The sequence below is a fragment of the Ammodytes marinus genome, assembly GCF_949987685.1.
Source record: "Ammodytes marinus genome assembly, chromosome: 6".
In the NCBI taxonomy this organism is placed as follows: domain Eukaryota; kingdom Metazoa; phylum Chordata; class Actinopteri; order Uranoscopiformes; family Ammodytidae; genus Ammodytes; species Ammodytes marinus.
In genome coordinates, this window is record NC_137235.1 from 16306389 (window position 1) to 16376988 (window position 70600).

The window sequence follows — 70600 nt, forward strand, 5'->3', positions numbered from 1 at the left end:
TGTACTTACTTATCATAAACTTTAACCTGTACTTCTGTCATGTGCATTGAAAGGATTCTTATTTGTGCTTTGGAGAAAAGCCCAAGATTGGCACAAGCAGTGGTTTTTGTAACACATGGTGGAATGCACTAGAACAAAACCTGCAATGATTTCTCATTTGTTTTCATGGAAACGCTGCATCAGGTTGTCTACATCTGTATTTGTACGAAAAATACGTATCATGTACATTCCCATAATCCCTGACTTTGCAGTTTGTGGAAACATCCATGATATAAACATATAGCAACTATAATACTACCAGGCAATATGGAAGGGGTTTAGAGAGAGAGAGAGAGAGAGAGAGAGAGAGAGAGAGAGAGAGAGAGAGAGAGAGAGAGAGAGAGAGAGAGAGAGAGAGAGAGAGAGAGAGAGAGAGAGAGAGAGAGGGAGAGAGAGAGAGGGATGTGTGATTTAAGAGGATTAGGAGGAGGTGTACAGAGGTTAGGAGCAAAGCTAAAGGACCTGGCAACAAGGCGACGCCAGAAGGACGGATTAAGTTGGGGAAGACATACAGGAACATGCAGCTGCTGAAAAAGAAAGCAAAGACTATAAAGAAATGTTCAGTTGTTCCCAAGAAACAGCAAAGGAGAGAAGACATGAAGGACACAGACAAATTAGTGTGTGATAATACAATTAAAAGCAATGGGAGTTTAGGTAGAAGAAAGTAAAGAGATGAAGCAACATACACTCTGACGATACACAGAGAGGGTGGAGATGGAAAAAAACATCCGGGAGAAGAATTAAGGAATGAATAACACAAATTATGATAGGAGAAGAGGGAGCAGATAATGATTCATCTGAAGGGAAGCAGGGGCAGGAGTTCACAAAGAAAGAATAAGAAAAATAAAAAGTTTAAAGGCAAATTGAGTGAACGCATAAGGAGAGAATAAATGAGGTTCACACCCGGCTGCAAATTAAGCAAACTAGAATAATGTGAATGAAAACAAGTTGGTTTAAACCAAAAGGCCAAGCCTGGGACTGAAAGTGGGAACGTGTGAAAACAAGAACCCTGTTTTCATTAAACATTTAGATTCTGGATTGTATGTTTTGCTCTCTCGTTTTTTAGCCATCTTTGGCTGTTTTGCGTTGGTAACGTTTATTTTATTTTGTTTGCATTTTAGGTACAGGCCTTAGGTACAGGCCTTCGTCCACTTGTGTTGGATGTGTTGGAAAATAACAAATTGCTTGCGTGCATTTTGACACAATCTTTATATAGGCCTAGTTGGGCAATTATTTCCTTCAGTTCTTCGCTTTCCTCAGACTGGTTGTGAGGACAGAGGTGAAGACAGGGTGAATCTGGAAGTTGAAACAGAATTTCTACGCTAGGACAGGGAAGACAGTAAAATGACTCAAGGTTAATACAAGCAAAAGCCATGATTCAAATTGTAGGAGCTGTTTTTTTAGGACAAGACAGAAAATCAGCAGATTTGGCTTCACACAGGGCACTGGGCTGATTAATAAATAATGCGCTATCATCATGTCTCAAAATACTGGAATCATTAAGCTGCGTGTTGGAGCAAGGATGATCTTGAAGAAAATAAACATACAGCAACATTTCACTCTTTTTACATTTAATATTTGCAAAGAATTCCAAATGCACTTTTGCACTGAATGTCCTCTTTCTTGCTTTCAACACTAAGATGGTAGAGACCTCATAGCAGTTCTCCACTGATATAGGCGGATGACGCAGACAAATACCCTCTGCTAATATGGAAATATGGGTCTATCTCTGCAGGTCTACTAAATATGTGTTGGGCAACAATTAAACTATTGTAATAGGGAACAAAAGTAGCCATCTATGATCAGCATCCCTTTAATCTTAGATATCTTATGAATTACTGTGGTTTACTGCGATATTTCTATTTTAACAGTGATGTATAAGGGATACATCACTGTTAAAATGGAGAGTTTTAGTTATACAACAGTGGGACAGCTTATTATTTTTTTTTATCTTTATATTATTTATATGAGTTAATAACATAATATTATCTGGTCCAAACAGAAAATAAACAATAACCTACATTATAAAATAGCTATGACTGCAACAGTTGCACGTGTTGTCCTTCCCTCTTAGTGACTTATGTGTTGTACTTTTTAGGCCTAGCCTACTTTGAAAGGGGTTGTAAACTTTTAGCAACAATACACTTACTTTTGTAGCATATATAATGTTATGGTGTGTCAATAGAAGTAAGCAAATTACAATTATGGTCCTTTGGAGATAACGAGAAACGAACACCTAACACAATGTCTCATAAAAACAAAAAGGTTTCTAATCTCAAAATGCAACATAAAATGTATTTAGGGGAACCTCCACACAGTATAGGTAAACGTCACGCTCGTGGAGCTTCTAATTGGATGTCGATAAAAGGGGAAACCCCCTTTGCCATCCAGTAGGGCCATCCCATCCTGATCCCATTCCTACAATTGACTGTTTTGCACATTCCTGGCGGCCGTCCAATTTCTTTATATGTCCATGGTCCAATGTCACATTCACAGCCCCAATTCACTGTAACCGTAGCTGAACGTAATATGGCGATATTGTGTAAAAATATTAAAATGTTGTGGATTTTAACTCAAAGTAGCCTATAACGCCATGACCATAAGTGAACTGGCTATTTACTATCGGGCATCCAGCTCTAACTGCGTTTATTTAGCAGGTAATGGCGCAGAATCGCTTCCTTGTCAGTAGGCTATGTTATCAATCCTATCAAAAACTGGAGAAGTCCGAGAATCACCAGAAATAATTTCCCTTCTGAAGATCACTCAGCGATCCCTTCCGTTTTTTTTTGCTGCTACTGTACTTGCAAAATAGTGCGCCCTACCATCTCCAGTGCGCATGACTGTACTTCGTAATATGAAGTAGGCCTCCTGTTTTTCTCCCCAACACGGAGTCCTCTTGGCCCCCACCGCCTCGATGCAGCGCTCAAGTGAGCAAAACACGGAGGCTGCTGTCGACTATTCGGCAAGGTAAGAAACATTTTTTTAATGCGCGTCCAAAGGCAGCGGTGGCCTCTGATTGTGTGAATTTATATACGGGTGTTTTTGTCGCTTGCGGAAGCGGTCGGACTGCAGAAGAGGCTTCGGGACTGTTTCCGCACGCTCGGGGGAGAGCAAGGCCCAGTGACCCACATTCAGAGCAGCCAGTGTGTATGTGGGCGAGCGTGCGCGCGTATCCCTATCAGTGTTTGAGTATGTGCCCGCGAGAGGGGATTGTGAATGTGTGTGTGTAGCCTATGTGTACATACATCTGCCGCGAAAATGTTTCAACCATTGCTGTTTTTAGACATTTCTCCGCGACCGACGTTTACTTTGTTATCTGCTATCGAGAGGATATTCCTCCGCGCGGATGTTTTGGCTCAATGTGTGTTGAGAAACTAAACGGTAATGTATTTTTTTTGTAGAGATTATTTTGTATTCAATGTCAGTTGTTGCGTGACAGCTTGCTTGTGCTCGACACACAGCTTTGCCATGAGAGAAACCGAGACCCAAATTCCTCATTTACTGCTCCAACGTCAAATGCTAACCCCCCTGTAACCGTGTCATCCAGTATATTCGAGGGCAGCGCTACGAAACTGGGTCATTTAATACCTGAGTTGAATGGGCAGTTTTTCGGTCGCGAGCTTAGTTAGCCTGCTAGCTATCTACATGGATTGCTCTCGTTACGGTTGTATAACGAGCACCTGTGGCACCAAAATGTCTATTAAACTGTTACCCTGCCTATCCTGTAGCTTATGGCTGTTTCGGCCGAATGAATTACGCGGTCCATAATGAACCATGTTGCTAATATACCAAGTGTTTATTCATTGGGACCCGCGTACAGTGAGCGAGGATCGCCCAATGAAGAAGCTCAGTTTAACGAGGCTTCACTTATTGGCCATCAGGAGGGAAATACACGACTGTAGGTCAGGCCTAGGCCAGTGCCTCCCCAAACCAGCTATGGTTGACAAAACGTCTAAATCTCACTATAACCTCCCAATTAAATGAGGGCAAATTAAAGGAAACATTTTATCCATGTTTTTTTTAAATGTACCTACTTTTATGTTTCGTATCTAACAGCATAGCTAATCCTCTTATGAACTTGATTGATAGTTCACCTAGATATCACTAAAAAGAATTAGTCGATTTTTCAATAAAATGTTTTAAGCAAAAATGCCAAAGATCCCCAGTTTAAGCTCTAAATTATTTTTTATCTTGTGAGATGGTCATATATGAATATTGATTAAACTTAGTAGTATTAATAAGTAATAGATGATGAAAATAGTTTTAAATGATTATCGGTCTACTGACAGAAAATGAATCACCAACTATTTTGATTATTGATTGATTGCTTACTTGCTGAAGTTTCAGCCTCTCAGTTGTGATGATACTCTGCTTTTCTGTGTTTTTCAATCACAGTAAACTGTTGAACTGTTAATATTTTGACCCCATTTTGCCATGTGGGAAATTTTGAAGGCCATTTTCTTCTATTGTTTGTGTGAAAATTAACTGATCAAACTACTGATCCGTGGATCGAAAACCTAATTAGCAGATTAACTGATAAAGAAAATAAGTTGCATCTCTAATCTTATTGTAGTTGGCAAATATTTTAGTTTTGGACGATGGTTGAGTTGAAGGTGGAACCTTGGGCTCTGAGGAAGAGATGGGCAATTATATCTGACAATTATTGGGTGCTGCCTGGATTTCCTCTTTGTAACTCGCGACAACCCACATATTAGCATTCGTGTTGGCCGCCTCTGATTTTGCATGCATGGTAAACAGAGTGAACACAGGCCCCATGGTATGTTTGTGAATGAGTCTGGGTTATTTGTGTTGCAGGTGAGGTGTGGCTCACGCATGAAGATCCGTCAGTGCCTGAAATAATAGAAAGGATCTCAAAAGGCCAGTTTGGTCTGCCACGAGACATTCCAAAAAAGTAAGTTTAAACAATATTTAATTTTTAATTTAAATTGATCTCTATAATCTGTTTTTGCATAACTGGGTCGCTGTGCCCCAAAACAGTTTCTGAAAGTACTAATAATGTAAGCATACTAATTCATTATTCCAAGTTTGCCTCACTGCACTGATGTGCATTTTTCATACTGTATACATATTATAAAAGTGGTTGTCAAATAACAAGTCACCTATCAGTGGTGAACTAACAGGACATTTTATCGGTTATTAATGTGAAACTTGTCAATGTACTTATTTTTTTAACCACATGGTCACTAACATTATTCTTGGAAGCAGCTGTACCTTTTTTTGGAAGGATCCCATTAGAATATATGCTAAATGTTATACTTTAAAATTGGTTAAAAAAACAGTAAAGCTGTCTTTGGGTTCTAAATCAGTGAAGGCGATCTACTACACTGGCTGGTGGTATTCCGTAATGCTGGATCTCAAGTTGAAATACAAAGTCTACAAATTGTATATCTATGCATGGGTAACAGCAGTATAAATGCATGGTTGAGAGATTTCTCAGCATACATGTAAAAAAACAATAGATAAATATTTGAGTTTTTAAAGCACTTTTTAGCTGATAAGAAAAATATTTCATTTGGTAGGTGTCGCTGCAATTGGACTCGAGAAGGACTGGAATTGTTTTCACTATCATTGTGCCAGAAAAGATGGAGGAATTTTATAAAAACTGTCATTAAATGAAGCCAATGAACCCACATGACCCATAGTTTTTCTGCTCTTATTTCTTCCGCAGGTTTGGTTGAGCACAATGTCTTTCCCTTGGTCTGGTGCCCTCTCGTGACCCCAATGACCTCAACTCCAGTTTGGACCATAGAGTCAATTTTGATCCCAAACCCTTCCTTAATAAAAGACGTTGACTGACCGTGTGCATAAAAGCTGCATTGGGGTACGAAGGGACAACACACACACATGCCTGTACACAGACAGGGTTTTTCCTGGCTCATTATGGGCCTTTGGGGGGTGAGAACACGGAACAACTTGGGGTCGGGACTGCAACAGTAAAGCCGAAAAGTTTGTGAATTTTAAGAGCGGTGTGGTTGAGAAAGGAGAGTTTCAATGATCGTTTTATTACGATTATTTAGTTTTCATGATCAAGGGAAGTAGTATATATATTGTATATATAAATTGAAATGCATTGCATCCTCCAGACCTACAAGAAGGATGACTTGTATTGGGCTGAACTAGAAACACATTTGGGGAGGTTTTAAATACACTCAACAAAAATATAAACGCAACACTTTTGTTTTTGCTCCCATTTTTCATGAGATGGACTTAAAGATCTAAAATTCATTCCAGATACACAATTGTACCATTTCTCTCAAACATTGTTCACAAATCTGTCTAAATGTGTGATAGTGAGCACTTCTGCTTTGCTGAGATAATCCATCCCACCTCACAGGTGTGCCACATCAAGATGCTGATCTGACATCATGATTAGTGCACAGGTGTACCTTAGACTGTCCATAATAAAAGGCCACACTGAAATGTGCAGTTTTGTCTCACAGCAAAATGCCACAGATGCCACAAGCATTGAGGGAGCGTGCAATTGGCATGCTGACAGCAGGAATGTCAACCAGATCTGTTGCTCGTGCATTGAATGTTCATTTGTCCACCATAAGCCGTCTCCAGCAACTTCGCACAGCCATTGAAGAGGAGTGGACCAACATTCCACAGGCCACAATTGACAATCTGATAAACTCTATGCGAAGAAGATGTGTTGCACTGCATGAGGCAAATGGTGGTCACACCAGATACTGACTGGTTCTGAGTCCCCAGACCCCCAATAAAGCAAAAAAATGCACATTTCAGAGTGGCCTTTTATTGTGGACAGTCTAAGGCACACCTGTGCACTAATCATGATGTCAGATCAGCATCTTGATGTGGCACACCTGTGAGGTGGGATGGATTATCTCAGCAAAGCAGAAGTGCTCACTATCACACATTTAGACAGATTTGTGAACAATGTTTGAGAGAAATGGTACAATTGTGTATCTGGAATGAATTTTAGATCTTTAAGTCCATCTCATGAAAAATGGGAGCAAAAACAAAAGTGTTGTGTTTATATTTTTGTTGAGTGTAGCTAAATATATTCTCAATTTTTGTCATTTTGACTCTGGTGATTTTCCTTTGGGGGAGGCATAAAACCACTTTGGGGGGCGCCAAATATTTATCTATGCAGGAAAAACCCTGACAGAGCTGTGCTGTGACACGCTCGAAATAGGTCACAAGTTAGTTTTTATGGTACTTTTAACTGAGCAGCTAAAATGCGAGAATGTATTCCTAATCCCAATTGATTCATGATTCAATGAAGGCGTTTTTTATTTTTTAAAACACCCACTCTTGTTTTTAGTCCACTGAATCACAATATGTGCATATCATCAACTCGCACTCTCTTAATAACATTTGTTTTTTCTGTATCTGCAGGTGGTCTTCCAAATGCCTACCTCACGCCTAAAGAGCAAATCACTGCAGCCACAGCCCTGATCAGCAGCCACCATGACATCAAGCATAGGGTATGCTGCAACACACACACCACATTACATACACAGACACACAACATTTCAGATTATCAAACATTCTTCGACAAAGTACAAAATATGTTTAGACATTTAGGTTTACAAAAACATTGAGTCCATAATGGTGTGTAATACTGAAATCCTCCTTCATAAATATTTTTTTTTCCTTTTTTATTATTTCTAATTATTATAATTATAAAATTGTGTTACACAGTACACATCTTAAGAACAATGTGTTTTCTTGCAATTCTCCAGATAATTTCCAGTAGTAGGACAAATAAAAGTATTTGACCCATATTATTGAAACGTAGGCGTGAACACGTCTTCTTAAACAAATGCACTGTTAACCTTCTTGGCGCGCACAACACATTCCTTCCCTCACTCTCTCTCCCCCTCTGTCTGTCTCACTCTTTTATTTTTTTGTGTGTGACCCAAAAATAAACCTGCTGCTGGCATGTAGGAATCCTCCTATCAGCCAAGATCCGTCATTAGCTATTTTTACCAATACATATCGGCCTTCAAGCTGCCAGCAAACCATGCTTGCACAGAAAAAACTAAAACAATTTGATTTGGGAAACGTTCTAATATTTTTCTCTCCTCCTGTAGGGATGATTCTAGTATCTTTGATGGGTTGATGGAAGAAGATGAAAAGGATAAAGCAAAACGGTAAGTGAGATGTAAAGATGAGTGTTGCTCACCTGCCCAGGGGCTAATGAGCAGTGTTGGGAACGTTACTTTAAAAAAGTAATTAGTTATAGTTACTCACTACTTGTTCCAAAAAGTAACTGAGTTAGTAACTGAATTATTTTATAATAGAAGTAACTAGTTACCAGGGAAAGTAACTATTTGCGTTAGCCTACTGTAAAAAAATAAATAATTGCTGTATTGTCAACAAATTTGGATTTTTCTGAGCAGTTTTCACAAGTCAGTTGAAATGAGTAGAACAGACAGGTAGGCCTACTTGTAGGCTACATAACCTTCAATATTTATTGCACATCAACAGACAGCAAGAGGTTTATCCTGCACTAGGCCTAGCCTATTTTGTTCTCAACAAAAGTAGCAGAGGAAACTGCTGAATGTACCGTGCTGATCTGCTATAGCCTATCACTGGATTCACTTCAGGGGTGTCAGCTAAAACACCACTTAACGCCAAAAACGTCAGACTATGAAGCATGAGACGATGAGAGGAGGAGTAAGGATTTATCCTATGTTTATTTCCTTCTTTAACATGCACAGCAGCATACAGATCACAGGAAAATAACAGTAGCAATATTCGGCTCATGATGACACGCTAAACAGCTGTTGCAACCGGCGAATCGCGGCTGTTTAATAACGTGCATAAATTATAATTTATAGAGATCGGGAAACTCCATGCACTTACTCTCAAGGGCGATGCAAACAAACTCAGGGAGAGCACGTTTCAACCGTGGATTGATAGGTGGTTACTGCGGCAACGTGCACGGTCACACAACAGAGAGAGAAAGAAAAAGAAACTTCACTAAACAGGCGCTCCGGCTGACTGACGTGACGGCGCTAACTGACAGTTATAATGTCATCCACACTGAATAAAACACATCTTAAAGCAGTATAAGAAATAACAATCGCTTATCTTGTTGTTAACCCACCGTTCTCCTTACTAGCAGTTTGTGTAGTATGGAGCCAGGGGTGCTTTCGGATTACACAGTTTATTCAATCAATTCATAGTAACGCACCGCATTTAACATTCAGTAACAATAACGGCGTTGTAACGAAGGAAAAAGTAATTAGTTAGATTACGCCGTTACTGAAAAAAGAACGGCGTTACTTAACGCCGTTACTTTAAACGGCGTTATTCCCAACACTGCTAATGAGGACAATCAGCTAGAAGCTAAATCTGGTCCTAAGCATCCATTCTCATTGTTTGAGATAAAACATTTTACACACACACACACACACACACACACACACATATATATTTATATATATATGTATAGATTGATATTTGTATGTATGTTTATACATTTATCATTTTGAATTTGTTTTTGTATCTTGTTTTCCTGTTTTTCTTTTCTTTATGTATATTCTATGTGATGTAAAGCGTCTATGCGTGACCTCCAAAAAAGCACTATATACAGTCATATGAAAAAGTTTGGGAACCCCTCTCAGCCGGCATTATAATTGACTCTGCTTTCACATAAAAAATATAAAAGTGGTATGTCTTTAATTTACCAGGAACAGCTAAGTACTGGGATGTTTTCCAAACAAAGATTTTTTGAAAAGCAGTATTTGGTTGTATGAAATAAAATAAAATGTGAAAAACTGGCTGTGCAAAAATATAGGAACCCTTGTGGTTTTGTTGATTTTAATGCCTTTAACAGCATGTAAAACTGATGACTTTAAACACAAAGTTGGTTGGATTATGTTGTTAAGCCTTGAACCTCATACAAATGTCTGTTTAATCATGAGAAAATGTATTTTAGGTGCCTAAATGCAAGTTGCACTTCTCTTTGACTCTCTGCTGAAGTGAGACAGAATGGGATCATCAAAACAGCTCCCAAAAGATCTGAAAAACAAAGATTGTTCATTATCATGGTTTAGGGGAAGGCTACAAGAAGCTTTCCCAAAGGTTTCAATTGTCAATTTCGACTGTAAGGAATGTTGTCAGGAAATGGAAGGACACAGGCACAGTTGCAATTAAACCCAAGTCTGGAAGATCAAGAAAAAAGGAGCGGCATAGGTGGAGGATTGTGAGAATGGTTGCACACAACCCACAGATCACCTCCAAAGACCTGCAAGAACATCTGGCTGCAGATTGTGTATCTGTACATCATTCAACAATTCAGCGCAATTTGTACCAAAACATCTGCTTTTTATAAAGACCAAATAACTTAATTTTTGTCTCATCAGTCCAAAGCATTTTCTTCCAATATGAAGCTGGCTTGTCTAAATGAGCTTTTGCATACTCCATGCAACTGTATCTGTGGCGTGGGCGCAGAAAGGGCTTCCTTCTCATCACCCGGCCATACAGATGTTTTGGTGCAAATTGCACTGAATTGTAGAACCATGTACAGATACACAATCTGCAGCCAGATGTTCTTGCAGGTCTATGGAGGTGATCTTTGGGTTGTGTGCAACCATTCTCACAATCCGCCGCATATGCCGCTCTTGTACTTTTCTTGGTCTGCTAGACCTGGGTTTAACTGCAACTGTGCCTGTGTCCTTCCATTCCCTGACAACGTTCCCTACAGTCGAAATTGACAATTGAAACCTTTGGGAAAGCTTCTTGTAGCCTTCCCCTAAACCATGACAATGAATAATCTTTGTTTTTAAGATCTTTTGGGAGCTGTTTTGATGATCACATTCTGTCTCACTTCTGCAGAGAGTCAAAGAGAGGTGGAACTTGCATTTAGGCACCTAAAATACCTTTTATCATGATTAAACAGACCTTTATATGAGGTTCAAGGCTTAACAACATAATCCAACCAATTTTGTGTTTAAAGTCCTCAGTTTTACATGCTGTTACATGCATTAAAATCAGCAAGACCACAAGGGTTCCCATATTTTTGCACAGCCAGTTTTTCACATTTTATTCAATTTCATAAAACTAAATACTGCTTTTCAAAAAATCTTTGTTTGGAAAACATCCCAGTACTTAGCTGTTCCTGGTAAATTAAAGACATACCACTTTTATCTTTTTTGTGTGAAAGCAGAGTCAATTATAATGCCGGCTGAGAGGGGTTCCCAAACTTTTTCATATGACTGTAAAACCCATCAATTATTATTATTAATTATTATTATTGTTATATATATATTAAAATAAAATAATATATATATATATATATATAGTGCTAGACTGATGCTATGTGTAATATGTACATTATAATTAGACAATTCCTGGAAAAGAAGAAGAATGTTGATTACATTGACCATTTATTCATAACCATAACCGTGGTTCTTGATTGTAGTGTGTCCCGTAACAAGTCTGAGAAGAAACGGCGAGACCAGTTCAATGTTCTCATCAAGGAACTCGGCACAATGTTGCCGGGCAACACCAGGAAGATGGACAAGTCCACCATCCTGCAGAAAAGCATCGACTTCCTGTGTAAACACAAAGGTATGGGCCTCCTCTTTTTACTTCCTGTGTTTATTTGGAACACATGTGGCTTGGACACTGTTACTAGAATCATTTACCCAAGTATTTGAATAATTGAAACTGAATCAGGCCTTCTTGAAAGCAGGTGAAGTTTACTTGCAAACAGCATACAAGGGAATCAACAATGTATCTGGCTTGGTACATGGTTGAATACAAAGAAATGAACAGTGTACATGGGATTATATGCAAGAGAAGGTGTTGTGTGCGCAAACACACACTAGGTTTGGTGTGTCCAGCCCTTGTTTTGCTGGCGAAAGCAGAAATGTTTTTAATTAGGTAGATATTCCCAGAAATTCAGCTGGTGTTATTCTTCATATGTCTGATAACAGAATATGCGTCATACCTCTGTATGTGCCAGACTCTCCAGTAGGCAGTTTCTTCAAGGCTAAACAACAAGTTTGTCCTAAATGCAAAACACTTTGGGGTTCTTTAAGTTTACTGGGACAAAGTTCAACAGCCAGAAAGCATGTATTGAGCATTAAAATATTATACAATCATAAAGCAAACTAAATTCTGTTAACAGACACTTCTCGTTCCATATTGAGTTTTATCATTCACTCTTGTGTACTCTGCTGTGTGTGCTTGTTTACGCTCATTACTAGAGCCGGTTAAGAAGAACAGGAGCATCATGCCCTAATTATATTTTTTATGATACGTCTTCTGTACCTTTATTGTTACTCATTGATTCATTTGAACCTTTTCGACTGCATAGTATTGGCTTGATGTCAGGGTTTTTCCTGGCTCAGAATGGGCCTTTGGGGGGTCAGTACGCGATCGACTTTTTTTGGGGTCGCGACAGTAAAGGCAAACGGTTTGTGTATTTTAAGAGGGGTGTTGGGTTGGGAGAGGGGAGTTTCTGTCCAGCTCAAGAGCATTTCAGTCAGCCTGTCAATCACTGCGTTACCATGGAGCTCACTGACGCTTATGAAATCACAATAAACAACCTGTAGATATGAAGTCAAAATACTAATAATGACTAGGCCTAACTGTTTAATACTTTAATTGTTTCTAATTGATCTAAACCATGGAAGAAGGTAGGGCTGCTCAATTATGAAAAAATCATAATCATGATTATTTTGAGTAATCACATTGTGTTATCACGATTATTAAAGACAGTTAATCATTGATTTAAGAACATTATGCATTTATTTTACTTTTAACAAGGTTTTTTTCTAAAAACACCATGACTTTGGACTTTAAACAAAGGCCTAATTGAACTGAAAACAGGGAGAATAGAAATAGGCTAAATAAGTGAAACATATTTTTAATAATTTAATAAAAATATGTCAAAATAAAAATAACCAGTTGTAAATGGTGTTGATAGGGCACGTCTTTTGCTAGCATTAAATGTAAGGGCATGATTTATTTATGTCATGGAGCTGGCTGGATAGGCAGTTGCATTGTAGTGTTGACAGTTGTGGTGGCAGGAGTTAAGGAGCTTTAAACTTCCTGTGTTTTTATTCATTGATTGCTTGGTCATAGACCACTATGATTCGACTTAAAGTGAATAAACAAATTGGTCGGGATGTTTAAAGGTGCAGATCAGGTCGTATATCACTTTTCTTTCTCTCTCTCTCTGTCTCTCGGTCGCGTATGTCATGTTACTCGCATGTCCGCGCGTGACAAATCTTGCACATTATTTTAGTTTGTTGTGAGTCTGAAGTGCTTTCAGACAACACAATTAGTTTTACCTTTATTCTCGTCATCTAGAAGTTTTTCAAAACACCCGGCAATGCTCAACATCTCCCTCATAGCTACTCTCTGGACCAGCCGATAGCGAAACTATCAGGTGAGGGAGGGGCCGAGCGGAGCTCACGGCTGAAAGGGTTTGCTGCATTTATAAGCCTGCATGCCCCGGCGAGCGGAACAATGATAGTTTAATAACGATTATCCCCGACCTGATTTCTTTTTTTACAACTGAGATTGCAAGTAATATGACTGGAATGGCGCGGAAATGAAAACACATTTGGAGCCGTTTTAAGTAGATTTTTATTTATTTATCTATATATATAAAAAAAAAACACTTTGGCGCTGAGGATTTTCCTTTGGCGGGCGCTAAAATTCCTTTGGCGGGCGCCAACATTTTTTGAATGCAGGAAAAACCCTGGATGTATTATGATAATTATTTATGGCATACTTTTTTTTCTGTAATCTACCTCACACCTACACCCTCTGCTGTTAATCTTGTTTAATACTGGGATTATCTTGTGCTGAAATATTCAATTACCCATTCAATCACAATCATTTTTAATCCTAGCTAGTATAATTGCGTTTGCATGTTAACTAGGTATCAGCTGCCACTTCACCAGTGCACTATTATCTTGCCTTGTATTCACACTGAGCTGTGTGCTACCAAGACATTTTTGTACCATGTTGTCTTTTGTTCTCGCATTCTTTGTTGCTCTGTTGTACACTTTATGTCTTGTCTCCTCATTATGTTTTCTCCTGCTTGTCGACTATTCCTGAAAGACTTGATTTTCTTCCCTTAATTAATATTTGTCCTTTTGTTTCCTTCATCAGAGATCGCAGCCCAGTCGGAGTCGAGTGAGATCAGGCAGGACTGGAAGCCTTCGTTTCTTAGCAATGAGGAGTTCACCCAGCTCATGCTGGAGGTCAGAAATCTCACATTTTGGCCTGTAGTCCTGTCTGTTAGGTGACAACACAGGTGTTATATCCACTGTTATTTTACTCTGGTGGGAGGTTTTTCATGACCAGGATGAGGACTAATTATTAATTATTTTTTAACTAATGACAAACTAAGGACTGGAACCTTTTACCTTTACTGCCGTATAAACACATTTACGAGTGTTCTCTTTTGCTTGTCTTGCATTATCAGGCTCTGGATGGGTTCTTTATAGCAACAATGACTGATGGGAACATCCTCTATGTCTCCGAGAGTGTCACCTCACTACTAGAACACCTACCGGTGAGTAACGCTCAGTAACGCTTTTCAGGTATGTATTAGTCATCGGCTGTATTGTAGTATGAGCTTTAACAAGATTTCTGTGTGTGTGTGTTTTTCAGATAAAACATGTCAGGGTGACATTTGTTTGCTCAAAAAAAGGGTTTGGCCAACCTACAGATTTCTGTGTGTGTATGTATTTATCCCCAGACGGACTTGATGGACCAGAACCTGTTAAACTTCCTGCCAGTCGGTGAACACTCCGAAGTGTACAAGGCTTTGTCCACGCACCCCACTGACCCAGAGAGCCTCAGCTCCGATTACCTGAAGAGTCAGTAACACCATACTTGCTGCTTCTTTCAAAATTTTAATTTTACATATAAACTTCAGGATGCACAGTTGACAACTGTTTGTCTTTCATCTGAATGTGTAATAACTGTTGTGTTTATGTTCCAAACTGCATGTTGATCCCATTAATTCTAATCAAGCTTACAAAATATATTTCCTGATGAGGTTAGATTAAGATTTGATAGTGCAACATTTTCTTAGCTCTGTTCATCTGTTGTCTGTTGGGAAACAGTTGGATGGTGGATATAAAATAAAAGGATCTCTGAGCCATTTACTCAGACTTTTATAGCTACACAAAAAGCCAGAGATCATTCTTAATTCAGAAACACAGACTGTCATTGTCACTGTTTTGTCTCGATTTACTTTCACTATCATGTAATTTTTATTTATTTTTTCCTGGTTGCCACAACAATTGTATTTTTCACTGTGTTTATTTTAATTGTATTTTTTGTCTCCAGCTAAGAACCACATGGAGTTCTGCTGCCATATACTACGAGGGGCCATTGACCCCAAAGAACCCCCTGTCTACGAATATGTTAAGATCATTGGCAACTTCAAGTCACTCAACAATGGTATGTCCCATTCATCAACAAAATTGCACATGATACATTTTAGAATTGAGACTTAATATCTTAAATATTTATTTAACTGCTATATATTATTTGTACAACAAGCTTGACTATACACGCGTTGCATTGGTCAACAATACTCTTTAAACTTGAAGTTGAAAACTATTGCAACATTGAGGACAATACACACATTCTTCACTGGGTGCCATCAGTCAAACCCTTATCATTGAAGTTATCTTTCCATGGCTCTACTTAGTAAATAAGAGTTTCAACAGTAAACTGTTCTGTGTTTTGCAGTTCCCAATGTGACAAGAAACGGTCTAGCAGGGGTGTTACAGCGGTCACTGCAACCTGCGTTCGACGACCAGGTGTGCTTTGTAGCCACTGTTCGGCTGGCCAAACCTCAGTTCATCAAGGTATTGTTTTGACACACACACATACGTGCAGATTAAATCCAAGTGTCATTCATTAATTATTATCTTTTGAAATATATTATACCTTCTGTCTTCTATTGTTTCTATGTTTATATTTGTAGGAGATGTGTACAGTGGAGGAGCCCAATGAAGAATTCACCTCTAGGCACAGTCTCGAATGGAAATTCCTCTTCTTAGACCATAGGTAAACACAGAAACACACTCCATTTTGTAATTGTATGGTGCTCCTTGAGTTGCAAATATACTCTGTCAGAAGAGCTTTTTGGATGATCAAATGACGTAAAACCAGTTCTCTTTGAGCATAAACTGACCCTTAAATTGACAAAATAACAATCTGCTTACATGCATGCATGCTTCAGTTTCAAAGTTGTAAAGGTGACCCTGACTTTTGAGCTCCAGGTCTTAGTCAAGCCTACAATCCATTGTTCTTGTGTCTGTGTGATTGATAATGATGTAATTTCTCCTTTTCAGAGCTCCACCAATCATAGGTTATCTACCTTTCGAGGTTTTGGGAACATCAGGGTACGACTATTACCATGTGGACGACCTGGAGACTCTAGCCAAGTGTCACGAACACTGTGAGTGCTAACATGTCCACACAATTTTCAGTAAAAATGTTCGTAAAAGGACATCTCTCTCTCTCTCTCTCTCTCTCTCTCTCTCTCTCTCTCTCTCTCTCTCTCTCTGCTTGTTGTTTGTGACACATCTACTTCTTGTCTGTCTCTGTCTCTCTCCTTTTTAGTGATGCAGTACGGTAAAGGGAAGTCTTGCTACTATCGGTTCCTGACTAAAGGTCAACAGTGGATCTGGCTTCAAACGCACTACTACATCACCTATCACCAGTGGAACTCTCGGCCTGAGTTTATTGTCTGCACTCACACAGTAGTCAGGTACTGTAGCCGTGTCATCCCCCCTCCACCCTAACCCTTTTCTCTCTGTCGTTTGACTGACGGTACATTTATCAGAGGATTCTTTTGTTTTGATCATTATACTATTTTCCAGAGCATTGCTAAGAATTGATAACAGTAAAAGGCTTATCACATGTTTATTGGTGACCACAGCATTGCTAAACTGCATTGTATTCTCTAAAACCTCCTTTTTTGTTTACAATTTCAGCTATGCAGAGGTGAGGGCAGAACAGCGTAGAGAGCTGGGCATTGAGGAATCGAACCCAGAAGTTACTGTAGATAAGGTGAGAAATGACTTCAAGAAATAGTCTATACCCATCTGTTTTCATAAATACGTTGTCCAAATAATCAAAGGAATCACCACTTGTAATGTAAGTAGGAGGGGGGGGGGTATTTTTATAGATGTGTTGTTTAGCCAGAGTAACAATGTATTAAAATACAAGAAATATATACAGCCTCCTTAAGAGCCATTGAATTATTAAATATGTCAAAAGGCTATGAAAAGAAATCCCCAAAACCTGATTCTTAGGTAAACGGTCTCATCCAACATGAAGTCAAATGCCAAATTGTTTGTTTACACATTTGTTATCCATTAACTTCTGCCAGTGAGTTGCTACTGCATTTTTTCTATTTCTCACACCGTCTACACATCTCTGACAATGTGACTGTTATTGTTATCTGATGTTATCTCACTCCCTTTGGTCAATGATTACACACCGATGAGAAAAACAGATGGATCATAAATCAAAGTTTGAGTTGAATTCACAAACAGATAAAACATACAGTGGTTGTTACTTTTTTATTGACAAATGACCCTTTCAGGTTGTCAACATCAACACTATTAATTCGTGCGAGATAGGACAGTAGACTTAACCAATGAAGTGCTATATCTGGACATTGTTGTTGCAGCAAATCAGATGTCCTTGATTTTATCCAGAGTTACCTTTCACTCACTGACCTCAGCCCTGTCATTTTCACCTGTACCCAGTCTGACTTCTATTGTTAAAGGATCGGCTCTCAAAGGTGTATATGTGTCTTCTCCGTGTTGGTTTTTAGAGTCAGCACTCTGGCTCTGAGTCCCAGCTGAACACGTCCAGCCTCAAAGAGGCTCTGGAGCGATTTGACCGCAGCCGAACACCCTCCACCTCCTCAAGGAGTTCCCACAAGTCCTCATCGCATGTCTCTGACAACACTTGCACTTGTAAGGACACACACAGTTGCATGTACATTCATAATATTAATAAGTTGTCATGGACAAGTCAGTGGCACATCAATGTTTAACAGGGACGACAAAACCTTACAGTTTGATGGGACAATATTGTTGCTTAACAATTTTTTTATTTTTATTTAACCTTTATTTATACAGGTACTCTCATTAATAGTCAGTGTCTCATTCTCAAGAGAGACCTGATTGGGGCAATAAAACGACAGATAGACAGACAGACAGATGTACCAATAGTACATACATACAATATTTAAATTATTATTTCTCTGCAGCAACAGCCTCCAAGCTACACATGGACACGGCAACGCCGCCTAGGCAGTCAGTGGCCTCCACCATGGAGATGACATCACAACGTCGGTCATCCATCAGCAGCCAGGTGAGACTTGATTGGCCATAACACTAACATCTAGCTAAGTACCTGTTTTGCTGTTTTGGTAAATACTATTTTATTGTGTGACCAAGATTAATGTAAAAGATGAAGGGACTGTATTCTCTCACTGTTGTTTAGTAATGCATTGTGGTTGAGGATATGTAAAATAACAAACTTCTTCTTATTTCTTCTCTTTATTATCTGAATATTAGCAGTCTATGAGCTCTCAGACCACAAGCCAGAGTGTAACTCCAGGTGTGGTGGCTCAACAGCAGCAGCAACTACAACAACAACAACAACAACTACAACAACATCAACAACAACAACAGCAGCAGCAACAACAACAACAACAACAACAACAGCAGCAACAACAACAACAACAGCAGCAATCACAGCAGCTACAGACAAACGTACAGGTGAGAATGGAGGTACTACACTTCATGGCATGATAATGTCTTTGTGTAGTAGATGCACAAAAAACTTAATCAACAATAGATTTATCTTTTTTCAACAAAAAAATACTCAGAATTAAGTGGTTCCAGGTTCTCTGAGGTAAATTGCAATATTGATTGTTTTCTTAGTATTCTATGACTACAGTATACTTGGAGGTTTTGACTATTTTAATAAATAAATTGGTTGGACCAAAAAAGATTGTCACTTTTCCAAAAAAGTGAACATCTTTTGATAAAATGAAAAAATCAGTAAGAAATAAGTATTAGCTGCAGGCCTGATGTGAAGTGTATGATGCTCATTTGCCAGTGTTTTGTCAGGAAAATAAGAACGTCTCTCTCTCTCTCTCTCCACCCACAGCCGGTGATGGAGTTCTCAGCGCAGGTGAATGCCATGCAGCATCTAAAGGATCAGCTGGAACAGAGGACCAGACTGATTCAGGCCAACATCCAGCGGCAGCAGGACGAGCTGAGAAACATCCAAGATCAGCTGCAGAAAGTCCAGGGACAGGGCATACAGGTAACGTACCATTTACATTCACACTCATGATGGCTAGTCAAGGCAGCAGAAAATGAAGAAAATGTTTTCCTTCTCGTGCAAATAGTTGTTAAATTAAGGTAGAGGTTTCTCATTGTATATATGATTAATTTTATAGTATTTTAGTCTCAAATGTGACAAAGCTAATGCCTCGTTCTCATGTTGTTTGAAATGTCACTTAAATTTGAAACAACAAAGAGCTCAGCATTATAGTATTGAAGTTTCTCCTTCTGTGTTCAACCTGGCTATGCCTGACCTAGATCACAACTAAGATCATGCATTATGTAATATTTTTGTTCTCTTCAGAGGAAAAGAGCAGTTTCACTTCCTGCCTGTGTAAATAGAATTCACCCTCAACAAAACAATATTGTTATTACAATAAACACATATTTAGATTGGGAAAATAACTAATAAGTGTTAATGTACAACTGTGGCTTGACATTCACTGTTTCCATTTCAACAGATGTTGCTTCAGCCGCCCGGTGGAGCGATGAACATGCAGCTCCCCCAGGTGGGGTCGGTCCAACAAACTAGTACTTTGACCAATCAGGTCCAGCAAACAACAATTAATCCAGTCCATTCAGGAACTCAGCAGCTCACCATCCAACAGCAAGCCCTACCCCCTCAGCAGCAGGCCAACACCCTCACACAGGTTGGACACACACACACACACACACACACACACACACACACACACACACACACACACTCATAGAGATCAGTCTCTTAGGCTGCGTTCCAATACCCATACTTTCTGCTATTTAGTATGGTAGAAAAAAAGATTTAGGATTTCCCCATTCTTGTGATGAGACTTTTTATGCTTAAAAATACACATCCGTCCGAGATTTTAAGTGTTTAAATCAGCATGCTATTTGGGCGATTCTGACCCACAATCTAATGCTCACTGGAAATGACGTCACATCGACGGAGCCTATGATATGAATACAACCGGGGATGCGACTGATATATAGGCAAGAGCAAGGCGCAATGATATGATGGAATAAATAAGTAAAAGTATGTCCCAATTGTATGCATACTGCATGCTAACTAGATTATTTTATGGTCAGATTTAGTATGTAGAATAGAGAAAAGAAAGGGCAAATCTTATAGTAAGTGGCAGTACCTGTATCTTCTTGAAGGAAAAGGTCCGACAATAGTTATGTATTTAATATTTGAAATCCTACATTGAGATGTGTGAACGTCTGACACTATCGGTCACATTTATGTTGAGATTTTCACTCAGTATACACACACACACACACACACACACACACACACACACACACACACACACACACACACACACACACACACACACACACAGTACTGTACTGTGTAAAAAGGTAATGGTTGTATCTCAATCAGATGACCTGAAGAGCCAAAGGGCATGCTGTTAGTGTTTTAATCATGTGATAAACCTCACAGAATATCTATTAAACACACAAACCATCACACATACCATGCTTAGAGCTCTTGATGTTGATCTGTTAAAGTAATTTTTCTCATGTAATAATGACGCTTTTCACATCATGTTTGTATGTTTGTGTATTAACAAAACACATTTACAGTTTTTTACGATTGCTAAACCACAGTGGGCACAACTGGAGCGACATGTGCAAAACTCTAACAACAGTATGCAGAGCAGCGGTTCATTTGGAACAAACTGTAGCTCGTTTTTCATTGCTTAAACACAATTTTCAAAACTCTACACACCTATCTCATGGCTTAACCACAGCCTGCACAACACTGGATTTCCAGCACTTTTTTCAAATGCTAACACACTGCTGCCACAACTGTAAACCACACATTCAAAACAGAATGAATGCCTAGTGCATTTCAAACACTGCTGATTGCAATTTCAACTGAAACACTATAAGATGTCTTGCTTTAGGCGTGTTAGTGAACATATATACAGTATAAAGGGAAAGCTCAAAAATATATTTTTTGGGGAAATGGACCAATGAAGTCAGGTTGATAGAGGGAGAAGAGTGGCAGTGAGAGTGTGGATGTGTGGAGGAAGACCTAGAAGACATAGAGCTGTAATGTCTGATGAAATACAGTAAGGGCTACACTGAAAACCCTGTTGTGAATCATGGTCTCTCATTGAGAGAGGCAGGGTTGAGAGTGCAACCCAATCTGCAAAAAAGTTGCATCTGTAATACGAATTTTCCAGCAAACAAACAGCTTAGAGTTGCATCCTTACAGTAAATGACAACATTATAGGAATTGATGTATTACAATTATAGAATATTTACACAGATAAATACTACATTTGGAAATGTTTTCAATAAAATATACAAAATGTGTATCTATTGAAGCAAACTTCTGATTTTCATTTCTTTTTGTTTTCCTAAAAAAAACTGGTATGATATAAAATAAACAATTTCATGTGAAAGAATTTCACCCTTTCATCAAAGAAAAATGTAAGTAATTTGTGTGAAATAACTCAAATTATTCAAACTGTAAAGATTAAAAGTTTGTAATTTGTGTATTGGGGTTTGATGCTAGTGTTTGTACTCTGAGCATGTTCTGAGTGACAGTGTGTGTTATCTCAATAAGGCTGGTTCATAGTGTTTGCTGCACTGAACCTATTTTGCAGGTGAGGTGAACTGTTCAGCTCCAGTGACTGTAGGTAGTGCAGACTGTAGTTAGAGTTTTGCACATTGAGCTACAGTTGTGCCCACTGTGGTTTAGTGATCGAAAAAAACTGTAATACCACAGGCCATTTTTCAAGTCTTGCAGTGGCTTCAGTACGACCTCCCAGTCCATTTCCTTTCATGTGGACACCCTGCTACTGCAGAAAAAAACAATGTGTTGAATGTACTGCAGTTTTAACCCTGCAATTAATTTTTTAATCCTTTGTATATGTAGGTGTTTTGATCATGTTGTTTTAAAGGAATTCCTGACATGTTCCTCCCTTCTTCCCCATATTGCTTGTATCCAGCCCCAGCGTCAGCCCCAGCAGCCCCCCCAGGCTCAGCCCCAGGGCTCGGTCTCTGCTCCCCTGTACAACACTATGATGATCTCCCAGCCAGGCCAGCCCAATGTGCTGCAGATCAGCACCAGCATGCCGCAGAACAACACACAGCAAGGCACCGCCGTGGCCACCTTCACACAGGACCGCCAGATCCGGTAGGTTGACAAGGACCAAACTACTACTAATTACTACTAATAATAATACTTACTACACAGTACTTGCTGTGTTGGTTAACTAGATCACTGTCTGGAATCAAGCTGTTCTTAAGGATTTTTTAAATAATAGATTCATGGTTAATGAAATGTATTTTTCTTATTGTATTTCCCATCTTCTCCATTTACCCTCTCCAGGTTCCCGGCAGGGCAGCAGCTGTTGACCAAGCTGGTGACGGCTCCAATGGCATGTGGAGCAGTCATGGTGCCCACCTCCATGTTCATGGGACAGGTGGTCACTGCGTACAACCCTTTTGGTGGGCAACAGGTAAGAAGACAAAGCCGTATGACTCATAGAGCAACCAATGAAGCGTATCTCAGATCAGGAGTAACGGCCTCCACACACATCCTACCTCTACTGCGCGTCTGCGTCTGACTTTTTGTCACTGACCGCGTAATCAACCTAGAGCGGCCACACATACAACCTGTGCCGCGCTGCAGACGCCTGTCAGAGGCACGTCTGCACCGACGCTCCCCTTTACCTCAGGAGGCTCGCCTATTTTTTTCTGAGGGCTCTAAAAAACTCTATTTAGAAAGATAGGGCTTTTAGAAGCAGCGCGACGTTCCATGTGTGGCCGAGAAAAGTCAGAGAGGCAGCAGTAACGGAACGCGACGCGCTCCAGAGGTAGACGCAGGATGTGTGTGGAGGCCGTAAGGCATTATTCCAAAGTGAGCCCATCCAAGGGACCACGTTTGAGGCACACAACCAGCCAGCTGCTCAGCGCTTTGTCAAAGTGTTGAATAAAATTTAATAAAAAAACAAGGTATTGTTGGGGGGGGGGGGGAATTGGCTTGCTTACTCAACAGTCATTTAATGCTGATTTTTGGTGGCAAAAGTAAGATAATGAGAATTAAGTCCATATAAAAAGAGAGCAGCAATTTTTTTCGAAGTATAAGTCTGAAAGCAGCTCAGAAAGAGATGAAAATGAATTCAAAAAAATGTAAGTCTAGTTAATTACTTGACAAAATATGCAGATGCAATGTTGTTGCTACATTAGGGTATTCAATAGAATCGATCCCCTACTATGGCTTACCAGTCTAGAAATAACCACTGATACATACAGATGCTTCTAAAGATTTTCTAGAAAGCAGTAAATGGCTGACATTATTCAATGAAAACATTGGTTGCGTTCCGAATCGCATACTCTTTCTTTTTTCTATTCTACATACTACATCCAACGATAAAAAGAATCTAGTTAGGAAGCAGTAGGCATACTATTGGGACATACTTTTACTCTTTTATTTCATCATAACATTGCGCCTTAATCTTGCCTCTTGCTTTTATATCCGTCGCATCCCCGTTTGTTTTCATATGGAGGCTTCGTCGATGTGACGTCACTTCATGTGCGCACTGGATTGTGGGTCAGAATTGCCCAAATAGGATGCAGTTTTCAACACTAACAATCTTGGCCGGAGTAAGTAGGACATCCGGGTACTTCTAACCATCCTAAATCTGGCCACAAGAATCGAGACATTCTAAATCTTTTTTCTACATACTATATAGTAGAAAGTATGCGATTCGGAACGCAACCATTGTTTCTCATACGATTCACTGATATGACTATATCCCTTTAGTTATTCTCTGTTGACCCCTGTGTCCATTCAGCAGGGAGGGCAAACACAGACCCTTACTCTGCAACCGGCCCAACAGAACCAAGGTCAGCCCGACGGCCAAAACCAGACCACCGTAGTGGCTCAGAGCGGCCAGCAGGGGCAGCAGCAACAGCAGTTCCTACAGGTATCAGTAGAGGGCAGCAAATAGCATTTTTATGAATAGACATCTTGACAAAATATCAAGTTATTTCTGTTTGATTTTTTCTGCAGCAAGTAATTATGAACTAAACATATCTGCTGTTTACAGAATGAATTGTGTGAGTTACTGTTCATGCATCTAGCTGTGTGTGGTGTGAGAAATGGGCCTTTCTAGACTTTATAAAAATGAGTATAAGGAGTGGTAACTGCTTTATAAACTAATATTTTGTCACTGTTTTTTTTTTGTCAGGGCACCCGTCTCCTCCACAGTAATCAGTCTACCCAGCTGATTCTACAGGCAGCTTTCCCACTCCAGCAACAGGGCACCTTCACCCAGGCCACACACCAACAGCAACCACAGCAGCAACAACAGCAACGGCAGCAGCAGCAACAGCAACCATCTCACCACCAGAGGCACCAGCAGCAGCTGAAACCGCAGCCCCAGAAACAGCAGAAAGCGCCGTCGTCACACAGGACTGACAGTGTCAGCAGCCAACCACAGTAAAGCCTGGAGGAGAACGTGTGAGGTTAGAACCCATGGGGAACCGAAACTCTTAAGGGATCGCTGAATACATTGGTCAACAAACTTCCTCGTACCTGAATTCGTTGCCCTCCCACCCTACCTCCTCTGGAGAAAAAAAAAAGAATCATAGGAAAAGAGGAATGCCTGTGAGTCCACAAAGAACTCTCCAGGGATTGTCACCATGGCAACAGGATGGATTAGAATCCCCTTTTCTTTTGGTGTGGTCAGAGCGGACTGACCGTGTACAGATTTGCTGTATGATAAAAACAAAAAACACATGTAAATATCCAATATAGCCTGAAAAGGAAATGGAAATGTAGTATTTTATATGATTGCATGGAAAGAAATAACTGTGTAAGCTTTTATTAGTCGCTTTTGAAAAATGAATTTTTACTTTGTTCAAGTGTTTATTTTGGTCAGACGGAGCAGTGACGCGCTCTCTGAGAGCCCCCTTCCTCTCTATCCCTTCCATGAAAAAAAAAACTGTTCAGCATTAAGGCTTTAAAGTTCTGTGAGTTTGTTTGGAAAAAAATGGTTGGGCTTGGGTTTTTTTTGTTTTGTGAAAGTTGTGTTTTTAAACACTGTCTCAGAGACAAAAATGGCTCTTTTTAACTTTGTAACTACACAATATGTTTGACAGGAAACTAGATTACAGTTTAACTGAATTATTCACACACAGGGTGATCACTGTACGTTTAACGGGTCTAGTGATTCCAAGTGCCAATAACATATAATTTTCTTTTTTCTTTGGAGCAGATTATTCAAAGGCGTAGATATATTTTCCCACAAAATATTACCCCTGATAAAAGTTTATAAGTGTGTGTGTGTGTGTATATAGTAGGGATTATTTTTGAACAGTCAGAGAGCCCTATACGTAACAAACCTATATATCCTCAACCTTCTGAAACTTTAGCACTTGATGTGGTTGTGTACAGTAAATCACTGTCGAGAGACCTAGTTGTTTGTAATCTGTGGTGTGATTCTGTGTGTGTTTTTGGGAATACAATCTTTGTGTGCATGAGTGGGCATGAGAGGGTCTGTGCTCTGTGGTTTGAGTGTGTGCCTGTATGTATGTTTGTGTGTGTGCTTGTCGCCCCTTGTGTCTTACATTAATTGACATAGTAAGGGTTTGAAGTTGCTGGATGGTACTTGTATTCTCAGGAATGTGGAAAGTTTGTTGCTTCTGCCTCAGTCTGGAACCAGACCAGGAAGGATTAGACAGTGATGCTGCAAAGACCAGGAGCAGAGGTGTCGTAAAGGGTCTGGTGATTTCAAACAAGTTTGACCCAGATTTCCCCATATAAATTCCCTCTAGAGACTTTAATGGTGTCCCCTTATAAAAATAGTAGGCTTCAATCTAAAAATCTTCTTATTTGTTTTGTTGTAAAGGGGCTGGGCATGCTTGAGATATTAATTCATTTTCAGTTATTTACCCAGAATAGATTGACTTCATTTGACCAACATTTCTACTACTTGCCTCGTGGTCTTTTGTATCATCAGTGTTTCGTCCTTCTTCTTTTTTCTTCCTAGGCCTCAGAAACCCTCATGCAGTTCAGTTCACTCATCTCTCAGATAGCAGTTAAAACCAGGGCTATGACCATGACCATTTTCAATGCAAATGGAAATGGGCTCAGCCGCTCTACTACAGTTGTAAGCCATATCAAACAGAAAAGCCTTGAATAGGATGGAGCATAACGGTTGGCAAAGGAGCATTTCGAATGTGTTTGTTTAGTCTCAGAGTGTAGAAAAGACCGTGTGTGTTTGGGTGTGTGTGTGTGTGTGTGTGTGTGTGAGTGAATCTAGTGTCTCCTACTTCTTGTATCACTCGGGGGTCAACATTGGTTTCCCCTGGCGATAGCCAATCAGTTCTTGCGTTGCAGTATAAAGAAATAATTGTAATATTCAAGAAACTTCCTCTCCGCGTGGGGCTCAGTATTGTGCAAGCCTGTGTGTGGGACAGCTCAACTTGGATACATGTTTGTGTTGTGTGTGTGTGAAAGACAGAGTTTGGATGCATGTTTAACATCACCCTAACCCAATATATTTTCATATGGAAATAGATTTGTGAGTGAAAATGAACGGATGTTAGGCAATGCAGAGCATTGGTCACCTGTCCAGATTTAAAGAATATGGGTGCTGTTATTGTTTTACGGTGGACTTAACTTTATGACAGACTGCCTCGCACTTATCATAGCAGCAGCACATCAGACCAGCCCCCAAATGGTAACTGTCTGTGATAGGTTCTTCATTTAACTGGCAAATAAATGCAACAAATCCTCTCTTCTTTACTTTGTCCATAAATAAGGAAAAGAAGAAGGATTGAAAAATGTAGATCTTCTATAGACTAGCTTGTGTTAAAGGCATTGCTCTGAAGGGTAATGTTGAAATGTTTGTAGTTTGTGTCACTGATACCCAGCCCAAAGAATGTAAAGGTGGTTTAAAGAGACTAATGGATGTTATAACTGTTGGTTTATGGAGATCATTTGACAGGCTTTGTGATGAAGGAAAGCGAGGGGTGTGAAAGAAAACCATGTTTCTCACTGCAAGGATCCACATATAGCATCTGAAATACAATCTTATTAACAGGCTTTGTATTGTAAAAGAACCTCTGAATGTTTCACTATCACTACAAACTTTCTGTTTCAGTATTTTTTTCTTTTTTGCAACAATTTTCTGGTTGATAAAAAGTCCAAAAGCTGCTGAAAGTTAAGGTGTAGGATATTTGAAATAGGTCACCATACAGCGAAGCACCCTCCAACCCCGTCCACAAGAGATACACGGATCACTTTTCCACCACACAATTTGGTTTGAACGAGTCCTAGTTCTAGTATAATACTGTATACGTACACAAAGTTAAGAACACCAGTATTCGATGTAAGACGGTGCTATGCTTACTTGTACTGTATGTATGTTTGTATGTATGTATATCCCTTATTCTGCTCTTGAACTGTGCTCCTTTATCTACCCCAAAGTCAAATGTGATAATAATCAATATTTTGAAGCAAACGGTTGCTATTATTATAACCCTCCCTCTCCCCTCTTGGTCAATTTGAAAAATAAATACAGTTGCAAACATTATACTTGACACATGTCTGCTGTCACTTTCTTATGTTTTGGTCTGTTGGTATTTGCTACACAAGCAGCTCTAAGGATGAGAATCGTTGGTACTTCAGACAAAAATGTCACACTGTAGGGTGCATTGCAGTTAAGTTTTGGACAAACATGCATGGTCTTAAAAGGATGACTCTGATATTGGTGGTCAGCTTAAAAACTTTTGTCTAGAACCACTACCTTTTCTTCATTTGTGAAAAGGTCTGGCAGCTACTGGATGGATTGTTGTGAGTTTTGCTACAGACATTCATGGTCCCCAGATGTTTAATCCTAAAATTTGTATTTACAGAATTTACGTAAAATGCCTAGGTTAATAACAAGAAACACAGTCACCATTGAGCTTTATGCAGACCATCATCCAATGACTTTAGTGTTGTTCCCCTGACTTTTCATCTTGTGACATCATAAGGTCAAAGTGTCAATTGGTACAAAACAAAGACCTGACAAACTAAATACATTCCCATCTGCCTCGGCTGTAGCCTACTTGCTAAATAAATGTTAGAATGCTAACATGCTATACAAAGATGTTGAATATTTTAAACATAAAGCTGCTTAACATCAGCATGTGGACTACAGACGCATATTAACTAGCTAACTCTGGTGCAATTGTTTTGAAAATATGTGATGTCCCTGTAAAAAAAAGCAAAGCATGCTGATATAAGCATTTAGCTAAAGTGGGTCACAGTGCATATAGCATTGCTGTATACTCTCAGTTGTGTTTCACAGAAATAACAAAATGACAAATGAAACAGATGCTTCCCAGCTGGTTTTCGTCCATCACAGGTACTTTCTTTATTATTACAAGTCAACCAACTGTATCAAAACTGTATGATCCTCAAAACCAACATTCAGAAGCTCTCTTCTGGCTGCCTTCTCAGCAATAACAGTCACAACCAAATGCACTCAGTATTTTGAAAAAACAAAAACAAATCTAAAGGCACATCTCTACTCATATTTACATTGCATACACGTTCGACATGAATCAAATAAAAAGAGCACACAATTGGTCCTAAAGGCCTTGCCACAGCGGCTTTGCTAAAGAGACTAAAACTAAAGCTAACCCTAAAATACATACAGCAGTACACCAGCCAGTCTTTAATAAGTCGCAAGGTGGAAATGAGTGTTCCTGTAACGTATGGCTTTATCTTTTGTTGGAAGTTATCGCTTGCATGCCACATGGCTATGGCTCCTTGGTTATAGGTGTTAAAGAGACTTCAAGCATCTTATAAGAAGATTTCTACTTTCAAGGCAGATTAAAACCACTCAGTAGGCTATTTGTTAAACCAGTGATTCAGTAAATAAGGTTGAAGAATAGTTTGACATTTTGGGAAATGTACTTTTTTGCTATGAGTTGAATGAAAAAAAAATATCACTCTGTATGTCAATTAAATATTAATCTACAGCCTGCGAGTAGTTTGAATTAGCTTAGCATGCAGATTGAAACTAGCCTGGCTATCTCTAAAGGTAACACAATATGCCTCCCAACACCTCTTAATATCACTAATTAACACATATTGTTTCTTTAATCTGTACAGTATAAGAGCGCCATGTTGTGGTTTTATGTTGAGTTGAGTTTCATTCTTGGGAGTAAGCTACTGTCCTGACAAATGTTGTGTTGCTTAGAAAACTAACACAATGAATGTACTCTTATTTAATTTTTTAAGATTATTTTTTGGTATTTTCAAGCTTTATTAGCTAGTACAGAGTTGAGATGGGGAGACAGAGAGAGAGGGGGGATGACCTGCAGCAAAGGTCCACGGGTCGGATTCGAACCCGTGACCACTGCAACAAAGGCCGGAGCCAATATGGTACGCGCTCTATCCACTACGCCACCGGAGCGCCCGATTTTCTCTAATTTTAAGGAAAAAATTAAGCAAAGCTTTTCCAACCCCAAATTCCAGTCTCTCTGAAACTATCCAACACACTGACACAATATTTGTATCACAAAGAGGCAAGACATAGTAGCCTACCACACACAACTCCCCATTAAAGCAACAATCTGTCATTATTTGAAAAGGATTAAACTAATGAGATATAACATTTTAATTGGTGAACTTTAGAGGTTCTGATAAGGCTGATTCTGTCACGGCTGGGCAGAGGCAATCCAGCTGTTTCGCCCCGGTTTTCATGCTCAGCTTAGCTACAGATATTGGCTATAAGACACAGACATTAGAGAGATATTCATATTTTCATTTAACTCTCTAAAAGGATATCTATGTGGTATTTTGGAAATTGTGTTTTAAATCATGTCTAAATATTCCGATAAAAACAGAAATATCAAACAGAAAACTGCTGAAAAACCTCTGCTTTTCTATTCAATCAGTCAGAAGTCAGATACCTTTTGTATTTGTAGATTCTGTTTTTCCCTCAAAGCATCTCAAGGTCTAATCTAAGGGCTGAATGTGAGCCAAAACTCCTCCCGATGCTGACGCGTGATGTGCTGGAGTCTGCTTAACATAGATGTGCACCTGAAATACCTACTGCACAGATCAATACGCAGATGGGGAGAATAGATAAAGGCCAATACTGAGAACCCAGTGCAGGGTCAAATATAGATTGTGTGTTTTTGTATGTGTGTGTTGTGCAAGAAGGCCAGCGTTGAGAGAGTGTGTTGTCAGTATAGTTTACAGAATGTGTTTTGGCTCTTTTTACTTTTGTGCTGCAAAAGGTGAGAATGATCAGGGAGGTTCAAGGTTTGTATATTTCATAGCAGTGTGTGCGTGTGTGTGTGTGTGTGCGTGCGTGTGTGTGTGTCAGACATAGTCCAGGAAGACATCAGCCGTGCTAAGCAGTAGAGGCTGGGTGGGGGCTGTTGTGCTGCAGACCGAGCTCAGTCTCCGTGATGGCGCCCTCTGCTGCTCTGGATGACCCGGGTGGCTAAGCGTCAGATACTCCTGAGGAACAACAAAAACACATTGGTGGTTTATGGATTTTTTTTAAATGCCTTTTTAACAGACACTAAATAGTCTGGCTGTTTACAGAGGAATTCAGTGAGACTTTCTGGTATCCTACTTCTTTTGTTTAATCGCTTTTATAAGGTAGTGAAAGTAGATGACACAAATTATTTATATGGGCAGCTTCTTAAACCTTTAACCCACTGGGACGTCCCTAACTTACTTGTATTAACAAATTAATTGTTCCCAAATGTATTTAGAAGAGTTTTCATATTTTATCCAGGGCTGTGGCTGTACTTATGAGTAGGGTGTTTATTAAAGGCTACTCAAGCGATTAAGTTTGGCACTTCAATAAAGTTGGGAGACTTCTAAAATGAAACAGAATTTATAAACATCAATGCAGGAGAGGCTGAGATATATTTACTTTTAGTCTATGCCAGCAGTGGTTGGGATAACCAGATGATTATGAATTGAACTTTGTGTGTAAAATCTTGAATCTTGAAATCAGCAGAGTTCCCCTTTAATCAGGTAAGAATAAAAAACTAAATTGATAAAATATTGAAAAAAATAATAGATAATAATAGAGTTGGTGCGTCACAGTGGCCTCAAAAGCGTATCACATAACTTCAACATCGGCTCATGGTTCAATATTACTTCCTCTTTGTATCTGCACTGTCATATAAAAAAAAATATAAAAAAATATAAATAAGAATAGGATTAACGATAAGAAATAATGTCTTGGTTCCATCTACTTACATTCTTGGTATTTTCTGACAGCAGCAGCTCAGTCCTCTCCACCAGCTTCCTGAAGGAAGGCCTTTTCAAAGGATCATGGCTCCAGCAAGACAACATCATGTCATACCTGCGTAGATGAGACTGGCTTTAGTTTCAAGATGGGGTAATATGATGGCATCCACTGAGTACAGATAAAAACATACAGCTAGTGACTTTATATCTATATGAACCAATAAGTCCCACCCATTGCTTCTGTTTCATTGCATCAACCATATTGTACCGCAGTGTCTGTTTTGTCTGGCTGCAAGTACATTTTGTAGAATCTATAAAGATTCCATGTATCAATCTTTTGTTAAGAAGTATTTTTTCTTTCTTTTTTTGTTGTTGCAAAAGTGCATTGGATTTTGGATCAGATGATGTCATATTGCACTCTGGACAATTGGGATGAACATTTTATAGATGACGTGATAATAGAAAGATAATCAACAGCTGCAGCCTTGGTTTTAGGATCCTTGAATAAGAACACTCACTCTCACAGACAGACACACACTTACATATCGATTGGAGCAAACTCCGGCCTGCTCATCCTGTGGCCATCTTGAATCATCCTATAAAACTCTGAGCCCACCTGCATCCCAGGGTACGGGCTGTTACCTGGGGGTGGGCACAGACGTACAGTATTCACACACTTTCAGTAAGTTTAAGTTTTGTCTTATTTCGACAAAAATGCTGGTGGGGAGCATCAAAGGCCCCAGTCAGCTTGGATGGATAGAAACACTGCCTCAGCATATTATCAAAAAGATGCAACAACATAGGTCAAACTGGAAATGTTACCCAGAGAGAAGATCTCCCAGAGCAGTATGCCATAGGACCAGACGTCACTCTCAAAAGTGTAAACGCAGTCGAAAAGACTCTCGGGAGACATCCATTTGACTGGCAGACGAGCCTGAAGGAGTGAGAGCCACGGTTACAACAGCAGTATGGACTGTCATCCTTTGTTTTCATTCATTGAAACAAACATTAAAAGACTGATTTAGAGTGTTGGAGAGTACTGCTTTTTGACAGCGCAGACAGTGAGCGGGCAAATTCAAATCTTTCATAATTATGTATTACTAAATATTTATTTGAGAGAAAGTTTATAACATATGCTTTTGGAAATGGGCATTTTTTTCCGCTACTTTCCTATTTTATGTACCAAATGGTTTATTGTAAATTGATAATTACAGTAGGCTACAATACTTACATTGTTTGAATCGAAATAGTCTATGTACAGTATATTTTGTGATGGTGAACAGTTCAGGTACAGTGAGGAGAATGGTAAAAAGAGAGAAGGAAGGAAAGATGGAAACACTCACATTGCCCCGAAGCACATAGCTGGCGTCAGTAGTGATGTCTCGTGCCAGCCCAAAGTCACAGATCTTCGCAACCCGGCCGTGAGTCAGCAAAATGTTTCTGGCTGCCAGATCCCTGTGGATACACTACACACACACACACACACACACACACACACACACACACACACACACACACACACACAAGCGTGCAAGCAAGGACAAACATGGAAATGAGTACTGACATTGTACCTGAACTCTGCAGTGAATCACTGGCACAAAGCACATGCATTAAAATGAAGCGAGGCGAGTTAAACTTACAGATACAACAGGCAAATTGACCGTGCTTTACACAAGATAATGTAAACTGCTTAAAGAGAGAAACTGCACAAGGAAAACAAATTCAAATCTATGATGGAGCTCATTTAAGATAGTGCGGTACTATAGCTGTTCCCATCTGTGTGCACCATAGGGTCTTATGTAAATGCGGTCAAGGCACTATTAGCTCTGTTATGTAGCCACTAAATATGCACACAGCCTGTAAAAACCTTACATTCTTGGAGGTGATGTAGTCCATTCCTTTGGCCACCTGGTAGGAGAAGCTGATGAGGTCTTCTTCGTCTAGAGACAGATCGTCTATGTCATCTAGAGAGAGACGACATATTAGCTTTAGTGGATGACTACAGACTTTACTGCATTGTGTATTTTTGGAATGTATTGTCAGATATGAATGAGGTCCATTTGTACCTGACTGGGATGACCTTTCTTTCTCAGAAGGACGCATGGGCATATATCCTGAACCAGTCACCTCTCTGCTGCACCGTCACACACACACACACACACACACACACACACACACACACACACACACACACGCACATTATAGTATTAAATGTTCTCATTTTAACCATTTTGCAATTGCGATCCCAATTGAAACACACACACACACACCTTGTGGGCTCTGTTTGGTTGGAGACGTTGCGATAGTAACCATCACCGACTTGGGAATTTAGGAAAGATTCTCTTTTTCTGCGCAGGAAGTTGAGGAGGTCACCATAGCAACAGTACTCTGTGATCACCAAAATTGGGCCTGGCAGGATTGTGAGACAAAAAACAAACCACGCACACTCGTTGATTTATAAAAAATTAAACACACACACACAACAGCATATAACAATGAAGCAGACTTCTGCCAGGCAGGACATGTGTTCATTTAGACATGTTTGAGCAATATGTGTCCTTTAAAGCTTACGTCAATGTTTTGGTCAATATCCTGAAATCAGACTTTTTCATGCCCAACATAGACACGAAAATCTAAAGTGTTCAGTGTTTTCCTAATAGCTCACCCATGCATACCTGGGTGGAATCCTAATCTAAATGCTGCATTACAATCAATGTCTCGAGCTTGACATGTAGATTTTATTAATCGACTGAGCAGTAAATTTGTGACCAGCAAACTGCATCACGCACTGACTGTCCAATATCTGATTTTTTAAATAAGAGGCCCTTATTGACGAGCATGATATTAGCATCCAACATATGTGTGCACTTTCTACAAGACCTCTCCATACAATACATGTCACCATAAAACAAAATCAAGTCAATAAATACGTGCAAATGCAAGAGGGTTACTGTGTCCAGACCCAATAACATCCAGGCTGAATTTAGCTGAAATCTTTAATGTGTACATTTCCTAAAGACTGAAATAAGTTCCTCTCACCTCCGACAGTGCAAGCCCCCAGCAGGTTAACAATGTTCACATGGTTTCCGAGGTAACTGAGAACTTTCAGCTCTGACATCAGCGCCTCCTTCTCCGTGGAATGAGCGTTAGCTGGGATGACATCATTGGGACATTCATAAACTATGACACCAGTACAGTAGTACTCATGCAGTATCACATTTAACTACACACAGAGGCCCTGAGGCAGGCTGTGTCCCAAACCAAGTCCTATTTACTGTAGAGTGCAAAATATTCGCTTTCCACCATATAATACAGTGTCCAATATTGAGTATGGAATATTCCTATTTAATTTTAAATTTTGTGTCTTATGGTCTTACCTTATTTACAGTGAGCAATAAGTTATGAGGGAACATGTAGTGGTTTTGGACACACATGCAGAAAAAGTGATAAAAACAGACACGCTTACGTTTGAGCATCTTAACAGCGACGGTTGTGACAGTATCTGCTGAACAGAGTCCATATGCTGTGGCCCTCACTACCTTCCCAAAAGCCCCGGAGCCCAGGGTTTTACCTGTGGGTAAACACACACACACATGCACAGAAAAAAAAAACTTTAGGATTGTACAATTAGCATTTAGATTTCAAATGTTTTTTTTGTTTTTTTTTTAAGATATTTTTTTTTGGCATTTTTATGCTTTATTGATAGTGTAGAGACAGAGTTGAAATGGGGCAGAGAGGGGAGTGACATGCAGAGAACGACCGCGGGCTGGAATCGAACCTGGGTCCGCTGCTGGCTGAGGCCCATGGGGGGGACGCCCTACCAACTGAGCTAAGGGCGCCCCCTGATTTCAAATGTTTTTTGAGTGGACAAAACCCAATTATAATCACATTGGCTAGCATGCCTGCAGATGTGCTGTCCCACAAATGTACAAAAATACAGCATATAACATGGGCACTGTCATACCGAAACGTAGCTTCTGTCGAGAGAACTCCCATTTAGAGTCGTACGGCAGCTGGGTGGGGTCAATATATATGTAGTTGTTGCCATGGATGCTCTCAATGACCTTCCACTGGATCTGGAACTTTGGTTTCTGTTCGGGTTTGGAGAGAAAAGAGGGATTTACACAGAGAAAGCGATGTGACGTCATGGTTGTACAGCTGTCGCACGCTCTCATTGCTCTTCTATTCAATTTGAGACTCGATGCACTTTAGTTGTCGGCCTGTGTCTAGAATCTGCTGATGATCCCATTGCAAATTCACCAAACTAGCTCTCAAGGAGCCTGACTCATCCAAGTGCAATAGGAGCAGCATGAGGTGGGGGTAACAGTAATGTACAAAAAAGCCTTTAACTACAGCATGTCTGCCCTCTGCATGGCTGATTGATTCAATTCAAATTCATTAGGACACATTCATAATGATTAAAAGGACATAGTTCCACTCATCTGCTGAACAGTATGCATCAAATAAATAAATAGTCTGATCTCCGAGATGCTTTTAACTTTAATCATTATTCAGGACCAGGCCCGGTTTTAGACAGTTAGATTAGGGTGGGCCTGTAGAAATTTTAGTTGGGCATACTGGGCAGAGAGACCGAAGATGCGAGCGCACGCAGAGCGCGCGAGCAGAGATTTTTTGCCCTTGTAAGATGTCTGCGTCTGCTTTTTGGCACATTTACTGTGAATTGTGTAGAACACAATATGCAAATTCATTCATTCATTTTTATTTTGGTTTTTGTGTCCTGCACTCAAAGTGCCCAACCCTCATGGGTTTATAGGACACCATCACATACTACATTACAATCAAAATACAGAATATTGTACAGCTGGGTCTCTGAACAACATACTTCTTCTTCTCTCCCAGGCTTTACAGAGAAAGGTTGCAACATAAAAGGTTCCCTTTTTAAAACACAACTCAAGTTTTTCATAGTCGTCGAACCAAAAGAAATCAGCATAAATGGAAGACATCATTCATGCAAATACACTTTTAGTGTTGCTGTGTGGGAGATTTGATTCTTGAATGTTTTTTTTCCAAAATGTTTATGAATAACATATAATATACAACATAATGTATCTTTTTTTTATCGCAGTATTAACTGTAGGCAGCCTGAGCTGATAGAAGAGAAACCTGGATGGTGGTAGTCCAGAGCTATATACTATACACACTATATAGATATATAGTCTTTCCACTATTGGCTCCAATGTCCAGCTGGGTGAAAATAGTAGCCAGCAGAGGTCACGACCCTGCTAGGCTAGTGGTCCGGGGGTATGCCCCCCCGGGATATTTTTTTTACCTTTTTAAAGTGAAATGCATGAATCTGGTGCACTTTGAGAGGACAATTAAGAGGCTAAATCTGAGGAATTTTGTGTTAACAAATAATTTGGAGACACTGGAGACAAGACTGAAATAGGCTATAGTCTATACACAGTGCATGGGCAACTGAGGGCAGCCCCATTTTCACTGCTGACCAGTGACCACTATAAGCGGGTGGGTAACTTGGAGGCAGGCTGTCCTGCCCACCTAATAATACAATTAGAAGCAATGCATGGTAATGGTATATTCTTTAGTATTAATTAATTGTCTGAATTTTATTTGACATTTTCTTGGACAGCGAATGAACAGGTCCGTCCGATAGTAGGTCTGGACTTCCACCTAAAGAAAACATTTTATTTATTTATTTTTTTATTGGGATGGAGGTATGAGTCATCATTAGTAAATAAGAGTGAGCCTTTTGCCAGAAACTGTCGCAGCCATGTCTTTATTTGTGGTCAAGGAACTCTGTTTAACATTGACGTCTAAGAATTAAGAAACTAATTCATGGCTTTGATGGCCATAGATTTATGGGATTCATGAGAGGTTTATGGCCCTCCTTTCACTCAGATTAAATTATATGTTTTTTATTGCAGTAATGACATTGCAACGTCTGATTTATTTCCCATCTCACCTGCATGTATTTATAGAGCAGCACTACCAGAATGAGGCTGAGACAGACGCCGGTAGCCACCATGCCGGTTAGAAGAGGGGTGAAGAGTTTATGGGGGACGATGCGCTCTGAGGGGGAAAAAACAACAAAACAAAGTAAAATAGAATCTATGTGGAGCGTTGAAGCACAAACAACATTTGGCCAGGGGGTTAAACACCCTTTTCCTTTAGACAGCTGGAGCGGTCTTGTTTGTTTGTGCAACAAGGATTAGTGAGTCTATACGATATAATCCCAGACCTGCAAAGTCAGCATTCACTAATCTCATTTGATCCGCAACCAGTTAACACACACCTGGCCTCACAGACACTTGGTTCAATGTGTTATTGTGTCTCTGTGTGTTTGTATACGTGTACTGCAAGTGTGTGCTGATACAACGTCTTTGTGGATAGTTTCATGTGAGGTATCGTTGTGTATTACCGCTGATGGAGAACAATGTGTAGGCCTCTTCCCCCTCCGTACTGGCCACACACTCCAGGGTGTGATAGTGAGCGTGCTCCTTGCTCACGTTCAGTCGGCTCTCCACCTCACTCCTACCAAAGGTAGACCCTGTCACCGTGGCAACCTCTGGGGTTTCCCAGTGGGTGGCGTTGGGCAGGTGTGAACACCTGTTGAAGGGGTTACAAAGTTTTTTGTTCTCATTACAGGCCTCCAGCACAATGCGTTCATAGCTTTGTGTTCTCTGCCTTTGTTATCTCTGGCACTTCTGTTTTCATCAAATGTCAAAGTTATTGTCTGCCCAAAATTCTGGCGTCACTCAATCTGGTTGAGGATTTTTTTTTAACAACGTAACTCGAATCTTCTGATACAAATGTCTTTGCAATCCTGTCATTCTGTCTCTAGACACTAGGGTAACCAGTCTTATTGCTAGTGCTGGACAGTGCATTTATCATATTCTACTGAAGTACAACTTTAAAGTACTTGTACTCATGTCTACTATTTTTTTCTGCTGTTTAAAATGTTTTAACCTTGATCCTACATCATTTAGGATGCAATTATTTAACTGTTTTTGCACAGCTTTTTTTTTTAATTACTATTCGTTACTTCGTGGTTATACATTAATAATACATGTATTGGATCAAATACTTTATTGATCCCTGGGGGGGAAATCACAAGCTAACCAGCAGTATAATATGTAATGAAAATGAACCTTTACCAGTTGCAATATTAAAGTAATAAATAAGGCATCAATAATTATAATCCAGTAACATACAGTAGTCTGAATGGAGACAATCTGCATAATTAATTTTACTTTTGGTTCCATAAGTTTATTTGGACGCTTATCCTTGTGTACATCTAATTGTAACAGAGTATTTTGGCACTTTAGTGTTGGGATTACATTTATTTAAGGAAAATATTTGAATAATTCAAGTTTTCTTGGAAAAAACAGGATTCAAATTGTCTTGAAATGCCCACGCTGTTTTGACCAACCGTCAAAAAGCAGTTGGTTTATTTTTCTTCAGACCATGAGATTACAGAAACCTGTTAACCAACTTTTTTTTCAGCTCCATTAATCGACTTCAGCTCTCAGAGGAACTGCCACACACAACAGTCGATGAGTCATGTTTGAGATTATGGTGAGTAAAACTGAGGTCACATTGGTGTTCACTTACGGTAGTAGACTATTAATCTTCATGCAAGCCTTCAAGCCATAGATCTTTTATTTATACAGTATTTTGATATGTAAATAAAGGATAATGTCTCATTTCTATATATTCTTGTTTATATTACAAAGTTGACCTAGATACTGAAAAAAAGGCTGCTGCTGGAACAGCAACATCAAAATCCTGTTAACACAGTGTGTGTGTCATCTTCTGTCCAGTCTTTTTCTGATGAACTAATAGAGTAAAATAAACACAACACTTGGAAGAACAATGGAAGTAGAGCCATATATTTTAGGTGTACCTTGTGTGGGGCAGCTCACAGAAGTACCAGCTGATTTTAGGAACCGGGTAACCTGCAGCAATGCATCGCACCTGTCCATCAACTGGCCCTTCCTGGGCAATGATAACCGGCTTACCTTTTTAGAAGAGAAGGTGGGCAGAACATACATACAGATTTAACATAAATATAAACAACATACAATATAGAGATAGATTACCAAGTTATAAAAGTGTTCATATAAAGGACTTACTGTTGACGTACACGTGGAATGAATAATTGACAGATGCGTCCCCATGGCTGACCGAGAACTTATAGATCCCGCCCTCCGAGCCATGGACCCTGACGAGTCTGAGCTCGCTGACGTATCTGGTAAAGCAGACAGACGGTTCAAATTCTGTGAGTGTGTACATTGGAGTTGATATACAGAACATTTGGCATGCTATAAAACCCCTGCTGTAACCTGTATTTGCGGCGGTGGATAGTGATGACGTGCTCTGTGGTGTTGAGGAGCTGTTTGTCGTTGTAGGACCAGGACAGAGAGCTGGGAGCAGGGTAGGCATGGAACTCTACTCTGAGACTCAGGCTCTCCCCCTCTTTTACGTCAGCCTGGACTGGACCTGGGCTTCCCAACATGGTAATGAAGCCCTGCTCTGGAGGTGAATACAGAAGTAAACACTGTTGAAGAAAAAAGTCCACCTGTACTTCACACTGTAGTCCGTCTTAGTACAAAAGTGTTCCAGATAAGCAGAGGAACATGCTGTAGATGCTATTCTGGCTCATTAATTTTGTTTAAATAATTCTTCTTTAACCTGACTGTTGGGTCTCAAAGGTGCAACAAATAGGCCAAAATCACAGAAGCAGACAGTTATGGTCATTTATGTTTGAACTGTGGGTTGAATAAAAAGGATAAAAGCCACGGACATGTATGGAACAGATCATTTGGGCAAATACAGCAAATCTATATGGGTGTTCTTCTCTTTGTCACACCTTTGTTGTGGTCTAACAAGTCTAAACTAGCTTTAAGACCTCTTTGCTGGTACATAATGAAACAATTTGCATAGCAGTTTCCCAGAGGCATCTACAGTATCTACTAATTTGCATATTATGAGGAAACACAATTGCTGAGAAGTTTAGCGTTATTTTCTTTTAAAACCAACAGTGAACACATTTCCTGTGAATGTTGTAAAGGAGGTGTAGTGGTGGAGGTGTTTTAGAGGAGCCCAATGTCAATGTTGATGTCAGATCCAGTTGTGGTGTTGTTACGTGACTCTGTGTTGTCTGTGGCACTGACAGGCTATTTGTAACTTATCTTTTCAAACAGGAATTTTTCCTTGTAGCATGAAAGTAGCTAAGGTTATACCATTACATAAGAATGGTGATGAACATTCATTTACAAATTATAGACCAGTCTCAATTTTACCACAATTTTCAAAAATTCTGGAAAAGTTATTTAACAATAGACTAGATGATTTCATTAATAAACATCAAATTCTTTATAACAGTCAATTTGGCTTTAGAAAGAATCATTCCACTGCGCTGGCCTTGGCTGAATCGGTAGAAATTATTAGTAATGCTATAGATCACAAATTGTACTGTATTTTTATAGACCTCAAAAAAGCTTTCGACACTATAAATCACGACATCCTTCTCAATAAGCTTGAGAATTATGGCATTAGAGGTATAGCACGGGACTGGGTCAGAAGTTATCTACATGACAGGAAACAATATGTGAAATTAGGGGAGATCACATCGACATGCTTAGATATTGTTTGTGGGGTCCCTCAGAGGTCAATTTTGGGGCCGAAATTATTCCTGCTTTACATAAATGATATATGTAAAGTTTCGAAGGTCTTAAAGTTAATTTTATTTGCTGACGACACGAACATCTTCTATTCAGGGAAAGATCTGAATAATATGGTTGAGATTGTAAACATTGAATTGACTAAGTTACATGGGTGGTTAAACCGAAATAAGTTATCACTAAATTTAGAAAAAACTAAATTTATGATGTTTGGTAGGAGAGCAGCAGATATTTCCGTGAAAATCCAGGTAAATGGGATAGATATTGAAAGGGTCAAGCAACACAAAGTCCTAGGGGTAATAATTGATGATAAGTTAAGTTGGAAACCACAAGTTAGCCATCTTAGGGGCAAAATAGCCAGGAGTATTTCAATACTTCGGAAATCACAACATTTTTTCAATCAAAAGGCCTTACTTGTATTATACTGGAGTTTAGTTTCCCTACATCTGCATTACTGTGCCGAGGTGTGGGGAAACACTTACAAAGGTAAATTGCACCCCTTGGAGATTCTTCAAAAAAAGGCAATAAGAATTATATACCAAGCAACACTAATAACTTCTTTATTGAAGGTAGAATTCTCAAATTACGTGACGTGGTAAATTACCACACCGTACAAATGATGTACAAGGCTTAAAAAAAAGCCTTCCTCTCAGTTTACAAGTAATGTTTGAAGAAAGAGGAGTTTTGCATGATTTAAGAAGAAAAAGAAAATTCACTGAGAAAAATATACGGACCACACTTAAATCATTTTCGATTTCTGTAAAGGGTATTAAATTATGGAACGAACTTGATGAAGATGTCACAGGGAGTTGCAGTTTGCGCAATTTCAAAAAAAATTATGTCTAAAAAATTATGGAAAATTACAGACTGAAAGCTGAACACATTGGGCTTACTAATAAGCTGAGCACAAGGTGAATGTCACTATCATAACATTATTGTAACGAATAATAGAGGTAAGCAGACAGACTTGTATGGGTTTGAATACTTTTGCAGATGTGTCAATGAATAATGAGAATGGAAATTGACTGTGTATTGGACTGCAGCTGCTTAACAAAAAAAAATAGCAAAATCATCAAAAACAAAAACAAAACAAAAAACAACAACAAAATTGTGTTTTTTATTTTTTTATTTTTCTGTAACAGTAAATGTGTATCTGTGTATCTGAATCTGAATCTGATGAAAATGGGGGCGGGACCTGATAAGCCTTTGGCTTCTTCCGTCACCCTTTGGACAACACAAAGTATGATGTATGATGTGAAAGAGATAATTGTGTATTGTGTGGAATTGTCCGAAAGAATAATAAATAAATAAATAAATGATGAGCACATACTGTACGCGTTGCGGAAAAAACAGTTAAACCAATTGCAACACTCACCGCGTACGTCCAGCTTCAGCCCTGTGGCACTGGCTCCTCTCTCGTTGAGGGCGTAGCAGCGGTAAGTGCCCGAGTCCGATTGGCTGACAGCGGTGATCAAGAGCGAGCTGGTACGTTCATAGCCCCGGGAACCGGACAGGATGTGTGAGGTTTGTGATACAACAGGATGCTGCAGGGCATCAGGGGCAAACGTGAGCTGTTTACTACTGTGAACAGGTGTAACTGTTTTTAAGGTATCATGTTTCAGAGAGTTCAGTTGTTCAAGCAGATCAAGTTGCAATTTCAACCTAACGTTCATAAAATCCAGGGCTGTAGCCAGACTTGTTCTTAAATAATCGTGCCAGCAACCAAACTAGTTAAGTTTTTAAAGATATCACAGGGTTTTATGTATTATGTATTCATTTGAATGTTATATCAAAGCCTTGTCTGCACTGTCAGAAATATGAGAATTTCTCCTATAAACTGTTTTATTTGGAGCAACATGGTAGTGGTTACCACGCGTATCATTGCATCGCAATATCGCTAGTTCTAATTCAGCCAGCAACCTTTGTTGCATATCGGTCCCCCTCTCTCTCTATCTCTCTCTCTCTCTGTCTGTCCCCCCTCCCATTCCCACTCTGCTCTGAACTATCAAATAAAGGTGAAAACATCCCATTTTTTAAAAACAGTTTAACTTAATGTGTAACTAGAATGTATGTGTCTAAATGGTAAAGGTGAATTTGGTTTTTAAATAAGCCAAATAAAGGGACAGAAAATTACACATCCTGACAGTCAGTCACGCAGACATCGATCTCACCGCTGTTGAAGGGAAATCCCACTTGACACTAATGTCCGGGTTGACGTTGGTGGAGCTGCAGGTGATCTCAAACTGCTCTCCTTTCCTCAGAATGACGGTCTCTTTCTGGGACAGTGTGACCACCGGTGGAACCTCTGGCACTGGATCAAGAGATAACCAATAGGATTGATTAGCTCAAGCAAACTAACATAAAAACTCCTGTATCTTGCTCTTTATATATTTAATCCTGTGGCATTTATTCTTAAATAAGAGTCACAAGGTCAGTTGGGTCATGGCCTTAGGCACTTCTCCCTATTGGTTGCATGTTATTTACGAGTCTGAAATTATTCTATTGTGGGATATACAACATTGTAGATCAGTCTGGATTTGAGTGTGGGCTAAATTTCGAAAGCACGAGTATATAATCATGTCAGCAACTGAGATATTTTATCAAAATAAAACTCCTTCTATCTGCCTACTCTCTATGCTATCATAAAAGACCCATGAAGGTGTGTGACTCCTGTTTGTCCAGTTGCATGGAATTTCTTTAGTTGGGAATCACACACTCATACACAACAATATGCACTATTTGCTTAGCAGACGCTTGCCAAAGTATGAACAGGATCTTTAATTCCTGACATTATATGTCTGCTGAATGACATCACTTCAGAGTCCATATTTGACCAAGACTGTGTTAATTCTATTTACCCCAACCATGGCCTTCATGCACCGTTACAAAAGCTTTGTTCAGTGTGGCACTCTAATCCGTCTCCTCCTCCCTCCCTCACATCTCTTTCTTCTCACTCTCTCCATCAGTCAAAAACACCCCAGCTCCTCCCAGCCTGTCCCTGTTCGGTCTTAGCAACAATGCAGACCAGACTGAAAGTGCTGATGCAGTGCCGGGACGAATAGAAACATGATCATCTTCCAGCGACTCATAGAAAAAACAAAGAGCTAAACCGCTGAAACACATCTGCAATGTGGATGCATTATGGTCTCTTATGTAGATTTGTAGCCATAGGAATGGCAGTGTTGGTCTATCAGTCGGTCGGTCCACCACTGTGGTTCAGAGCCAGAGAGACTATTTGATGGATTGCCAAGAAGTTTTGTAAAGACATTAGCGGCCCCCCGGTTAATAAATCTGGCTGACTTAATTTCAATGCTTTTTGTTTATGACCAACCAGTTGGCATGCTAGTGTACTAAAATCAGATGGTGTTGATCGTAAACATTATATCTGTCTCGCATCAGTAAATTAACATTATCAATCTGAGCATTTTAGCATGCAGAGATTGGCATTTTGGCACAAAGCATCACCATGCATAAGTATATAGACAGCGCCATTAGCATGGCTGCAGAGTCATCGCCTTTTTTACACAATTTTTGCATGTGATTTTCCTATCAAAAGTAATCTGTACATAGTAACTTGTATTTGCATTTGCTCTTTTTACCCTTTTAGCTTAATTAAAACCCAAATAACAAAGGTAGTAAAGCTATGGGACATAAAGAGCCTGTAAAGATGATTGATTGATTGATCACAATAAAGAGTAGGCTATTACAAATGGCCCTTGTCTAACATATCTCCATATCCCTAACTTACCAAGTCGTACATCCACAGTGTACTGGCTGGACATCACTTTGACTCCACCAAGCTGTCCCACACAAATGTAACAGCCCTCATATTCTTTTCTGGCATTGCCGATGATGACGCCACGTTGGAGGTTGCTTCGGTAACTCAAAGCAGAGGGCAAAGGTCGTCCATCGCAGGTCTCTAAAGCCAGGAGTGTGACCTCGGGGTCGGTCACCAGACAGGGGATGGTGCAGTTCTCACCTTCACGCACCAGGATGACGTTCACCATGGTGCGCTGAAAGGCATTCTGGGAGTCTGAGGAGAGGAAAAAACAGAGGGAGATTTGGATTAAAAGATGTTATTGAATGCATAATGGCAATCACATGCCTGCCCCCCACCTCAGACACCCACCTTTCACATACACATAGATGGAGCTGTGTTCCAGCGTGCTGTTGTTGACACACACGTAACGACCCATGTGGTAGGCCTGCGCTGCAGACACCTTGACGTAAGCCACCCCGCCCTCCTCCACCTCTCCCTCTAGCCTGCGAGCCCTCTCCCTCTGCCACCTCAACCCGGACGGGGTGCCAGACGTCGTGGCATTGTCATGGCAACGCAGCTCCAGCTTCCCCCTCTTGGGAACTACTATGTGAGGCCCGCTGGGGGAGATGACTAGCTCGCACCACACTGGAACAGAGAGGAAATACAGTATGGTTGACGGACCTGGATGCTATTTTTGAATGTTGTGAAGGGTTGAGTTTGCATAAAAAACGGAGGCTTCAGTAACACTAATGTTGATGAATTACTGTGCTGGAGGAAGCAACGCAAGAACTGAAAAGAGCAAAAAGTAGAGTATGCAACTGCAGATTATTTTGTTTACAAAAACAAGACAAAGAAATCTAATTGCTTTTTTTATATTGATGAGCACATAAGACAAAGAAAAGCAGCAAATCGTTAATTGAAAAGATTAAACAAAAATATTTTTGAAAAATGTTTTAAATGAAAACCATAAACGATAGTTGCAGATTAATTGAATAATTTCAGCTCTACAGGGTAGAGTCCCTCATGTGACGGTTAAATAAGCTGTTATGGTTGGCACAGAGCCCCTTAAGACTGAGTGCTATCAAACCACCATGGCTCAATTGAGCAATCAATAATTATGAGCCGTCTACCCGCTGAGTAATCATGCATTAAGGCCCCTAAATCCATAACCTTAAGGCAAGTAAAGTAAACTAACATTTAAGAGTCAGTCTCAGCCCTACCAGCCAACCCCCTTCAAGTTTGCATTGCTCTCTCACTCTCTTCATTGTTTTCTTTGCAGATTCCCACATGATAGGCTCCATTTCGAGACCAAGATTTTCATGTGACTGTTGTGCCCTCAGGCATGTCAGGGCAGAGAGAGCAAGACAGAGAGGCATGTGGATGCAAAAAGGGCCGCCCTGTAAAATATCAATATCTGTGTTTTTCACAGTGCATGTTTGTAAGGTTTTGTACTGTGCAGTTGCTGCTGTGTTATTTGAGTAGGCACAAGGTTTCACACAAAACCTGAGGCTGTTGTAGGCTATAACTAAACAAAAGCTATCATCACAGCAGTCAGAGCTGTGCTAAGATGTCAAGCTGTTGCTGGGTGAGCTTACGTTAATGGATGTCTGTATATTCTTTGTTCCCACTGCTGCCGTGCTAAAGCTCAAAGCCTAATCCTCTTTATTAAGGTGAGATATATTATTAATGGTCCTCAAACAGCAGTCGAAACAAACACAAACACACACACACACACACACACACACACACACACACACACACACACACACACACACACACACACACACACACACACACACACACACACACCTGTTGCCTGCTGGGAGAGGAAACCCAAACGCAACCCCCTTGTTCCTCGAAACACAGTGGTTATGCAAATGAGTCCTGACTGTAGAATTTAGCTGCTAAACAAAACTTCATCTAAACTTCATTCACGTTTCAGAGACAATGTTGGGACTGTGTTCTTAGCCGATTTTGTCTCGGCCAAAGAGACCACATTGGCCTATAGTGACAAAAAACAGCACTTCATATGAAACGACACAGGCTCTCTTAAATGCGAGAAAAACTAGATTGTTCAGCCTGCCACAGTTGAAAAACGCACACAATTTAATAATGTCTTAAACTCCTCACTAAAGGCATATTATAGGCTACGAACTTTAGGAATTAGGCTACTAGATGGAAGTAAAAATAGGCTATAGGCCTAATAATGTATGACACTATTGCGAGGTAAAAGTTACGATAAAGTCAATATTGGGAACACAGACACAACACACGCTAAGGCATTCAAGCAATATTTCAATGATTTTGTGAGGTTGAATAGGGTTTTTCTCACCTGTTAGTGGCAGCCAAAAAAAATGCGAGGCAAAAAGGACCCAGTGACATCTCATGATGAGGCGATTTTTGCCAGCCTTTTACTCTACTCCATGTGTTTCAAAGACGGGAATAAGCATCCTGGGCTTAAAAAAAGTAATACACCTAAAAACAAAAACACGAGATCCCATCCAAGGAACAACACAGAGCAAGTCCCTGCGCAGCAATGAGCGTATACACACAGAGAGCGGTCCTGCAGACTGATGGATTTCACTGGGTCTTAAAGACACAGCGCAGCGCCTCTCCTCCTCCCGGCTCTAGATCTCTGCCACTCCTTTCTGTCCCGCATTGGCTGGAGACTGGCCAAGGTGATGAGTCGGTTATTACCGGGAAAAACGTCCGTGTCCCAGCCATCGTTTCTTATACAGTCATTTGAAGAAGAATTCTCAAATAATGGAAGTGCTGGCTAATATTCAAATACAAAGACATGACTGTCCTCATTCAATGAAATGAGTGACTGACTGACTTTAATGCTGTGTTATTATTATGGTGGCAGCCTCTTCTCATACGTCTCTGTCTGCAGTGTGTCCTGCTGTGATGATGCTGATTACAGCTCTCGGGTTGGCAGGAGTTTCCCTGCAGAAAAGCCCGCTCAGTTTGCAAAGGCGCACTTTGTAGTTTCCCAGATCCAATCAACATGATCCCAGATCCAATCAACTTTATGTCCCTCTAGGAGGCGATAAACGCTCATTATGTCTCGGTCGGTGTGCAATTATATATATTTATATATATATTTATTTAAGTACCCCCCCCACCCCCCCTTTAGACTATGTGCAATAATCCCTTGACATAAGCTATTGAATGTATTTACTGTTTTGTTATGTTTGTTATGCGTATATTTAGCATGGAGCCAACTGTGAACATTTCACTGCAATGTATTGTGTATGTGATAAATTAAATCTGAATCTGAATCTGAATTATATTCAAGCCCCCTACCCTGCACGTATTATTTGCTTACTGTAGAATTTATTTGATTGCTTGTAGCAACTCATTGTTTTTTTGTTGGCAGAACTTCATCAGCTAAGAAGCGGAGCCAGTTTAAACTGGAAGAGGGGGCACGGGCACCCAGGGCCAAATGCCTTTATCGTTTCAATACTGGTGTATACCAACTGACTTTGTAATTAATCAAATAAATAGCCAAACAAACTAGCTTGGGTTTTGGGGGGGTATTCAAGGATCTGGGCTTCATGGGTGCTTTGGTGGTAAGGAGGTCCTCTTAACATCAGGCTGTAAAAGAAGAGACCAGCAGTGTGTCATTGATTTTGTTCATCATCTTTGTTTTTTCAAGCATAACTCATCATTTTTTGAAAAATTTGAATCGTTATGGTTTATTTTTTCAGTTGAATATCAATTAAAAGATTAATCTGGGGAATCGAACCTCAGTGCGAGCATGCGCGCACACACACATTCCAGACTGGGGTTCTGCTTTAGGACATTTGGACAATGTGTCTTCGTCTATGCAAAGAAAACCAACTGCCTGCTCTTTGACACAAATAACAAACATTATGCTGTCCTTAGGTCAGTCAGTCATCATGATGTAGCACCGTTTTTACTACATGGAACATATGCAAATTACACAGTTATGTGGGGGAAGTTTGGAACTAGAATGATTAAAGTGAAACAAAAGTGGCGGGGGGGGGAGTTATGACTCAGATGCCTGGGGTGGAGGCAGTAGCAGCCCGACCATGTGCTTTAAAAAGATGTTATTGCAGATGATGACGTTTCAAAGGGGTGTTTCATGTGCGAAAAGTTGTTTGTTTTTTCTCAGTAAGTATGGGTCGACTTCAGAATCTGGTTCTGATTTACGCAGCCTGAAAGCTCACCACAAATATGAAACTTTTACACTAAACATTAAATGAATAGTTTGGAAAATAGGATAATGCAGTTTTGGCAAATAAATGAGAAGATCAATGTCATGCTCCTGTTTATATAGATAGAAATAGATACAAAGTTAGATACAAAGCTAGGGGTTAGCTGCAGTTTTAGAGGGGGTTAAATGTCTGACTATTATTTAATTGGGACAAATAACTTTTCTGGAGACTGAAACTGCAAAAAGACATTAAATACTAACCACCTGGTAAAACGGTCAATAAGTGAGTATTTATTGATAAGTGAACTCTGGAGGGTAAGGTTGGTTGTAATTATTATTTTCATTCAGCCAGAACCAGGCTCAATGTTTCCCCTGTTTCCAGTCCTTGTGCAAAGCAAAGCTAACCGTTGGCTGCACGAAGCCCATTTCCCAAAATGTCAGACTTTTGCTTTACGGACAGATTAATTAAACCTTTACCTATTCAGCTGGACACCGTCTTTTGAATATTCTGCATCAGGACAAAAGAAACCTGCACCTCGATGTGTCAGAGTACAATCCGCCTGCACACCAACCCATTGTCCAGCTGCCCATAGTGCTCTGAAGATTTCACTGTGTGTGTGTGTGTGTGTGTGTGTGTGTGTGCGTGCGTGTGTGTGCGTGCGTGCGTGCGTGCATGTGTGTGTGTGTGTGTGTGTGTGTGTGTGTGTGTGTGTGTGTGTATGAGAGAGTGCATCCATGAGGACCATCCATATGTCTGCTGTCCACTGAGTCCTTGTGTCATTTGAGCAGTTTATGTGCCTCCCCCTATTACATTATTTATCATTGAGGTGAGCGTCCGTAGCAGATCTTGGCTGACTCACTATGACTTGGTGTGTGTGTGTGTGTGTGTGTGTGTGTGTGTGTGTGTGTGTGTGTGTGTGTGTGTGTGTGTGTGTGGACCCACAACATGACTCACTCAGTGCATTTAGACAGATGAGGACAGCGATCTCACAGAGGGCAGCAAGATTTATACAAGAAAAATAGCCACTTCGATTAGATTACGTAATGAAAAACATTCCTCTCTCTCTCTCTCTCTCTCTCTCTCATTCTCTTTCACCTTCACCTTACTCCTCTTGCTCTCCTTTCTCCTTTTCAGTGATGCACGCGCACACACACACACACACACACACACACACACACACACACACACACACACACACACACACACACACACACACACACACACACACACACACACACACACACACACACACACACACACACAATAACTCCATCACCTACAAATGGAGCCATCTTCACACACTCAGGCAGACAATTGTATACACCTTTTTTTTGCCTGTGTGCACAAAACCACAGAGACTGACAGGAAAACCCTTACAATCACATATTAACTTAAAAATAAATACCCCATCATTTGTCCTCTAGAGTCTAGACGCATTGGGGAAAGCTTACTGTTTCCTTTTTCTTCCTGATGCAACCCAACACTGCTGCTCTCTGTCTGCTGACTGGTCAATATAAAGCTGATATCTGTGTCCATTTGTCTTCCCTTTCCTTTAATACAGTCGGTGTGGGGAAGTTGTTTTTCTTTCTGACCGGCTCTGTGTGGTTGTTAAGTGTCTGTCCATGGTTCAATTGTGGTGTTTCACATATCAATTAAGGCCCATTTAACAGACCGGACTAAGAGGTGGGTAAAAATGTTTAAAAAAATAAAAGAACATTTCTTCAAACAAGGTAAGGTCTACTTATATTGTGATTCAAATAATTGTCCTTATTTGCAACCCCAAAGGACTAGTTCAGCATATTGTGAAAGATGCTTATACACTTCATAAGAGGAAGTACTGATACCACTGTCGTAACTTTCTATTTTTGTAATCTGTGCACATTTTTTGAGGGGTTATGTGCTGGATTATTCCTTCAGACACAGTAAATTCCTGTAGTCTCCACTGGCTGATTGGCAAGAAATAGTAAAATAACACCTATAATGGCACAACTTGCCATTTATTTTTTGGTTTTTGTACAGATTAAATATATACAATATATACGTATTTAATATAAAATGTTTATGAGTGAGCTTTAGAAGTTCTAGAAGTTGGATTTGATGCCTTTGGACTCAGGTAGGCTAGCTGTTTCCCCTGTTTTCAGTCTTTGTGCTAAACTAAGCTAACAGGCTTCATACTTCACAATCACACGGGCGTGGTGTCAATCTTCTCATGCAACGCTCCACCAGAAAGAAAAATACATAGATGAATAAAAAATTCCTTAAATGTTGAATTGAATGTTAGCTGTGTGATTTGTTGTTTTCTCAATTAACTTCTAAAAGCAAACTCAATTGTTTTAATCTCAAATCTTAATTAATTGCTCATCTTTACAAAAAATACAGTCCCTCTATTCACATTGCAACAGTTTATCTTATTTTCTTATGATCCTCCGCCTGTAACAAACATGTATTTATTTTTCACAACAGATGGATCTTTGTTCTGCAAAACAAAAGAGTTGAAACTGCCACATTAAGCTGTCATAGCAGCACACTGATGAGATGGGCATATGTTTGATCCAAAGAGATAGAGTGGATTGAAAATGTGCCAGGGGGGACACATATCTGAGTAAGCTCATATCAGTGTGTGTAATTACTGATAGCCCAATGATCGCCCTCTGTCTGGATAAACCTCATTAGCATTGATTGAGCTGCAAAACCTCCTAATCCACACTAAGGAGAGAGGGAGGGAGACAACAAGAGATGAAGAGAGATAGATATGAGAGAGAGAGAGAGAGAGAGAGAGAGAGAGAGAGAGAGAGAGAGAGAGAGAGAGAGAGAGAGAGGGAATGACAATGGGGAGCATGGTTGCATTGCAAGAGGAGGGATAACAGAGGCGATAAAGACAGATTCCTAATTCAAAATTGATTTCTCGATTCAGTGCAAAGGAGGATTTCAGTGTCTACTCCAGTCTACTGTGTGACAAGAGGTGTTGGGGCAAATTATGGCATGAAAGCAAATTAAAGTCCAAGTCTTATCTATCTTCGGGCCGGTTTCACAGACATGGATTAAGCCTAGTTCTGGACTAAATTGTACTTTCAATGGACAATCTCCATTCAAAATGCCATTTAGTCCAGGACTAGGCTTAATCCATGTCTGTGAAACCGGCCCAAAATGTTATGTCTATGGGAACCTTGTAATGCATGTGATGATAATGTCAACATTAATACCAGTGGCCGCAAAATACATTTATACAATTTCAAATAATAATGACGTGATTTCTTCCTCATGAGATCTTGAATCGATCAGGATCTCAAAAGAAAAAAATCGCAAATTTTTACATGAATCGATTTGTTTTACCACACCATACTAAAAATTACATCAGAGTGAAGGTAAAAACCAGCCAAGCAGCTACACATGAAACTGTACTGAGCCCCTTCAAATCTTGTTCCTCCTTTGATATTTCATATTCAACTCTTGTCTTGCGTGGTTCTCATCATTGCCATCCCGTACACTGCTGCACAGTTCTGTGGCCAGTTTATTAGGTACACCTAGCTTAAACTGTTGCAGGTGTTTCTGTTATTTAGTCTACCCTAATTGGTATAAATGGGACTGACTAAACAAGAGATACACTTGTCGGACTCGGTAAAACACAATACAGAGCTGCACCACAAACTGCAGCCTCAAAAATGACCATACTCGACCAACATTATAACTTTAATGAAGGGAGGATTTAGTGCAGAACTGTTGTATTAACTGCATTGATTTGAACTGGTGGTTTCTAATAAACTGGCTACTGAGTGTATATTCAATCTTATCAAATCATTGGTATTTGTTTTATGGTTTTCTTCCAATATACCATGTAGTAATGTGTTTGTAGTATTATGATGTATAGTATTTGTAGTGTTGCTAACATGTGTTTTTGACTTGGAGACCTTTCATTCTTCAAATGAATATGGAATGATAGTTTGTTAATTTTGTGTAAGATGTACAAATGTTTCCTGAACCCATAAACATTATGTCTCCAAATTCGCAGACACATGGTTTCATACAGTATACTGGACAGTGACACCAACAATATTCTTGTCTAGGGTGTTGCTTGAATTATTATACTTACAGTGCAAGTCTTAGATGCTTTATAGCTCATTATGGTAATGCCAATCGGGCAAAATAATGAAATTAGAAGAAGTTGAGCGCACAGGAGGGAGGACAGAGAGTGTGGGATGATTTACAGTAACAGAGAGAGTAATAGAGAGATGGAAGAAAAAAGCATCAAATGAGGAAAAGGAAGGAAGGACAGTGTAGTGATCTGAAAGGCATAGGGTAAAAGACAAAGAGGAGATTGGAGAGGAGGTGAGGTTGATGGAGACAGAGCAAATGAGATAAATGCAATTTCCATGATCAGTTTAACTGGGAGACCATTGGCATCTCTTTCTCTATACCATCTCCCTGTGTGTGTGTGTGTGTGTGTGTGTGTGTGTGTGTGTGTGTGTGTGTGTGTGTGTGTGTGTGTGTGTGTGTGTGTGTGTGTGTGTGTGTGTGTGTGTGTGTGTGTGTGTGTGTGTGTGTGTGTGTGCGTGTGCTGCAAACACATGGAGATCTACACAAAGCTCACACATACATCTTACTTTGTGTTCAGCACGTGTGTGTTTATGTGTGTTGTGCATGCTCATGTGTGTATCTTATTATTCAATCATTTCAGCAGCAAAGTATATGTGAATGTTGTCCACAAACCTCTGTATAATTACCCCAGTAAAAAGTGATAATAGACGAAGTGGTGGTGGAAAAAGAGAGAAGTGAGAGAATCCACAGATTTCCTTGTCGTTTACTGACAAAGCTTAAGTGGCTTCCTCTCAACTGGTCAAAGACCATAAATGCATTAAGAATCCTCTTTGCAATAACGGGGCAACTCCTTATGCAAACAGAACCACAGTAGCAATCACAAGAGGCAGTTTACTGATGAAGAGGGAGCAGCTGTTGCTAGATTCCATGAATTTATTAAAGGATGGAGGACGGCTCTCTGTGAGCGAGAACCAAATAAAACTGTCAGAGTTATTGTGTTACAATTTTTAAAGGTTGACATGTTCACGTTTTGCGGTCATGTGTACTATAGTAAGTAATCCTAAAGATATATTTTTAAACTGGGTTTTAGTTCGATTGGATTATATTCAGTATATTTCATTTATTCTGTTGTTTTATTTAATCTGGTTAAATTTGTCAAAAAATAGTCAGTCATTTATTTGTGCTTAATCCCTTTGTTCATGTGAAAGAAAGGCTAATAATGTTATTAAATTGTATATATGATATTTTTTCTAATTTACAACTGCCCTGCTTTGCAGCTACACAGTTATGGTTATGGAATCACTGTATAGATCATTACACATTGTTGCTGCTCAGTAAATCCAGCAGCAAGCCACAGTCTTAATGCTGCCTGCCAGAGTGTCTTGTTCATTCCCTTGGCAACAATTAAACCTTGCAACATTTTACTCCCTATTGCACTTCTCTAAGTCTCTGTATCCCATTTCATATTATTGCATATCTCCACATATATAGCCAAAAGTGTGTGGACACGACTGTGCACTTATTTGTCTTCTTTTTTTGACCTGGGTTACTTTTTATAGTTAATTGTTAGTTGTACAAATACAGTAGACTATGATGTTTTAGACGAGGATGTGCTTCCATCTCTGTGGCAACAGTTTGAGGACGGCTCTTTCTGGTGTAAACATGAAAAAGTCAGCCTTTTTTAGTTTTTTCTTCTTCTAAAGGAGACACCACAATGTTTTACAAAACAATTTGACTTCTAGCCAAACAAGACAGAAGCAGGGAAAATGTGTGAAGAACTAAATCTCTTCTAAACCAAGGACATTTAGCTCAAAGCCCCACTGGGCCTATAACAGTGTCACACAGAGCAGGTTGCATGGCTGTACATGCTTGTCAAGACATTGATGTTCTTCAAGACAGGCCCACAAGATTCACACATTTGAAGCCAAACAAATGACCACAAAGCATAAACTCAATGACCCAGGGGCTTTTGGGACACAACCATAAGAGGTTGTGGCCTCAGGGCTATAGTTGCCTGCTTTGCTCACTAGGTCATTAATCTTTGTTCATGGAGGAATTGGAGCAGATTCCTTCAGCCAGGTTCTATAGTTTTGTGGAAAAGCTTTCCAAAAGACTGGAGGCTTGTGCATAAGTGCTGTAAATTAATTGTCATCGTTTTGGAATGATGTACTCAAAAATTATATATGGGTGTCCTACTTTTGGTCATAACGATTCCAATATTAAAGGTGTTGTGCCTCTAGCTCCTACGGCAGAGGCCTAGTGTTCAGGAGTTGCCTAAGCCTCTTTGTTAAATCACTTTGACTGTTAACATTTTGTGTGAGGGTCACAGGATTTAGTGAAAATAGTTTTTGAAAACCATCTTCCCTTTGAGGAACTGCCACCACCCAGCTGTTATTAGACAAAAACATATTGAATATAAGAGTGTCTTTAATACGTTAATTTGCCAGAAAGTAATGGCCTACCAGTAGTGTATGGAATGGCTACTCTGTCTATACTCGCTGTGCGTTCCAAACTTTTAATTTTTTATTACTGTACATACTTGCAGCATGCATACAATTGGGATATAAATATAACACAAGTTTATCATAAAATTGTGCCTCAAAATTCAACCTCTTACATGTGGTTGCCTCCAAATGAAAGCAACCACCAATGCTACAAATATACAAGTGAAAGAGTCAAGTTCAAGGTGCGATGTTATGATGTAAATGTCCCCACTCCCCAATTACATACAGTACATACTGCATGCAAACTATGTACTTTTTATTGACAGCTGCAGTGTGTAGTATAGTAAAAAGAAAGAGTACAAGGTTCAAGGTATCTTTGTTATCCCAGAGGGGCAATTTGACTAACAGACAGCAGTAAAAAGAAACATCAAACAGACAAATAAATAATTAAACAAATACCAAACAACAAAAAACAATCACAGTTTCCTGTGATCAAAACTGAACCTATTGGTTCTGCAAAGTGGTAGCTTGTATCTGCACACTGATGCCAGCAACACACGATCACTGTTCAATTTCGGATTTGGAATGCTTTTTTTGGCTCAAAAACTCCTACTCAATTGTAGTTTATAGAATGTGTGTATTGAAACATACTGATACAGTGGGCCCAGGTGTGTCCCAAGCTGATGATGGGTGCAGGTTTGAGGTCCAGACCCAACTCATTCATTCCTAATGAGGTAGCATTGAGCTCCACCCATCATTCCTTATCAAGGAAAGAAAGCAGAGCAGCAAAAAAGGCAACAAACGTGCCAGAAGATTCAAGAAATCAAAAGATATAAAGCCCTCAAATGTAACCTACCTTAAGTCCGCCGGGGGGCGCTGTGTTCTCGGCTCCTTGCACCTGCACTTCGACCTTAGCGGGCTGCGGGACTCCACTAACCTCTTCCGGGCTAGAACTGACTCGCAGAGGCTGGAAATGAATCTATGAAGGCATATTGATATTTTTCGTACCTTATTGTATACCCGCGCTAAAGGGAGAATTAATTCGTGCGTTGCCTTGCAATTATAAAGCTTTCTGTCGACGCGTCGTCGCTGTGAGGCCGCTGCTGGTTTGTTTGCTAAACATGTCTGCCGAGGAAGCGGACAAAACGACCACCACAGATGCCAGCGCTGGAGACGAGGAGGAGGAATGGCTGTATGGAGGTAAAGCTAACAACACAACAATGAAATAATGTGCTGTTTGCAAACACAGCTCCTCTTCAGCGAAAGTGACACGAATCAGCGTGTGTGCTGCTCTGCTAACCAACAACACTCTGCTATGATGCTAAGAGTTAGCCAGGAAGCTAAGCTAGCTGTCGGCCTTTTGCAGCGGTGGGACTTGAGAAAAATAGATTAAATATTTGTCTGTTACTTTAAAGCTACTATTCAACCTTAAAATATTGAATTGCAAATTCTCCTTTTGACGCTCTTTGTTGGCTTTGGTGAAAATGGTTATTGCATAGGATTGTATTGTATAGGCTAGTTGTAAGTGCTGCAACAACAATTTTGCATTTTTTCTTCTTTCAGATGAGAACGAGAGCAAAGATGAGGACGAGGAAGCCAAACTGAACGCTGCAGTCAGGTATTTCCATATAAACACTTTGGAATTCTTGTGTTCTCTAAAAAAGAAAAGAAAAACTCAGAATTCACCCGTTCAATTCATGGGGAGGTGTTCAGAGAAATCATTAAGAAACATATAAAGAACACTTCTTACAAAGCCATGGGTAGGATGAGTAAGATTCAATATCCTTAATTTTTCATGTGCACAACAATATTATATATGTTTTGGAATGTAAACAAATTAAATAGATGAGTGTTTAATGGAAATATGTGTATGCAATATTATCAAGTAATTTACAAGTTACAAGCATTTGTAAACATTATTAACAAATGTAAACGTAATAACATAAAAGTAATTGGATTATGTTGTTGTCTTTTGTCTACCTGCACCTTTTTTATCCTTTGTTAATTTTGTCTCATTGTTGTGAAATCATAAAGCAAAACAAAACTAAGAGCTATAAACTAATATGTATTGTAGATTATATGAAATACGTTATGTACCCACTGCTTTTATTCACTGGTGAAAAAAGCCCCATGTCGACACATTATCTCATGCTGACGTCATTGTTATACTCAAATTTAGCTGAACATTTAAAAACAAATTTTTGTTTTAATTGTATGAGGATGTTTAGAATTGTTTGTTCTCAGGGTCTGTCTGTAGCTTAAAGAAATGTAATGTTGCATGCCTTCTTTTATCTACAGTGCACCTGCTGACGCTCCAACAGAGGATGCTGCTGAGCACGCTGAAGGGAACGGCGTGGCCACCGAGGTAGTTCACACAGCCACATTGTCTGTTGGGTTTTTGTTTATGTGCTCAAGTTTTTCGTTGAGTTGTTTTCTGTCCGAGGAAATAGCATGTCTGATCCTTTGTTTGTGTCAGGCCACAGGCGAAGCTGCAGGCGAGGATGTTGACAGTGACAGCGACAGTGATGACGACGACGATGATGTCCGCGTCACCATTGGAGACATCAAAACTGGAGCGCCACAATACACGTAGGTTTTGAGTCAAAGTGTGGCATTCTGCAGAATATCGAAACACTTACTGGCTACTGTAAATAAGTGCACCTAATAGTTTTAATGCTGTATACATGTGTGTGTGTAATATACGTTTTTTTAATTAAGAGAATATGGATAGTATTTACAGAGGTTTTTTTTCTTTCTATTTATAAGGATAAGCTCAGAGTCGGCGTAACACATGAAAGATGCCAGGACATACTGTAGAAGTCAAATTTTGAGTGAAAATAAAATTTTCACACGATATAGTTTTTAGATCATTTTGTGAAATATTTTCAGCTCTTTCTTAAGTCATTGATCTGGCACCAGAACGTCGCCCTATATTTCCTTTGTTTGTGCTTGACATGATGCAAAAATACCCACATAAAAAGGGGTGCTCAAGTTTTTGTGTGCGACTTGCATTGATTTTCGTCATTATTCAATATCAGAAAATGTCTGTGTCACATACATGACACACATGGATGTATGTGTCATGTATCGGACACCTTTAATTAAGATTTTACCTTGTAATATTATAATTTTTTCTCCCAGAACTTATGGAGCTCCACCTGTAAATCTCAACATAAAGACAACAGGCTCCAGACCATATGGACAAGGTATCACTCTCTATTCTTTTTATTATTTATTTTTTTAACCTAAAAAACACCCACGCTTTTCTTTTCTGTACTGTTCTGCTCAAAACACCCAGAACACTCATATATTATACACAGATAATAGTGAAGAGTTGTATTAAATGAATGTCTTGACAAATGTAGTTGTTTTTGTTTTAAATAGCCAGCAAACTGAAGGGAGTGGATCTGGAGGCTCCTGGAAACATTAACGGGAATCCGGTGATGGACGCCGAAATGGAATCCTTTGAAGAGAAACCCTGGAGGAAGCCAGGTCTGTGTGTGTGGCTGAACATGTTCAACCGTTCCTTTAGGCATCTGCTGTATTTTTAAAAGCTTTATTGTGTGTTTGTGTGTGTGTGTGTGTGTGTAGGAGCGGACCTTTCCGACTACTTTAACTACGGCTTCAATGAAGACACTTGGAAGGCTTACTGTGAGAAACAGAAGAGGCTGCGCATGGGCCTGGAGGTCTCCAACGTTGGCTCGGTTACAAGCAAGATCACTGTGAGAGAGCACTTCTTACTCTGCCCTTGTTTTTCTTTTTTCTTTTTCTGTCAACACCCTTTACATTTCACCCATCTTTCCTTCTTCATAAACCTCTCCCTCTCATTAATTTGCAAACGTCCTAAATGTATTTTTTTACTTCTGTCCTGTCAGTTTTAACAGTACACTCGCCTCTATTCTAATCAGGGGAACATTAACTAAAGTATTTGTTATATTTGTATTTCTTACATGCCTATCAGTGTTCAGTATTTCTTATATTTATATAATGTAGTGCAGAGACTGTCAGATGTTGTCTTCAATATGTGACAAAAACTACCTCTTATAACTCATGAAATATGTTAATAAACATATTATTATAATTGTTTTAGGTTCAGCAGGGTAGAACAGGCAATGAGAAGGACATATCAGTTTTGCCTGTTCACACCTCCAAGCCAGACTTCAGTCAGTCTCCTGTCAACATGTACAAGTCCGCCATCAGTCAGGTCACAAGGTAACACTTCTGCTTCTATCTGCACTACAGATACCAATGACTTGACTTTGATACCGATTCCTGAACGATAATCTTTTTTATGTCAATTTTAATGAAATCCTCATTTTAAAAAGGTGACATTAGACATTATGGTAAAAAAAACATAAGTTTTATTTTTCAGCTGCTTGGCATTTTCTTCACCATATCAATACATAGAACTTTAAATAAGCTGGAATGGAGCTAAGTCAGTATGTAAGGCTGACTGATGTAGACTGTGTAACCCATGTTGTAACCTAATGTTTTTTTCCTGGATGCCTCCACATAGCCAATCAACAGCACTCTTACATATTGGCAAATCAAGAATGCTGCATGCTTATTGGCTCACTGACGTTAAATGACTAGACATTTTTTTATACTCTATTAGATACTTGACATTATTCGATACCCGATCATGATAACATGGCCTCTTTTAAGGAAGCCGCACAGTGAAAACATTACTCATGTTCAACATGCTTAGACAATATCTTGACTCTGGTGTATGAGTGTGTGTTTGTGTGTTAATGCCAATGTTTCTCTCATTTCCTTTTGTTTCAAAATGGTAGGATCTCTCCCCCTCAGTGGACTGGCCCGCCTGTGCAGGACATGTGCTTTTATCCGTAAGTGGGCATGGCATGGCCTTGTCCCTGCATCTTGAAATGAGCCTTATGGGGAAATGTGTGGATGTTAAAATGGGGGCCTGGTGTTTTTCTTGACCATGAAACATTACATGACCACAGAAAAAAACTCCTGGCTTAACTTCCAAGGCCCCATAGATACTTTGTTTTTTCCAGTGTTTCTTTCCTGTGTGGTGGTTTATGCGCATGTGTCATATTGTAGAAAGTTAACATAAGTTAGAGCTTTAGAGAGGAGAAAAAGGAAGAGAAGTAAGAATATTGGGATGTTGGCTAAATCCACTATTCAACAGTTTCAGAGCTCTGACAAGTTGACTATTACATTGTTAAAAATGCCTTTTCTAATTATGAACATTGGTCGGAATTCTTATAACCAAATCAATGTGATCTTTATCAGGATTTTTCATTTGCGTTATCTGCTTATATTTGTCCCCCTTAATTGAGATCCCTCTCTGCCCATTTAAAAATCCAGTATCGGTCAGGCTATACAGGTAGTTGTTGTCATTAGTTTGTCAAACCGTGTAGCTGCATTTAATTCAGTAGTTTATTTACACCGCTGATCATTTTTGCCTATTGAATGTGTTGAAGCAGACTGTGTGTATGTGAATGTTCCATTTGATTAAGACTGCTCAGCACCTTGATTTAATTTTGTATTTATAATTATTTCCCCAGAAAGACGAGCGGTACTATAGATGTGATTGGTGGGGGCACGGCCACCATCAGCAGGGTTGAAGGGCGACGCAGGCACAATCTCGAAGGCAATAATATCCAGGTACACAGAAGCAACACAGACAGTGGATCTGAATCCAAAATCCAAAGAAGAGGGCTATTGGCAATATCTGCTTAAAAGTAACTAGACTGAGTGCATGTTGTCAAACTATTATCTCTCCTGTCTAATGTGGTGCAGGTGATCTCTGAATCGTCGGAAAGTGAGCCCACTCCAGCTAAGATACCCACCTTCTTCCCTCCTGGACCACTTCCTCCAAACATACCTCCACCACCTTTCCTCCCTCCACCACCCAACGTCAGCACTGCGCCCCCTCTCATCCCCCCGCCCAGTAAGTTCTGCTCTCCTTGTGTATTTCATTTAAAGCAAACCATCCCACTCACTCAATGTATGTTTTTTTTAGCTGTTTTCAATGTGTTCATTCTCTCTTCTCTCTTCCTCCCTGCCAGGGTTGCCCATGAATGTCCCCCCTCCTGGTTTCCCTCCTCCACCTAGTGGGCCCCCTCCTTCTATCATGCCCACTATGGACAGGTAACACTCTAAACATGCTTGCCATGTTGGTTCAGCACAAAGGCAAGGGCTGTGAGAGGTGCGGAAAGGATTTTATAAGCTATGGTGATAAATATGATAAATAATAATGTGGTGAACAAATATACTCTCAGCCAGGCACATCCCTGGTCTCATGGTTAGATGGTGTGGGTTTCTTTAGCACTTAATTAGTACAACGTTAGAAGCTAATAATACATAATTGTTTGGTGAAGTGGTTAATATGACTTTAGTTTTGCTTTCTAATGCATGTCAAGATTAAAGAGGAATTTGTGACTCACGAGAGTAATGATCTCCTTCTCCCCCAAGACAGGCAGCAGCTATAACACAAATATACTGTCATTATCATTCTGTCTTTTTTCTGCAACAGCATCAACCTGTGCTCTGTATAGCCCCATGGCTTATGTTTTCCTTTTGTAAAGAAATCCGAAACCAAAACAGAATATTTGATAATTTTTATTTTAGGTTTCACAATGGCGCCCCCTAGCTTTAAATTAATTTATGTATGAAGAGAACATGTTTCCATGCAGACAATAAAAACACCACACACACACACACACACACACACACACACTCTAACATCCTTTGCTCTGTTTCTGCAGTGGCCATCCTGGAGGTTATGATGGACGCTCTGTCCCTCCTCCCTACCCGTTCCCTCAAGGTAGGAAGCTTTACGGCTTAATCTGTTTTTTTCTAACCTCAGCAACACAAACAATGTCAGACCTTGATTTTATCTCATGGATCAATAAGAGATATTTTGTGATATATATGAAAATAATTATTGTGCCAAAAAACAGTGTAAACAAGGACATTTTGATATATTAAAGCAAATGTACATTCCCTACTCTTCCTATCAATATTCCTAACATATTACTAGATCGACTAGCAAACTGGGTTGGACTTTCTGGAACTGTACTAAACTGGTTTGAATCCTACTGGACAGAGACTACTATGTGTCAATAGGCAATTTCACATCTGAGCGGACAAATATTGAATGAGGGGTCCCCCAAGGTTCCATTCTTGGGCCTCTTCTGTTTAACATCTACATGCTCCCACTAGCTTAGATTATGAATAAGAACAAATTATGCTACCATAATTAATTATGCAGACGACACACAAATTTACATAACCATATCACCAGGAGACTACAGTCCGATACAAGCACTGAGTAAGTGCATTGAACAAATCAATGATTGGATGTGCCAAAATTTCCTTCAATTAAACAACGACAAAACTGAAGTAATTGTCTTTGTTGCCAAAGATGAACAATTAAAAGTCAGCGCGGTGTTGTCGTAGACTCCGACTTGAATTTTCAAGAAATACATTAAATCAATTAATAAGTCAGCCTACTACCACCTTAAAAACACATCAAGAATTAAAGGGCTTATGTCTCAGCAAGATTTAGAAAAACTTGTCCATGCATTAATCTTTAGTAGACTTGACTACTGTAACAGTGTCCTTGCAGGCCTTCCAAAAAAATCTATCAGAAAGCTTCAGCTAATTCAGAACGCTGCTGCTCGAGTCCTCACTAGGACCAAAAAAGTGGATCACATTACCCCAGTTCTGAGGTCTTTACACTGGCTTCCTGTCACTCAAAGAATTGATTTAAAAATACTGATGTTGGTTTATAAAGCCCTAAATGGTTTAGGGCCAAAATACATTACTGATCTGCTGATACGTTATGAACCGTCCAGAGCCCTTAGGTCGTCTGGGACAGGTCTACTTCCAGTCCCCAGAGTTGGGACTAAACAAGGAGAAGCAGCTTTTAGTCTTTATGCACCAAATATCTGGAACAAACTCCCAGAAAACTTGTGGTCTGCTGCAACTCTGAGTCGCTTTTAAATGTTTTCTAATGTTTTTTTATGTATTTTAATCTTGCCTGTGTAAAGCACTTTGAATGGCCTTGTGTCTGAATTGTGCTATACAGTGCTGTTTGAAAGTTTGGGAACCCCTTGAGCATTTTGGAATTGTATTGTGTTTAACCATTATTAATTAATTTTTATCAATACCAGTATTTTTTATATTAAATAACAGATGTTTGTTTATCAAGTCACTCTTAAAGCTCACCATTTGTAGATGATCTGCCTCACGGTGGACCGATGGAGCTCAAACTTTTTTTAAATTAATTTATAGCTGTCCCCAGACAAATGTGCAGCATCATAACTCTATTCCTGAGATCCTCTAAGATTGTTTTCCCTTTTGGCATGTTTGACCTGTATGGGTTCACTTTGGTGAGCCTAAACTGACCTGGTTTGATCTCTGTTTTATCTAGTGCCACCCAATTTCTTCCCTAAAGATCTCTCATTACATTGGTCTATTTCATCAATCAGTTTGGCCGACCTGATAGTTTTTACCTGCTCGATTTAAGCAATGCAGCTCAGGGTTCACAAACTTTTGCAGATACAACAGTTGGCAAATAATTTGTTTCATCTCTTTTAACAATTGATTTCTGGAAAAGAAAAATGTTTTCCAAAATGCTCAAGGGGTTCCCAAACTTTCAAACAGCACTGTATAAATAAACTTGCCTTGGTTTATGTGCGAAATTGTTTTATTTTCTTTATCACCTGAGAGATTGCTAATAGGATCTTATTTCAAGGAAATTACAAACCCAAAGAAAATAACCAATTTCTTAACCTTTCAGGTGCATACCCTCCACCCATGGCTGGAGGGGTGCCTCCTCCTTGGCCTCCCATGATGGACAACTCCAAACCCTGGGACTACTACGCTCGCCGAGACGACAAGAGAGAGAAGGAGAGAGAAAGACCCCGGGAGAGGACACATGAGCGGGAAAGAGAGAGGGAGCACAGCCCTTCAGCTATAGGCTACACCAGGTGAGAGGGACACACTGAAGCACAGTTTTTTTTGAGAGTGGTCTATTTGCAGACACATGGAGGAGTCAGAGCTCCACGGTTCTTCTTTTTTCTTTTTTGGTGTTTCAGGCAGATGGCATCCTTAGTAGTTGCATTACCGCCACCTACTGGATATAGATCAAACGTCACGGTTCTAACCTGTCCCCTTACCTTACACTAACCCTAACCAGTCAGCTGTGATGCCTGAACCTAATCGCCAAAACAATATAAATAACACAAACCTAGTATCGGTCTGCGGTCTTGTTATTGTTTGACGTTGTTACTTCCTTATTCAAGTGACGCTGACGTATTTCCGGTTCTACAGTGGAGCTCCGCTCCCCCATGGGTCTGCATAGAGATACTCTAGTATTTTTTTTGCCTTGTGCCCTTATTGATGCGCTCAATAGGTTCATGCACTCATCTTATTACAGGGTTTTTTATCAGTGTCATTATTAACTCTGTCTTTATTTTCATGGAGACACAGGGCTTCACATTACCTGACAGAAATTGGATTCAAATAAGTTTCATACTGTGAGCTACAGATTTTAAATTAACAGTAAAGAGAGCACTGATATCAGAGTGGTACTGGATCGGTGGAATACCATTTTTACTTATTTTTTATTTTTGTGTTTTAAGCTTTGACATTGTTGCTAATTTAAAAGAAAAAAATCCATATTTACACAAATGTCTTGAACGTCACAGAAAGCCTATTTTAAACAATCTGAGAATGGGCTTTGTTGTTATTCATACAAACATAACTAGATGTAGTGAAAGCTCTTCTTCTTTCATCATCCACAGCGAAGAGGAGCGGTATCGTTACCGCGAGTACCAGGAGCAGCGCGGCTACGTAGAGCGGCACCGCGAGCCCAGAGAAAGCCGAGAGAAAGAGGACAGACACAGAGAGAGGCGGCACCGAGAGAAAGAGGAGGGCCGACACAAGTCCTCCCGCAGGTACGTCAATACACACAGAACCTACCGCTTAAACCCATAGCTTAGCAACTGTAACCAGGAAACACAAGCCTATCAAGCTGTAGACCAGGGTTCCCCAATTAGTTTTGCAACATTTGGTCAAGAATGCCTAGCCAAGGGCCAAAATGTTGTTTTATTTTTTTAATTCTAAAGTTTAGAGTTTCCAAATGTTGCATGTTTTACAGAGTGATACTTGTGTATATACATTAATGTTCTCATGCATGTAAAGTTGAAAGATTTGTGTTAAAAAAAGACTAGCAAATCCACACTGTAGTAATTCCTCACTGATTAGCAGTTGATCTTAGATGCTGTTGGATTGTTGGCTTAACTAAGCAAGTCGGTCATGCTGTTTGTTGGACATGGGGATGTTTAAAATCCAAAGATACCAGCAAGTGTTACTTGTTACATTTTTAACATGTTACGTTTGCCAAACACATGAGTTAGTTCTCATCCTAAAAGCCTGTTCTCTTGAATTTGTGTTTGGAACCAGACAAGTAGCAGCGGAACAAAAATAAGAGTCGGATTTAAAAAAAAATTCCATTGATCGTCTTGTCTCTCTCTTTCCCTCCCTGTTATTTTCTCCCCCCCCCCCATCCTTTGCCCTTTCCACACTGTCCCTTCTCTTTGGCTAAGTAGTAGTAGCAGGAGGAGGCACGAGAGCGAAGAGGGCGACAGCCACCGGCGGCACAAACACAAGAAGAGCAAAAGGAGCAAGGAGGGCAAAGAGGTCAGCGAGGAGATCGGAGCAGACCAAGAGAACCAGGACGGCATGGAGTAGTCATTCCCCAACCCCCCATGTTGTTCCACCCTCTGTCCTGTAAGTCTGTCCCTGTCTCCCACCTAAGATGAGAGGGAAAGAAAGCGTGAAGATGAACACAGACCAACAAAACCATGGAGTCACCGAGTGATGGATGCATCCTGCCACTCCCTTCTCCATTAATCTCAATCCCCCCCCCCCCCGTCTTTCATCCTTACCGTCACTTCAGATGGAGAGTGGATGGAGAGAATTAGGAGGAGGAGGTGAAAAGGAGGGTAGTCCTCTTTTACTTCATCTGTCTGTCCATCACTAGCTGACATTAGACAAGCCCCTCCTTTCAGAATCCTGCTGTAACAATTAGGTCATGCTCCGAGATTTCACTGGACGATCAGCAGGTTTTGCTCCTTTTCTTTTTTTTTGTCCCTTTGTTCTTGTCCTGTGTGACGACATCTATAGAGAGCTCTCAGTTTGTTAAGTTCAATTAAAAAAAACGCTTTTGATAAAACTGTTCTTGTGATATTTGGGGTGGGGGGGATAGTTAATTAATTCTTAACACATGTTAATCCCTCAATAGGGATTCATTAATTTTTTAATATTTAGTTAACAGAGAGACTAAACAAATATTTACTTTTTCAGTCCGGGTTTCTTCTATGAGGGGGAATGAAACTAGGTGTAATTGTAACAATTGTTACTATGGTGATTAAACATTTATGGTGGAAATACTTTATCGGACACTAATTTGTCCTCCAAACAATGTTTTTATGTCTTTATACATCTCTGGAGAATAGCTTTAACATTATGTAATGCCATTTTCTCTTTGGATTTGCCCTCAAAGGGAATATATTTTTACTAAGGTTAACTGCTGCAGAAGAGATGTTTAATGCAACAAAATGTGTCTGTATTTTAAAGATCTTGCATTATTTGGACACAATCAAAGCAGCTTGTTGGTGTTTACTCAACATTTGTATGATTCTCTCATTCTTGAACGTGTTCTCTGGTGAGCACAGCTGAGATTGTCAGTAGGTGAGGACAAAGCTCAAGCAAATTTCAAATCAATATTTGAAAATACTGCAAACAAAACGTTTTGCTGTAAGGATTAGGACTAATGTTTTTATCTCTTCAATCCTGGCTACAGCCATAGGCTACAGCCCATATTTACTCATTACATGTTTGAATAAGCATCTCAGTCTTTCCTGTCCAGTGCTCGGCCTCAAACCAACCAACAGTATAAAGTGTATACCAAGTATAAAGCAGGACCGTTCCAAATCAATAAGCTGCAACATTAGTAAGTCAGTAAGGCTAATAGTTTGACAATGTCCAGTCCACATATTGGCTTTACCCAGGACTTGATACTATATCATGGTTTTAGTGGAGTGAGTTTGCTCAGACCTTGAAAACAGTAAATCACTATAAAAGCTATTTAACTCTTTTATAATAGGGTTTTATATAGCCTACAGTAAATATCTAATTGCCAGTGTTGTTTTAAATGAATATTATAACAAAAAAGTGATATTTTTACATTGTGTTAATAATGCTGCTTTTACTGCTGTAAATGATCTGAATGCACCCTCCACCACTGATTGTGATCGAAAGAATATAGTGTATAGCATGGTACATATCCTTTTTTTAATGATTGCACCTGTTTATGAGTGTCAGTGACAGATCAGAGATTATCATTAGCACATTACTGTGTATAACAGCCTCTGTTAAGCTCTCTGCTGTGTGATGGGATCAAGATACCATCAATTCTCCAAAGAGGTCGAAGTCTCCTCTCAGGGCTGTTTGCTGTGGTTACATCAGTTCACAGAATTGTCAATATATGTCAGTGATATGCACCCAGATTGCTGGGAAAACAAGTTTGCTTTAGGCAGTGAGGAGGTAAGCCTATACTGTCTCTGAAGAAAGAAAAATTAAAGGTGAGTGTGGCAGACAACCTGGGTGGTTCACACATCAGGTACAGAAGGATAGAAGGAATACGAGGCATCTGGAGGATGGAGTGTATTGCTGTCGTTGTGTTGCTGAGTCTTCTCTCACTGGGACACTCTGCTCCGCTCAGCAGCTGTGAAACTCTGGTGAAACCAATAACTGTCAGCAATGAAGAAGTAAGTGCACCCATGCATTATTTTGCATCCTTGGTGTCTTTATATCCACAGTTACACACATGGATGATGTTTTCTTACAGTGAAGAAATCTGCCAGCTGCCCTGCTGCAGGATTTAAATACTGAATGTGCAGCGAATGAGTAGAACCCAAGTTCACAACTTCTACTGTCTTTATTTTTGAAAAGATACAAAACAGTGGAACCATACCTTACCTGAAATATTGTTTAGTTTAACTTTGCTAAAGATCAAGTCAAGTCAAATTTTCAATTATTGTGAATCCTGTAACTATGCGTCCCCATGTGCAAACTAGTTAAGTGCAACAAAGACTGTTGCCATTTCTAACTTGTATACTGTTTCACCAGGACATAAAAGCTCACAGCTGTTTAAATCCTATAATATCACTTTGCCTTAGTTTTTCATTTTCTTTCCTTTGTAAATCAGACAATGACTGGGAGTAACCTGCAAAGTTTCAACTCCTCTGTCCTCTCGCGCCAACTTAAGCAAAATACATAACATGCTGATCAATACATACACCATGTTTTAAGTTTGTAATCTCGATTCAAAAGCACAGATGCCGTTCCAAATAAATAATATAAATTCAAAGGTTATTTTTCAAACATGTGTCACTTTTCATTTAAATGAACCAAGTATGAGTCTCAGAAATCTCCCATGAGCTAAAATGGGGCCCGAGACTTCAGTTAACGTATTTACATTCTGTGCTCTGTCTGTGCACTCACAGATAATGGGGAAGTGGCTGTACATCGGGGGCAGCTCCGACCTCCCAGGAAGCCGCTCCATGGGCCGTCTGATGACCAGTGTCTGGCTGGACGTCACGGCAACCACCCAGAGCAACATTCTTACCATCCTGCAGACTCAGAGAATGTAAAATTCCCACTCTCTCAAACAAGCCTACAGCATGTTCCTGTATGTCAGAGGAAAATAAGGCATCTCTGACCAATAAGCCTTTAAAAGACTAACCCTGATGGTTCCAGTTAATGTGTCTGTAGAACACCACAATCCTGCTGCTATTCTAAAAAGTATAAGGAGGAAGTTATATTGTTATAGTTTCTTATTAATAGATAGTAGCCACTTCTTTCTGCTGGTTCACTTAAGATGGTCTGATGAAGCATCGTATTTTTCTCTCCACAGATCTGGCCAATGTTCCAGCTTAATATATAATGTGACCTTTGAAAACAGCACAATGTCTATTGGTGAGTAAAGAATTGTGTCAGATTAAAAAGCGGCATTAAAAAGCAACACTCCCATTTTTACTTTCATATTCTGTTTGTGCCCCCCCCCCCCCCCCACCCCTCAGAGCAACCTTTCTACCTCAAAGAAGTTTACCTGCCCACTGACTGCTCTGACTGCCTGGTTGTCTACGAAGAGATCACCTCTGGCAAAGATACATTCACCAGTCTTATGCTATTTAGTAAGAAATACTCTTATCACTTATCAATCGCAATAGTTGCAATAGAATGTTCCCCTATTGAACACAATGAAGCATTAGCATATCGTCTCAAATGAAATGTTCTTACCTCTGACATCTTTGTTTGCAGGCAAGAGACAGAGTGTCTCACCTGCTGATATGGAGATGCTAAAGAGACAGGCACAATGTCTCCAGATGCCACCGTCCATGATGATAGATCCAAACTACGGTGAAAATTTGAACTACTTGTTTTCACCTCAATGTAATACTGAGCTGCTTGATTTGTGTTGACTTACTTTTAATGTCCACAGAAATATGCCCAGATGACCTCCCACCCTCAGAGGGGATCAGTGCCCTCAACACCTTATTAGAGGCCAAGATGGGACAACGGGTTTTAAGACTCCTGGATGCTTTTTTCGACATTTTTGTTAACTGATTTATAATGAAGTTGGATCTGGATCTGTGCCATAGGTCCCTTAGTTTGAGAAAGCTTGGATTTTTTTCATGATAAAAAAATAAAAGTGTTTATGAACTGTTTGTTCATTATTATAATTAGTTGTGGAATCATGTTTGTAAGTCAAACTCTTGGCAAGTACACCAAGCTATTAGCATATGTGCAACCACGTGACTGTTATAACACACACAATTCAGATTTAGATGAATTAATACACTGCAAACA

General features: G+C 39.8%; 3 protein-coding genes across 8 annotated transcripts; 2 read left to right on the forward strand and 1 right to left on the reverse strand.

The window, feature by feature from the left end:
• Nucleotides 1-2897: 2897 nt before the first annotated feature.
• On the forward strand, nt 2898-27935 carry clockb (clock circadian regulator b). Of its 6 annotated transcripts, none has more exons than XM_080029466.1 (24): nt 2898-3006; nt 4855-4951; nt 5729-5881; nt 7420-7508; nt 8118-8177; nt 11456-11604; nt 14164-14255; nt 14480-14569; nt 14756-14876; nt 15352-15465; nt 15760-15878; nt 15998-16080; nt 16368-16474; nt 16639-16786; nt 17013-17088; nt 17861-18005; nt 18302-18405; nt 18612-18815; nt 19210-19368; nt 19850-20038; nt 22331-22518; nt 22714-22843; nt 24182-24313; nt 24578-27935. In XM_080029466.1, the coding sequence occupies exons 4-24, from the start codon at nt 7492-7494 to the stop codon at nt 24830-24832; spliced, it is 2682 nt and encodes an 893-aa protein (XP_079885592.1). In that variant the 5' UTR covers nt 2898-3006; nt 4855-4951; nt 5729-5881; nt 7420-7491; the 3' UTR covers nt 24833-27935. The 6 variants fall into 6 exon arrangements, with proteins under 6 accessions (XP_079885592.1, XP_079885595.1, XP_079885594.1 ...); XM_080029469.1 differs by having other exon boundaries at nt 24185-24313; XM_080029468.1 differs by having other exon boundaries at nt 18615-18815.
• Nucleotides 27936-29951: 2016 nt separating this feature from the next.
• kitb (KIT proto-oncogene, receptor tyrosine kinase b) lies at nt 29952-47411 on the reverse strand (the record flags this gene model as incomplete). The annotated part of the gene is made up of 21 exons (XM_080029811.1): nt 29952-30855; nt 31612-31717; nt 32145-32244; nt 32425-32536; nt 32946-33068; nt 33475-33566; nt 33669-33736; nt 33873-34011; nt 34642-34752; nt 35069-35173; nt 35567-35693; nt 37544-37650; nt 38000-38187; nt 39485-39599; nt 39714-39829; nt 39924-40113; nt 42640-42808; nt 43436-43575; nt 45013-45297; nt 45394-45669; nt 47357-47411. 21 exons carry the CDS (start codon nt 47409-47411, stop codon nt 30715-30717), a joined length of 2865 nt encoding a protein of 954 aa, XP_079885937.1. The 3' UTR covers nt 29952-30714.
• Nucleotides 47412-56639: 9228 nt separating this feature from the next.
• Nucleotides 56640-66888, forward strand: fip1l1b (FIP1 like 1b). Its single transcript, XM_080030104.1, has 16 exons — nt 56640-56884; nt 57248-57302; nt 57983-58049; nt 58161-58273; nt 58826-58890; nt 59069-59176; nt 59276-59406; nt 59775-59896; nt 60478-60531; nt 61219-61318; nt 61454-61604; nt 61723-61804; nt 62422-62480; nt 64461-64650; nt 65467-65619; nt 66274-66888. The coding sequence occupies exons 1-16, from the start codon at nt 56806-56808 to the stop codon at nt 66413-66415; spliced, it is 1671 nt and encodes a 556-aa protein (XP_079886230.1). The 5' UTR covers nt 56640-56805; the 3' UTR covers nt 66416-66888.
• The last annotated feature ends 3712 nt before the right edge of the window (nt 66889-70600 follow it).

Bases quoted from the DNA above. Each gene is read 5' to 3' on its own strand.
- clockb (XM_080029466.1), top strand. The intron at 8,178-11,455 runs GTAAGTGAGATG...TCTTGATTGTAG, and splicing joins GAAAAGGATAAAGCAAAACG to TGTGTCCCGTAACAAGTCTG. The intron at 20,039-22,330 runs GTTGGACACACA...GCTTGTATCCAG, and splicing joins AGGCCAACACCCTCACACAG to CCCCAGCGTCAGCCCCAGCA.
- fip1l1b (XM_080030104.1), top strand. From the start codon at position 56,806: ATGTCTGCCGAGGAAGCGGACAAAACGACCACCACAGATGCCAGCGCT. The intron at 57,303-57,982 runs GTATTTCCATAT...TTTTATCTACAG, and splicing joins AAACTGAACGCTGCAGTCAG to TGCACCTGCTGACGCTCCAA. The intron at 59,407-59,774 runs GTGAGAGAGCAC...TAATTGTTTTAG, and splicing joins CGGTTACAAGCAAGATCACT to GTTCAGCAGGGTAGAACAGG.